A 72,089-nucleotide genomic window follows, 5' to 3' on the forward strand; every position below is an offset into this window, starting at 1 on the left:
TACTCAGAAAACTCGAAGAATATGAAAATGAGAAAAACCTTTTTGTAATTCAAGTTTTCCTTCAAGCCTGATTGGACTTACGACTGCTGGGCCACTAAAAACAATATCTCTTCAACTGGTCACTGTTCATCAGTAGGCGGGTGCCCCAAAAATTGAAATATTCACCCGAAACCATTATCTAATTAGATTGACACTGATCAAAATACACACGGTAAGCGACACGTGAGTCTCGAGGATTAGTGGTCCGGGTATATACACTCATCACCCCTTTAGGAACGTAAAATTGAAAAACCACGTGCTGGACTCTGAAGCAAAAATACGTCTGGATTTTCTGGATTGAACGAAAGGAAGTGGCCTAATCAGAGACGACTCTGGCTGAATGAATTGTTTGCTGTATATAAAGTTGCAAAAACAATTAGAAAATCAAAAAAGTGTCATGCAAAGTTCTCTAAATTGGAAACAGACGAAAATTAAACAACGTCTTATAATGCAAAAACAAAACTTAGAAACATGATAGAGAATTGAAATATAAAACATAAACCCATTTTTTTCAGGCTAAGTCTAAACATATATACCGTAATTGATTCTGATATTCTTGTGGCTCGAATTGATTATGTAAAGTAATACTTTACGTGTCCACTACAGTAGTTCTTGCGATTGAAAATACCTTAACAGAATATTTTGCACTTTTGAAGCATTCATCGATGAAAAGCATCAAGTTTTGTATTCCGTTTTTAACCTTCTGGTTTAAAATTGCCTTATATGTACATAACTGTCGTCTACGAAAGGTTTACTTGGAGCATTTTTCATCCAGAAATATTTCATCAGTTCTCACAACGTATAATTACTAGGCCCTCTCGATAGTATATGTATTTTATACACTAAGCTTAATAACACGTGATTGACTAATTTTATACAAATACTGTTTAATTATGGAATAATTATAACGTGAAACGTAAGAAATCACACGGCGGAGGTGCTTTAGTGAATTAATAGTTAATTAAATGTAATTCTATTTAAATATACATTATTAACAATAAATTTAATCTGGATGTTTTCCAGCCAAATTTTCAATAACCGTTATTGTACCCTTCCATAAAAACGATGTTATCACGGACCTTAAGAATTTCCCAGGTATAATAAGGATAAGTTAGATATTGTGTTTTATTTCAAGACAATTTTAGTTCATTTAAAACTTTTTACTACACTTCTGTTGGATTGATGTAATGGGAAGCTTTTACCCCAATCACAAATTGTCTTTGTTTTACACGATTATGATAACAAATATGTATTGAAAATGTTACCCCTAATTACGTATTTTATATATACATGTGCAATATTGGTCATTTTTAAGGGTGGAGGTTAAAAATGTCCATATACTACCATGGTTTACATTGAGTTTGAGGTTTTAAAAATGATACAACTTTATGTAAATATCTAAAACAAAATTTGTTTGATGAACTGGGTTTCGTATGTATATGGGCGATACAGTCGTCATTCGTTATTAAACTACTGCGACCAGATTAAACAGAATTGTTTTAATTTGCTGCACATTTCAGTAAAAGGGACATTAAACAGACTTATTTTCGATAACGTTACTTCACAATTTTATTTAACAAAGTCCATATCGAAACATTAAAAGTGTGGTAACTTCACATCTGTTAGCATGTCACCATGATAGGAATTGGGATGTAGAGGAATAGTGATACGTGCTATAGATGTTGTCTAGGTGTAATGCACTGAATTTCATTTGTACCGTAGTGAAGTTATCCTGGGGGTCAACTTTACCTCGATAAGTATTTGCCTCTAGAGAGCGAGGGGTGTAGGCATTGCCGGGAGTATCGCATGTGCAGTGTGTGAAAACAGAGCTGAACGAGCGAGAAGGCCAGTCTGTGTGTTTTTGGGAATATCTGCACAAAGTTCATAAAGAGACCGTACAAGTGGAGTATAAGTAAACAGCAGCCACTTTAGTACTCATCTGCCAACTCTATTCAGATAAAAAAAAAAAAAAAAAACAGAAATACATTCCGACATTTACTGGTATAAGCCACCTGCCTTTTAAAGTAATGCAAATGTCGAATGTAAACACTTTGAAAGAATTAACGAAATCCGGAGAATTTATTACGGAAGCTTACAAACACAAAACTGTGACGTATTAACATTATTTAAACTGCTGTTGATAATGTCTTGTCATGTCTGTTTGTCCGTCCGTCCGTCCAGCTGTCTGTCTGTGCGGTGTTATTATTCTTTCCTTGTACATTCCAAATATGAGTGTGTACTAAGAATCCGTTCAAGTTTTGTTAACGAATGGTAACTGGGAGTAATGTATACGGACATATATAAAGCTAAAGATATAATAAATTATTAGCCATGTGTTTAAACTTTAAACACCAACTGAATGTCACAATGCCATTGATAGTGTCAACTTAGTGTAGTGTAATTGAAGGTCCCAGTATAAATGCTCTTTAATGTGTGTGATAGAGATCGTTATAATACATCTAATGACAATTTTGAAATCTGATTGGTCGAGACGTGTAATGTTCGACTCTGCACATTACACTTCAGGCAGGTGTAACCGTGTTGTAACACTGATTTTCTAAGATTTTTATATACCTTAGGTTATGTTAAGTTCAACTTATGATTATACTTATATTATCACACACCATACGGTACTACAACGATCGTTTAGGGGTGCCGCTGCTTTTCTTAGAAACAAAGCATTTTTATAAGTAAACATTGTACAGCTACAGTATAAAATTGATTGAGCAAAATTGGAAGTTATATAAACAACCATACCAGGAGCTAGAGCGACATAACTAAGGTACTTGTTCGTAAATATCATAAAGACCAATGGGAGGGCGGCTTATTTAAGGCAAGTGGGACCACCAGCGTTCGAGTCTCTGTCTTTTTGTCTTTTCTTTTTATCCCGCAGGTTAGACGTGGAGAGTTTACGAAATACTGTTAGTATAGGACCTAGCTGGACTTCATGCAGCGCGGACACTAACAGCGTTCTAATACCAGCTACCATCTGTCTATAGCGGACAAGGACCACTGAGGTAATTAACATACCCCCTCCCATCTCAGCACCCCTACAAACAGCTAGCTTAGCCACATGTATCATCATATTAGTCAAATATGGCAATTGATTGTATAGATATATATGTATGTGGCTTGAAACATTTACACGTATACATTTGCATGTAACTCCACAAACTTAATCTTAATTAAATTTGAAAGCATTTTCCCGTTAACAAGGGATCAAATATGTCCGAACATCATTTCTCGTACATGATTGTCTCGTGAAAACATCATTTTCTCGTGTGTTTTCATTGTTTATGGTCACAGGGACCTGATAATTTGTTACAACAGTATTTAAACCTAAGTTATTATCATCGCGGGTGGAACTTTTACCGAAAATTGATCGAGCCCCCTAAAACGTGTAGTTGTAACCCTGCGTTCACGGTGTGCGCTTAAATATTTCTGAAAGGAAAATATACAAGTCGAGAACGAGGGGTGTGTTCATTAAGGGAGAAGTTCCATTCTCGATACTCCAGGGGTTACCGTGGATAAGTTTATGCTAAGATTATAACGTTTCATTGAAGTTACAATCCAAAACCTATATAGCTGATATCACGACATGTATTCCGTCTTTTCGTATTGCAGAGTTGTCTGCTCCTGTAAACAGGTATTGATTGTTACGTCATTAGTTTGTGTGAGAAAATTACGTCGTTTTCTCAAAAATTTATGACGTTACTCTCACAATCAAATGACGTAACAAGCAATGCCTGCTCGCAGGAGCGGACAATTCTGCAATACGAAAAGACGGAATATAGATAACTCAAAACTTAATCATCATGACATGTATATTAGTCAATAGTCAAATTATGACGCATGCCGTCAGGTTATCAACACTGTCGAACATACTCAGAATCACGCTGCATAGGCCATGTTAATGGTTCAATACTAAATAACTCCCTAAAAGGAATTAAAGAAGTAAATGCAGATGCCCAACTTTAGAGTGTTGTGACGTTCATCATATATTATTTCAACAACGGACAGATCATTCGGAGAAACAATTCACAAATAATCGATTAATTCTCTGATATCGGCTAGAAACCAAAGATATGGAATAAATACGTAAACATATATGTACATTTGTAGCTATTTACTTAACATTATGATATACTGCTAATTTATCGTAGCTAGCCACTACAGATAGGAAATCTCGATTAAAATAGTTTATTTTCTCAGATCGTTTTATTCCATTTCGTTTTCAATCATTCCTCGCGTTCGTTCCATCTACTTTCAAGCAATTCCGTTCCTGTGAGCAAAATATATTTCGTTCCGTTCTATTCGCGTTCCTTTCCAAACAGTGAACAGGTGGAAGCCATGTTTACGTTATTAGCATGCATACGCTTATTCACGAGAGCAGAATCCAAAGAATGGCGACCATGTGTTCGAATGGGTCAGAGGTTATGTTTACACAATACTTCGTGTTCGACAGGGTCAGAGGTAATGTTAACACAATAACGTGTGTTCATCTTGATTGATAAAGGCCATTATCTTGGTTTGTTTTGCGTTTTTGACACATGTGTTAGGTAACGCAGGTGTCTAAGGGATCGCACATACTACGAAATTTGCTTAACGTGGAATTGCACAGTAGAACCTTACGCCACCTATGACTTTATATAGTCTTTCGGTCCTTATATGGTAGATGATATATCCGTATATGGATGTCATTCATTCCCATTTAACTTTTATGCAAATGTTTTTAGCAACGATCTCTAGCATTTTCATTCATACCGTAGTGACGCCATTTTGTGGTTTGCCAACTAATAGGCAGAGAAAGCATTCACTTCGATATGTTCTTAACTAGCCATATGTATGTGAAAAATACAACAATGCATGTATACAATTAAAATTAATAAAAAAAACATTCTGATTAATTTTCTAACGATGCTCTGCTTGCTGAAATTGTGCTTCACAAAACTCTTCCCCGAAGCGGATGGTTTCCTCTGATCTACTTACTGTAGTGTTCCTACCTAACTTCAGTACACAGTTCCCGTCACAATGTTTTTGTCACTAACGTTTTGCTTTATATCACAAAAATTACCACTGCAAATAAGCCTGAAATTATACCACTGACCACTTGAATATGACTATTCTTTCCGGCAGAATTAAGGAACTCTCACGAAAGTGTTCTGTCCATTTCAGTATAGTCACAAAATAAATTGACACGACCAATACATGAACACAAAAGAACTGTAAAGCAAAACCTTATCTCCTTTAATAGAACATTGGACTAACCTGATCAGCCGGGTTTGAATGAAGTCGGTCTATTTATAGGGTCGAAAAATATTTGTGAGTTAGCACAAAGCTTTATCTCCCTCAGATGTAATACAAGACTAAACCAGTCAGTCAGATTTTAGATGATTTTGTGCCGCTTTTGTTACACAAGTAAAAATTAAAAGAAATACTGGCAGAGACGTATATATTGTAATATATACGTCTTTGGTAATACACATAATATTTGATAATAATCATGAATTCTTTACAGATAATGAACGGCAAAAGATGGAGTGCGATATTTTCTCTATCAAACATGTACATCACAAGATATTTTATCAGTACTAATGAAACGTGATACAGTGTGTTCAAAACAGGGATTGAAAGACATGTTTGTTACAAACCTGTTACACATTTATTCAATTTAATAACGCAGTGTTTCTATTTACTGTTTGATGTTGTGAAAATATATCTTTGCTATATTATAGGAGTTTTTTGTACTAGAGTAGAACCTACTTATTATTATTATGTAATAGCATTATGCAGTACATAGGTTACATAATTAGATGAGTTTAATATGTGGAGAAGGCTACCCCCAAGTAATCAACGTCATATTTATGCAAGCAATCTAGAAGGTAGGGCATACCGGCCATAATACCTTCAATGTTCCAACACATGAAGTTAAAGTTGTTCGGCATCTTCATGTTGGTTCTGGAAAACAGTTCTGGGTAACCAGTCTCGAACGTGGACACCTTTTGGCTAAAACTTGGGATCTTCGATACATTTTGTAATGGCTTCATCGTCCACTACATTCAGTTGAGCCGATGCAGTGCGTTTCCACGACCGAGCGAAATATCATAAATAAGTGTAAGTGATGGAGTTCTCATAGAGGTAATCGCACAAAGCATTCTCGGATGACACTTTTTTGTCAATTCCGTGATTGTAATACCGTCTGACTCTACTTTTCTTTCTAGGAATGAACCCAACAAACCGTGAGCCATAGGAAATTACTGGTGATAAGTTACGTTTCTCAGCTTTTTTCAAATCATCAGAGTCGCACACGGAAGAAGGAATATGGACCGGGATCGCGACTATGGGCCCAATCGAATGCCTATTAACTGAGTCATTTTCTGTTTGAACGAAGTGGTCAAAGGTAGGCTGAACGGAGGTTTGATCCTTTGTAACATCGCGTGCAAGTTCTGGAGTTTTTTATTGAGTATCTTTGGGTAGTCTAATAGGTGATGATGTCGGCGAATGACGTGGTGAAGATGGTGGTGTAGCAGTTTTGGAGGATCCGCATTGTCCTTTCTTCACAGTAGTCGAGGGCTGGTCGGAGTGTTCTTTATTTCCCTGCTTTACTTGTCGCTTGACGTCATGCATTTTCTTCTGTAACGTAACCAATGAATGCTTGTTTTGTTTAACAGATCGGGATGTCGACTCAAGGCAGTCGTTAATTGTAGTAACGTCGTTGACACAGTGTTTCGTTGTTTAGAGCACATATTTTAATTGTTTTTAAATCCTTCAATACCACTTGAGTGATCATCATTGAATTTCTGAGCAATTCCTTCACAATCAGATATTTTTATCCAGGTTTCCTCAACTCATAGTTTGGCATTCCTAACGAGTTTTAAAGCTTCAGGTACAGTTTTTTCCAACTTCCTGTTATTTTCATTGTGGTCATTTAGTTCTTCAGATTGTACATCCACTTTAACTGTAAATTCACTGTTTTCTTTCTCTAGTTTGTTCAGTTTACATTGCATAGTCTTTAATTCATCCGTATATTTCTTTGCTCTTTCTCTTGCACTGTCTTTGTCTTTTTGTAGAGTTTTCAGTTGTTTAGTCAGATGTTCGAGATCGCAAGCATGGGATGTATTGCTAGCTTTCAGGTTATGTACCTCTGATTGCAGAGATACAGCAGCTTCCCTAAGAATCTTTATACCATTCTCTTCATCGGAAGAAGGTATTTTTGTAGGCAGTTCTCGCTGTTTTTTCCGTGCGGCTACGACTTCACTTAACTCTTTAGTGTATTCTCCGACAGCAGCGCGAAGGAGTACAAAGCAATCTCTGGCGAGCTTTGATTGTATTGGTTGATCACCAGGTCTATGGGCCCTGCGCCTCTTACGCAATACACCTTCTTTGATAGGGAAATCTTCCTTCTCGGATGCTAGCTTAAACAGTTCATGGCGTGATTGTTCGAGGTCAGGTTCACTGCCGTGGGTTATAGTTCGAATCTGTTCCAATAATAACGACTTGGGTTTGTCTATAATAGATTTAAGTTCACCGAGATATCCAGGTATATCATTAGATGGGTTGCTAGGAGGTTCATAAAATGAGGCTTGGGAAATGTCATGATCATTTGGCGTATATATGAATGACTCCTCATTGTCATTTTGACCATTTTGCCATGTACTAAAAGGCCGGACGGGTGTAAGTTCAGTGTAAACACGGCTTTCAGAGCCCTCTCTATATGTCAATAGAGCACTATCCATACCGTCGATCTAACAGTCACAGCAGGGGGTCCACACTTAGTCGCCTCTTTTGGTTTGCAGGAATAATGCATGTGCCTCTTTTGGTTTGCAGGAATTATGGAAGTAGTTATCAAATATGTGAGTGCAGGAGGAATAAGTCGATGAAATGGCTAAGATACTGTATAAATCTGCAAAATTAATCTGACAACGGCTGTTGGTCACACACACTGACATGAAGCAGCAGGCAGTCGAGATAGCAGACCAACTCTGCAGTAATGCATCATTAGGTCAAATGTACCCTGGAAGAAAACGAGCAGATGGCAACCGCCTATCGTTCGTTCATACCTCGAGGGTAGCGGGTTTGTAGATTGGTGATCCAAAACCATCAAATTTCAAAAGCATGCAGTCAAAATAGGATAATCACGACATGAAGTTCATATTTGAAAGTATTTGCATATTCCATGTTGATAAAATGTTCACCATACCTCATTCAATGTCATTACGACAGGAGGAACACGATTAATGTCGTCGATAATCACAGACCTTCAAACACGGTGTTTACCTGTGTCCGCTATCTTTTTATTTTTTTGATGTCGCTTATGATAATTCTTTTCCCATGTACCGATTTTATCCTACACTGTATAACTAAGCTAAACAAATCGTTTATTATGACATGGTCAAAGGTTGGACCCCGCTTACTACAATATTTTTTTTTCTGTCGTGAATGGATTTTATAATGTAAAAACTCAGTTAAGTTGTCCGTGATTGACACCAGGAAGGCGATAAGAAAACGAGGATGCCTTCCATTAATATTAACGGTTGCCTTGACACGTCAAGTGAGAAAATCATGCCGATTCAATGAAAATATTACGCCAGAAGGAAGACGCGTGTTTTTAATAATTTAAGCAAAGGTTTCTCTATTCTCTATTGCATTACAAGTTGATTTCCCCGTGTCTACGTTGAAAAGTGTCAAAATCGGGACATGCCGTCCTAACACCATGGTGCCGGAAATCGATCCAAAGTAAACGTTATTGTCGTAAACAACTGACGACAACTGCTTTATTTACAATACACACCATTTTCGTTGAAAAATATATTTGATTGTTGTTAAAAAAAGAAATGATTTGTGTTTTTAGTTGTTATTGTTTCTATGCAATTTGGTTTAACCGCACGACTTGCGAGGCATGTGATTGTCACGTGATCGTAATTTACATAGCGGGGCAAAATATTGTGACGCTTATGGGCGCAAATGTAACGCAACTTCTTGGAGCAAAATAGGTAAATCATGACTATTTATATCACCTCTTTCATCTTATTGACTGTTACATTACGATATCGTTAGCTAGGATGAAGTATAACGATAGTTCTTATAGTTCTTGCTCGAAGTTATATGAAAGTGACAGTAGAATTTACATACTGATCAAAACGACGACAAAATGAAATCTTCTCGAATTTTTTCAATAAGCTGATATTAATGACAATTAACGAATGATTTCAATTATTACTTCATCAATTTGTATTAATATCTTATCAGGTTTCCACATTAATCTATGTCTGATGATTATAGGGCATCTCACGACCGAAACAGCTTTATATATTATTTTGTAATATATCGTTTATTATATTATTTTTCTCCGCTAAATGTAATATTATAATAAGCGGGTTCCACTGTGGTGTTATTATTTATTTCTGACGGAATTTCGGACACCTGTGGTGCAATGCAGGACATTGCACTTGCCAAATACATTTCAAATGTTGCATGTGGTCTGGTAATAATATGTTTTTAACAGAGGAAATATTTTGGGCAAAAGTTTATTGAATTGTCGGGGTCTTGAAACCCCTGAGCACTCATCCCTTCGATGGCCGATTGGCACTCATATTACAGTATTATGCCGACTGCATCATCGCGTATCTTGACGTGTGAACTGAATGCTTTTGTAAAGATTGCGTGGCAAGGTACGTACTCTGAATCAGTGAATAACAAGTTAATTTGTTCCGACATAGACAGTTTGCAATACAAATGAATCTCCAGAATGATATTATGTATCATTCCCAAGCTTGTATAAAGCCAATGTATAGTCCACGTCTGTGACGCACTATCACCTTGTGTCTAAGTCAATATATTATGTTTGGGGTTCATTGCGAGCGTAGCAAGCTTACCTGATTTTAATATTTTCATTTCCTGTGTATGATTCTGTAACTGTTTGTGTATTACACTGCCCGCGCAATATCTGTCCCTCTTCTCTAACATGTTTATAAAATCTGTGTTGAACTGTTGACACTTCCCCAGCATCAATTAAATTGGTCAGTGAACCATGATAGAGACGTTTGTACCTGTAAGGTCAGTGGTACGTAGTAGTAACAGGGTACAAGTGTTAAATTTCAAGTTTTTAATCCGAGAATCTTTTTCTTGCATGATGGATAAACAAGTAGGTTTTTTCCTGGTGAAAATGGAAATACATGTACATGTAAATAAATACACAAAAAAATAGTAATATATTCATGATTCATTCCACTCTGGCAATTTAATTTAAAAAAATTCAAGTTGGGAAAGTACATGGTGGCTAGCCAAGACAGGTATCTAACTTAATTTTGTGCAACACTATAATGTTCAGATTATATGCGTAGCACAATAAACTGGAATGGTAACACCTGTCCGAAAAAATCTGGATCCACCCCTGGACAGGTCTAAAGAAAAGAAAAGAAAAACCGCTGAACGTGGAAAAAGCATGGCTTATAAAAATGACTGTTAAATATTATATAAAATAATAAACTTTGTAACAATGAAAACAACAAAACATTAAATGGTGTTAGGCAGCACAGGAAGATATGGAAGATGTAAATAAATCCAAAGAGGCTGTAATAATCAAAAACAACTAGATTAAAACTGAAGATATTATTACCTGAAATAAAGATTTAACAAGTGATCTTTAAATGGACTGCATGATTGCCAGACATCGTATACATGCTGTGCAGTTGTGGCCCTATATTGATTCAAAAGTGTCCATCAAAGCCATTTTATCACATACATTTTGTTTAGACACACTGGGAATACATGATATCTCATCAAAAACTCAAATATTTCCTTGGTGGAGACCTCCCCTCTAGTTGAGGCCATATCTCCCTCACATATCCTCCCCACCTAGTCACTTTCTTCATTGTTTGGTGCATTTTGCAACAGCTCATGGGGCCCCCTTTATAGGTATCGAGCCCCGTATTGGTATGTCCTGGAATCAGAACAGGTTACAAACAATATTGAAATCAAAATATGTTAAAGTTGAAAATTGCCACCTATTTGAAGAAATATATCTGAATGAGAACAGTTATGATGGATAGGGCACTTTCCGATAAAAAATTCTGTGAGATGTATTTGCTGAAGAGAGCCCCCACCCCGGTCCCCGGATGGGGGATATAGAAATTGATTAAAGTTTCAAACTGTTACCATTAACATAATCATACGAAGAGGTGTATACTGACAAATGACCCATGGCAAAATCCTAGCTCACCCTCTAACAATAGGCACTAAGGAAATATTGCAACAGTCATATAATTATTCATTCGGAAGTCAACTCTTTATTTATGGCAGAAGCAGAGCCCAAAGCCTCTTGAAGCAGTACTTGTTGTTGTTCCTCGGAGGGAAAACACATTTCAGACTAACACAGACATAAGATAAGAGTAAATATTCGTTCACAATATTTTCAGGAAATTTAAACGGTCTTTTTCCTGCATTTCAACTGACTGTCTTGTGTTCGTTTTTCTAAAATGTTATATATATAACTATGGAAATATTGCAACATCAAGAAAGCATGTGTGTGGAGTGTACTTTCAGTACTTTGATTTAAACTTTCAATTGGTTTTTATTTTGTTGACAATGTTGCGGTATCAAATTACTATGGAAAGTGCCACGAAAATAAGTGACAGACCGACAAATCTCTATATATTTATGCATATATATATTAATATTTAAATAAATGAAATCGAATAAAAAATTCATCTGCATGGAAATAATACAGACAAACTAAACATATTGCTTTTTTTTTCATTAAGAAAAAAATGTCAATATTTACACATATGAATTACTCAGAGGCAATGTGTTCGACCGGAACAAATCGTGGGTAGGGATTACAATCATATAAAGCACTTGCTTATTTGCTGATCTCGTTGTGCGAGTCATGAAAAAAAAAATATATCTAAAACTTAACTGCCTTAGTAGCTTCACCAATGTTTTGTTTGAACTTTCTTTAACTTTCTTAACAATAACAAATTTCCAGATTTATACATTTTGTAATGAAGCACTAAATAAACAAGACGACTTAGTATGTTTTATATTAGTTCAGAAGACCAGTTTCCAATCCGTTGACCGCATGTCCACAGAATACGACAGGTTCAAATAGATTTGTGATACTGTTGACCGACAAAAAGCAATAAGCCCCCGACAATTCAATATTGGAATTCTGACTTCACAGAACGCCACTGTAGTTCTCAGCATTGCTCTACCTGATGCTCTATAAAAAAGTCATGTTTGCAGTGTTCGACCCTTACATCAGCCTCCCCTGACAGTCCAATTTACAAATCATAGTTTGTCTTATTATCTAGAGCCTCGCTAAGTTGTCAGATTTTAGGGATTGACACATCAGTCAATAAACTAATGGGATGCTTCAAGTTACATGGAAAACATCAACGATTTTAGCACGGTTATCAACTACTAGTAAAATGTATAACCTGTATACTGATGTATATACCGTAATAAAAAGACTTAACCAGTGAGTGACTTATTATGTTTGCCATGGTCATATATATAATTACGCATATATTTTACCATATTTTCCTGTTGTCCCTTTAAACAGACCATTTGTTCCGATTTTATTGTGCTTTGAGACTGTTTTATATTATGTTTACTTCATTTACCCAGCAACATGTTCGCCATGGTTATATACATATATATTTTACCATTATTTCCTGTTGTTCCTTTAAATACATATTTACATATCGTATTTTCTATATTTACATTGAAAAATCTTCTCCATGTTTATATATATATATTGGATTACAAATATGTATTTCACCCTCTACCAATAGGCACCAAGGAAATATTGCAACAGTCATATAATTATTCATTCGGAGGTCAACTCTTTATTTATGGCAGAAGCAGAGCCCAAAGCTTCTTCCATAATATTATATATCTATTTATGTACCTGTATATTGGTATATGTATATATTCCACTCGAAGTTACAGAAACCACACATGTACCTGTATACCTGGATGTCACCTTTATAATGGATTACGATCATGACAACGTCTACTTCTACAGTCTCAACTCCTGGCGTGGGTCTTATATGGTGCAGTTTATTGCTGCTTTGGTCAGTTGTGGAGGCGCAGGTTGCTACATCTGGGTATGAACTGGCCATTGTTTGTCACAAGGAAGGGCACCTTATCGAGGCTCTGGACCTCTACGTAACAAATACCCTGCTCAACCACTCACATGTTGACGAAACTGTAGAAAGGTATGGTAGTATCAAACAACACAGTAGGACTAAACGTTACTGTAATATTGTTTTTTTCGTCTGATTGAGAGTGTTTTTATTCCAACTTGAAATCTAATCAATTTATAACTTAAGATATAATATAATGGTGTGATGACATTATGACGGAAACAGTTCAGTCATCGAAAACCTATCGACACTGCTATCAGGACAAAAATCCACATGTGACCTTTACTCAATTAACAAAATGAAATATTTGTTGATGCCCTGCAACTGATCATTTCAAAATCTCCTATCAGTATCAATATGAAAAAATATTCTTTCAATCCTAGATAAAAATAACTAAATAAATAAAGGAAATTATGCATTTTTTTATATATTTTTTTAGATTTCTTAAAAAAGTTAAGAAGGAGAGATCAGGGATTGATGACGTCACTGAATGGATTGGTCACCCTATTAATGCCTACTTCTTAGTCGAGAGAACAGCAAACGGTTGGAGGGAGGTCAAGCAGTGTATCGATTGCAGTACATGTACATGTGTTCCTTCCGAGGCTTCTCTGGGTAAGACATTTGCAATCAGTCAATGTAATGGTGAGTTGTGCAGTAGTTGGCGTATATTCAGTCAAATTTACATGGTTATCTGTTAATCTAACAGAAATGGATATACCAGAACTGTTTTGAAACAACTTCAATCGACAAGTTTGTAGATATGTCAGTCATTTACATGGACGTACTGTACACGCAGATACAGTATAAACAAAGCAGCCTAATAATTTCCAGTTCCCTGCTACTGTATATGTAATTACCGGGTAACAGGTACATGTTTTGAATCACTAGTAGACTGTGGAGGAGGTGAGGATTTTCAACACAAAGCGTGACAGACCCAATTAACACAGGTACTGTCCAGTTGTGTTCTGATAAATGTCAAATCAGCGACGAACTGCAAACGGCTCTATATGCACGTGTAATAATAATGTACCTTACAGTTTTATAATTTGATTTTTTTCAAACGTCTTCATGTAAATCTTTCCTTTGTTCATATTTTGCATCAGTTTTATCGATTGTTATTTCAAATACTGGTTTTGTTGACACTAAGCTCTTGTTGTTATTTATAAATGAATCCACTTTTTCTATAATGTTCACGATCGATAGATTTATTTAGAAAAAAAGCATTCGCAATTGTTATGATTCGAGTTGACCTCACTATTATTTTCCTTTGATATATTGAAGCGATGTTAATACTTCGACCAATATTGATGACTTATTGCAAACGTTTGATTCCATTTAAGATTTTCTGTCGTCATGGAAAAATATCATAGACGACGATGGCATTTGGACAAGAATTGATGACGTCAGTATTGCTGCAAATGGTCTAGGACGACTTCATCACACTTATGACTTGGATATCAAAACTCTAATGTCCGGAACCATTTCAAACAAAGGTACATCACCACTGACCACTTCAGATGTCCTCAATATAGCAAATTATCTGGAAGAAGAGTTTCAAGTTACATGGTATGAAGCCTTACTGGAGGTTGTTGACGTCACCGAGCTGGAGTCAGTTTTTTATAATTTGGCTATTGCCCACCACACGGTAAGGTTACCATACACGTTCGGATGATGTGCATGTACTGTATAGCGGTTATATTTCGCGGGGTTTTTAATTTCGCTATATTCGCGCTATGATTGATATCCGAGAATTCTAAACACCAGCGAAATTATCGAAAATGTTAACCACTTTTAAGGCCCTTATCACAACATGTCGAAAATACTTTTAACCAAACGCTGTTATGCATAATTTAATGAACTCAAATAAGATTATCGCCGGACAACTGGCAGTCAATGTAAAAACAACACTTACGTTTAAGTTGCCACAACATATTTATGTGTACACAGTAGGTGATTAATTGATTACAGTTTACTCCTACAAAGGTACATACACATTTGATTTTCTTTCGAGTGAAGTCACTGGCGGATGAGGACGCACGGAATCAGCGTTTTCAAACGGTTTAACTAAATTTCGAGGTTTAACCCTTAAATGATGACACTCAGAATATTTTGCACGACACATGGGATTTGGGTGGCGCATCGAATTTAATTCCCGCGAATATGTACTGAATACGAAACCGCAAAATATGACCCCGCGAATTTAAAGCGCTATACAGTATGCAATTTGTAATTATATAATTTTAGATATTGTCTGACATGTTATAAATATAACATGCTTTCATGTCATTTCTTAGAATAGCACTTCACACAAAACACCAAGGAATTGTATTGTTCATAGCAAAAGTTATTAAATTATGTTGTTTTAGTAAATATTTAAAGTAAATGAAAAAAAGAAACTTTTTGAACTTCTCTTCAATGCATATCAAAATTGAGATATTATTGCTAGATCTTTACTTCTATGAGCCGTTATTTGTTTTTACTTTTTGACATTTCCCCCCATTACTTCTATGGGCCATAATATATATATATACAACGTATATTTATATATTACTTTTAGACATTTCTTTCCATTATGTTTATGAATCATGATATTTTTTTACTCTATGGATACAGGGAGGATTCTCATGGAAAGCACTGGATATTCTGACAGATTTACAGAAGACAAGTCAGTACTGACGAGTGATGCTAAACCTGTTCTTGGAGTTACATACATTCTAATCCTCTACGAAAACAAGCAAACCTGAGAATATAGTTCATAAGGAAATGTTATCTATTAGCCAAATGTTTTAAATCTGCTATGTTTTCTGTATTTCTATATATGTTTAAGAAAACGTCAGACATGGGTTATCATTCTTTGGCATTTGATTTTTCTTATCACTGAAAAGTCCAAATAGAACGAACCGGTCATATAGTACAGAAACAAATGCTGTTTTGGTTATCTATAAAACTTTATTTTGATTTTACAAAATTTATGAAGCAAGTTATATAATTCATTTTCATCACTCATTAGCACGCAGGAGGGTTTGATGAGGGAGGAAACCGGAGTAACCCGACAAAAAACCAAGTGGTCGGGTAGGCGACCCCATCCTCGATACTGCAGGGGTTACGCTCACTGTCGCTCTCTGCACACCTGGAATATCGAAAGATTTAGTGTGTACCATCGGGAAGACTAGTGTGTTTCATTGATGTACATCAAAAGAATCCGTCGGTCGCTTAACGGTAACATTGACTGTCCTTCCTTTGCGATTGGATCTTCAAAGGACAGGTATCAGTCTAGCAATTGGTCAGGTATGTTGCACCTGAGACCAATCAAGTAGATTGCCACGTACCTTCAACTTTGATATGACATATTTCAGGGCTACAGCGAACGAAAGTGAGCTTAACCCCTGGAATAACGAGGATGGGTGATCCCATACCTTTCAACCCCGATCGGGGAATCGAGCCGAGGCAGTATCGACAAACCAAATTATTGCTTTTAGATTATATCTAAAAGATGTAAACTGAGAGGAACGTGATCTATAAATTAACCACAGGGGCATAATCCAATCTAAGCTATCAACCTTGATGAAACTCTATGTGTTTATATACATGTACCACCAAAACCGTCAATTGGTTGCATATAATCTATATGACAGGTAAAAGGCCTATGGAAGATATGATTAAGACAATCAGACAAAAGGCCGAGACATCTGGAGAGGATGAACCCATAGTGACATGGTTTTCCAACATAAAGGATGCTTACCAGAAGCTGTGTCGGCAAAGTTTCGAGGTACTGAGTTGGGGTTATATAATATTCTGTTAGACCTCTTGTTGAAATGTTATATCCAACATGTCATTGAACACAGCTGAAAATACAGATTGATCTGTTAGACATAATCCATTTGCTAAACTAAACAAGAAATGTATGGCTACTCCGAGTCGAATCCAAAACTAACTAAACTATAACGCTTTGCTTTCAGACAAATCAAGTTGCACCCAACCTTCATTGTTACAACAAGGTGACACGAATCCCCTACTACACAGGTAAAGAGGAGGTACTGAGCTACGTACCACGGATATCTAGGTTCCACGACGTCATATCAGACGAAGAGATTTTACAACTACAGGATACCTGCAAACAGAACGTAAGTAACCACAGTTACTTTCGTGGCATGTTTAATGTTATGGGAATTTCTTTTGACTTAATCTAAATGTCATTTTATTCGTTTACTGTAATATGTATTTGTAGATGAAGGTAGCAACTGTTATTGGAGCGGATGGAAAAAAAACCCAAAATCTTCACTATAGAACTGGTGCAAGGTAAGTAGCACACAGACTAAGGTCGTATGTTTTTTTAATTCAATTCCCCGACCAACAAGTTTAGTGACTTCTTATTTTTGCCAGATATTTATAGAAATTCACGTTGAAATTGTCGGACATATGCATGTGTGGATGTGAGTAAAACGGTTCCTGTTCCGATCTAACGCCAATCATAGGTTTTCGAAAAGGTGACGCCAACGTTCCACAATATGTCTGAATTTGCTTCAGCTTAGTTTGTAAGTGTATTATGACATTGCCAACTCCTTCAAATACATCATTAGCAATTATGGACTGTTTGAGGACTTATTTAATGGTGTCCGCTTCAATTAAAGTTTGTTTTGCTATGGTTTTGTTTCACAAATATATGTATACGAAACATTTAAATCTGCTCATACGGTCACCTTCATTACGTTTCCCATCGTGTGGTACACTGGCTTATGTTGTTGTTGTTTCAGTTAGAAGTTAACCTGTATAAGTCATTACCTACATTAAGAGACAACCTTTTGAACTCCTCTAGGGGGTTCTATTAATGTAGGTTTGACTGTATATTATTGAAACTATTTTGTTGTAGAAACTTGCCATCATATATATTTAAAATGATTTTTTTACAAACCTTATGCTGTATAATATTATACTGATATTTTACAGGCATACAACTTTATGATATTATAACAAATATGATCTTTATGTTTTGTTTTAAACATTGATACTACATGTGTCTGTATATGTAATCAGATCGATCAGTTTGCTTTCCAGGTACGTGATGCATTTCCGTTACAAATCTGATTATATATGGTTGTAAAAGTTTTCCTATACAAGCCTTGTAATGCTTAGTATTGTGACAATTTGAATGAGAAACTTGATGCTTTCTATGATTTTTATGTTTATTTTCAAATTTGGTTACTTTTTATGGTTCTCCCCTTCTTTTTTTTTTATCTAAACATGATAATTTTTATGGTTCTGATTAGTAATATTTTTGTTTGCGACTTTCATCTCTTTTTAGAAAGGAAACAATTTATAATATTCACGCCTTGCTCATGATTTAAAGTATTAACCAATACTCTTATGATTTTTAAAATCAATATTTTAAATAGATTTTACGCACTTCGCATTCTTTTTAAACAGTATATGAGACCAATTTCGAGTTTAACATTTTTTACCCATGGCAACATAGATGTGTCCTTGAAGGGGTGAAAAGCTGTTTGGTGCAGTTATAATTATATTTTGACATTTTGTATCTGTTTCTCCTTTACAAAAAGAAAAAAGAAAAAAACAAAGTGTCAACAAAACCATAATTCGAACTCAGACTTGATAAAACAAAAAGAAAAGGACAAAAGACCATGTGGTCCGGAAGGGTAAGCGTATTCTGCTTAATGGACGAACCCACCAATGGAAATATAGTACAGATCCAAGTAGTAATAACACGTCCTCAAATCGAGATCTCGAATAGCGACAACAAAATCACAATAGGCACTGCTTATCACAATCAAAAACATTGACCTTCAAATTACACAAACATAAAACGCATTTCCCTATGCGACCAGATAACTTGTCCAAAATCTTCATCAACGTGCATCTTTGGAAACCCTGTTTGTTATTTTTGTTCGTCATCAGCCGACATCTATCACGGGAGTCATGATATTCGGACCAAGCTCATGGATATCGTATAATAAGCCTGATGGTAATGTTGTAAGCAATATCGATAAAAGCGATTGACGTGTTACGGTCTGTTATGTATTTCATTTCAAACCCGTGATTGTTTATTCATGATCTATTCCGTCACTAAATTTCCTGTCATTTTAATACAGCATATTGTCGATATGTCTGATTGTGAAATTGAAGAACTTGGCTAAGCCTCATAAAAAGTCATCAATAAATTTAGATTCATACGAAAACAAATACAAATCGGTCAGAAGATGGGCATAATTTGTTTTCATAGGAATTCCTACAGTCTGCTGGAAAGTCTTGTGACCGACCGCAATATATTGTAAACAAGGAACTCCAATATTCTAACAATTTCGCCCACAGTATTTTTGATTTTGATCTTTGTTGTGCTTTTCACAAATTATGCTTATGATCTTACAGGGTCATTACATCAATATGGATGGTATTTGTCTTTTCTAAAACACAGTCCTAGATAGAATAGTGTGGTCAGAGAGGGTTGGAATGTTTATATAAAAATGTATCTCCATGGTTCACTACAGAATGATGTCCATTCGTTCAATACCGCAAAACATGTCGTCATAGGTAATGCTGTTTCCAGTTCTGATATGTTGTTTACATAACCTGAATCCGTACTTGATTCGGATGTTTTGTTTGAAACAATTCATTTCTGTGATGCACTTTTTACAAACTTGATACTTATAATACGGTACCTGCTTGTCACCATTGTTGTAAGACATACTGTTGTATATTGATATGAGAGATTTGTTTTATAACATAATTGTTATGCATAGTTGTGATACATGTAAAATCCTCATGCATTATATGTTTGGAGAGTATTTTCGTTTTGTTTGATTTACCTTTTCAAACTTAGTACTGCACATTGCTGTGTTGTTTGTTTGGCAAAACTGATGTTGAAAGTGTTTTTGTGAAATCTTTTTCAGTACCTGGGTGGAACCTAGGAAGAATATTTCTCTAAAACTAGAAAAACGAGTTGAACTTTTAACAGGACTCGATACATTCTATAGAAAGGAGGTTAACACGTCCCAATACTTCAATGTAAGAAATGATTTCTTTTTCTATTTATTGTATTATGCATGTATTATTTAACCACGTCTGAATAACAAGTAATCGAGAGAAAAATACACGCATGTCGTATTACCATCCCCCGCATTCACCGAAACGAGGGTTTTCATTTGGGTTTGTCCGTCTGTCCGTCTGTTTGTCACGCTGCGAGTCCGTGCAATAACTGCAACAATTATTAACAGATTTTCTTCAAACTTGGTACCAGGGTTAAATGCCTTAAGTGCTCAAACAACTTAGATGACCACTTTCAGCGGACTATATTTGGCGGAGTTATGGCCCATTGAATAACAAAAAACGTCATTATCTCCCGTTTCTGTTTATTAACTCTCGCAAATATTATCTGATTGTCTTCTAACTTAGTAACAGGGTTCAACGTATTTTAGGGCTCGGCCAAGTCTGACAACCACTTTAATCGGACTCCATTTGTCGGAGTAATGGCCCCTTGATTAACGAAAAACTTCATTATCTGCAGTTTCGCTTAATAACTCTAGCAAATATTAGCCAAATTCCTTCAAACTTGATGAAATTGTTTCTCTTCCTCTGTCTTTACACCCATCTCGGGCACTCTTTGGATTTGGTGTGATATTTGCAGTAGATATTGTGCAGATATTTCAACCAAATTCCGTATGCACATCCAACTCATGCTAAGTTTGCCAACCGATGTGATTAGTGCATATTTACTGATAATTAATGAGGTAAGTAAATTCTGATTATTAAACGATTGATTTACACCGTAATACCTACATGTTCAATAAAAAGTCTAATTTCTGTATAAGGCTTTTTTCCCCTTCGAGTTGCAAGCTATACATTATGTCTCAACAGCACGATACTCACATGTTTAAACCTAAACCTGATAATGCTTACCTACAATATGTCCTGCTAGCGGGGGAAATACATTCCACGAATTTGCTTGTATTAACTTTGACATATGATGTTAATAGCAAGTATTAAACCTGATATTAAGTAAAGATTTGTAGACTTATAAATTCAAATAAAAACATAATTGATATAATCGTTAAAAAGAAATAGTAAGTGTTTGTGAATCGATAGGATCTGAATTATAAACAAACAACCGAACGAACAAGTGTGGAAGAAATACTAATATCTTCAAGAATGGGACTATTCTGTGAAAATAATACGAAAAGGTACCGTAGAATACTAATTTGTTCACAAGGCAAACTCTGTCAAAGATAAGACTGTATGTATTCTGTCTTATGATTAGAACGATATAGTGTGCAACTACTAGTTAACCCGTATATTGCCGACAAATATGTTTATGTAAACTGGCAAACATTTTTGTTACTGATTTTGACTGCCGACACAAAACGTCACATTATGTAAAATTGGTACGTCAAATTTGTTTTAATTACAGTCAACTAATAACTATGATTTTCAACGTTTTTAGTCAAAGGAAGACTATATATTGTAGAATAAAGACTCCTTAAAAAGGGGGTCTGAATACAGTATTCCTCTCGAGGGTATCTGGAATTTGGGTTAAAACCCGTGACTGGGCCTTTAGTTCTGTTTTTAAGCCTCTAGAGCATCACAGGTTTTGAAATTCCAACCCCTGAACCAATAATGCAATAACCACAGTTGTTTTCTTAGATTGCGATCAAAACGACCGTTACTCGCCAAATGTGTAGGGTTCTTATTCCTTCATACATATATTCTGTCACAGAAACTATGAATCTTGAGAGATATTGATCTAGCATACAAAGCATGATCGTACTTTTTGATTCTGTTTTCCTACAGATATTTCTGAACAGTTTATATACGTATTCTTTTGAGCCGTAATTCATTGTAACCCTGATGAAAAAATGGTGCTTCAATTTTCGTATTCCAAGTGATTATCTTGCGGCAAATGTCGGACAAGTTTGCTGATCGACTTTCGTTCCCCGATGTTGATTGTAACCATATCAGCAATGATATCCTGACACCATCTAACGAGACCATTTGTTATGTCCAGATCAATGGTTTCAATATTGTAATGTCAACCAGTATTACAACACTTTTAAATGTTCCAAATAATAAAGAAATATCAGCTGATGTTCCGGATGGATGAACATTTCTTATAATGCTTTCGTTTTTAACTGTGTTTCAACATGTTCATGAGCATTTTAGATATAGATTATCTGAAACACAGCGGAAAGGAAAAGTATACTAGAAAAGATTTTTTATGAGTACTACTTATGAGTTTACTCTGGTATTTTCATTGAAGTTCCTTATATTTTCTTTTATTTGTTAATCAATTAATGTTTTTTATCTTAATATTTCTTTTGATTCTGTTGTTTTCTTCTTTGTAAATGATCACGATATATTTCTGATTTTGCTCTTCTGTTGACGCTAACTTATATAAAAATGTCTCTATTTTACTAAATATGAACTGTGAGAAATGGGATATGTATCATTTATATTTGCACATGCTTAACATTACATGATATATAATATTAACCGACGTTTACATGTACTCAGATGGTGAACTACGGACTTGGGGGACATTATATCCCACACCTGGATGCAGTAAATGTGAGTATGTTTAAATGTTAACATTTCCGTGACAACACATAACATTTTGATTTTAGTCTAAACATCATTGATCGTGCATATTCCCTAAAAAACGTGTTCGTCGCTCCTGATATGTTTGTTCGATTTAATTCAAACAATAAAAGTACGGAACACTATCAATATTTGCAAAATTGATTGTAATGTTAATCATATATTCTGTTTCGATCACATAGAAGACATCGTGGTATTCTGCAATATGCCATTATTGAAGGCGTGGTTGTAGTCTGTATTTTGTCATGACCAACATAATCTATTTTATTTGAGTTAGAGTTACCCCCTTGAGAATTATGAATTAAATGATATGCAGGCATGTGATCCTGTATATTTTTCATATGTGTCATTAATTAATTGAACATTTCCTTATTACTTACAAGATATCATTTTGTTTTTGCATTGTGGCAGTTCAAATTTAATCACAACATGGAAGCATGTTATTATGGTATCCCTAAATAATGCTGTGTAGCTAGGGGAAAACCGTACAGCTTGTTCAGATTTTTAGTGGTTTATCCCGATTATACTGTAGCAATTGGACTTTTCCTGCCGACATGAAAAGGAACCATTAACACGGATATGTTGTACCGACAATACTCTATCAAACATTGTACCCGGCATACGTTATAAAGCTGAATTGTTGAATTCAATTACCATCCACGAATTAATGCTTTTGACAGTTTACATTCTAATAAGAGTTGTTTCAGTCCAGTCATCTATTATGCTCAGCCTGATACATGTAATAACTGTATATCTTTATGACATGTCATTATGGATTATATTCACATGGATAATAGTTTGTGAACCTCTTTAATTGGACATAGATTGTGATAAAGCGGTATATGAGAACCTCAAATTATTATATATTTTTTTATTACTTAACAGTCCCGAACATACAAAAAGGAAGGCTGGAACAATACTTTTGGAGACAGAATAGCTACCTGGATGTTTTATGTAAGTAATACCTAAACGGAATGGCAGGTTGATATAAAATAAAACACCACAGTTGAATTTATTTTTATCTGTTAAGCAATGTTAATATAGCAATGCACTGGTTAGTTAAAACAGGTATCCAATACCTGATCATATTATGACCCTAGCACTTTGCTAATTCGCAATAAAAATGAATATTTATCTTACCATTGACACAGTATTCATTGTAATGTTATGATTAAGTAACAATGTTCATAACTCGTTTTCCAAAGTTTAAAATTCTGCTAACCTTGGTAAGATTTTGTCTTACTTACGAATACGGGTAGATGTAATGTACGTCATGACAAAAGAGAAAAGTAGGTCGTGTTCAGTGTTACTGGATCTATGCAGGATTATTATTACAAAACCAAAAATAAGAGTACAGAAAAAAAAAGTTTTTAGACGTTACAAATTTGAGTTCGAATTTGACCTTCAGTATTGGCGCAATGGTACCATGTATTTGTTGTTTCTTTTTTATTGTGTTTGATTACGGATTTTGAATGTGTATTGACGATGTTGTTGTTATTTTCTCTTTTTCATTTTGATTTTCTAGTCAGCGCTTAACGATTGCTTATCTAACTATTAACTTTTTCATTAGCTTAACACAGTAGAAGCAGGGGGTGCAACTGTTTTCCCCATTCTCAATCTCAAGATATTCCCCATCAAAGTACGTATACTATTCTAAGTTAACTAAACAATTATTCATTTTGTTATCTGCATTTCACGTTTTGAAAGTTTCGATATAATGTCATTATTATATGCATATTTTATTAGCTGATATAGATACTGCAAACATATACGAAGAAGGAACACGAAATAATGGGTTCTTCTTTTATGAAATATCTTATGACTTGGAAAATAAGACACCTGTACTACTACTTTTATAAGAAACCCCAGTACCAACACAAACACAGTCAATAGTTAAAGTATAAAACTAAATTTTAGTTTATACTGGAAACAAGAAAATGGAGGTAGTCCGCAATAGTCCGTCTTTGCGTATTGCAGAGTTATCTTCTCTTGAGAACAGGTATTGATTGTTACGTCATTTGTTTGTGAGAGTAACGTCATCAATTTTTGAGAAAACGACGTAATTTTCTCACACAAACCAATGACGTAACAATCAATACCTGTTCTCAAGAGAAGATAACTCTGCAATACGCAAAGACGGAATATCGTTTTTCTAATTATTTTAGGGGTCGGCCGTGTTCTGGTACAATCTCTTGCCAAGCGGTGTCATTGATGAACGGACAATGCATGCGTCTTGCCCGGTGCTACTTGGGACGAAATGGAGTATGCTTTTATCTCTTTAATGTCTAATTTACTATTGAAATAATAGCTAATTCAACCTGAATATATATATATATATAGTTCAGGTTGAATTAAAAAAAGTTAACAAAAAGGTACGTTAAATGATGTATTAAAAGTATTGTCAGACAGTATGTGATTAACTACAAAATGTCATTCAGAGTTAAGTATTAATATCACTTTAATTTATATTAACACTACTTAATAAAACAAAATGAGAAAGTATGTTATACCGTTGTATAATTCGTATAACAGTAACATAACGGATGAATTGTACATGCTGCAGGTTGCAACAAAAGGCATTAAAAGAAAAGTAGCGGTAAAATCAACGTTTATAAGCCATACATACAAATAGTTTAATAATTGAGTTATATTTATGAATGCATAAATATATATGATTATGCTAATTTGAATCTTATACGTGTGTTATTTGCGATACATATTTTAGTTCATTTACCTTATTTTATCATTTTTAAGAGATTGATTTTGTTATATTTCTAAAAGGGATATTTTATAGTCGTGTATATTTCAGCCATTTACTTAACTGAACATTTCATTTTTTCAGTTAATGCTAAATTTAACTTCTTTCCAGTTACTACAAAGTGGATTCTTGAATATGGCCAGGAATTTCGGAGACCGTGTAAAACTAACATCATGGACGAAGATTTCTGATTTATGTGATGAAATGAAACATTGTTATAATTTTGATTTATAGACAGAGGTAGAACTATGTTAACATCTAACAATACATTTCGTTCACATTTGTTGTAATTAATTATATATCCTATAAATAAATCTTATCTAAACACATTCATTTTATGCATTGGCATCTATAAAAAGTATCTGCTTCACGCTGTGCATGTATCAATTGAGAAGTTTTAAGAAAATTCAAGTATTTTTCATCATTATAATTTCGTTTGTATCATGTGTGTTTTTTCTGCTTACGACAACAATACTGATTATGAAAATAAACGTTAAAAAAATATTATCTTACTTCTGCTTGTTACCCTGTTCTCGTGTTTGTTTTCCTTGGGTAGACTTCATACACTGTTTTCTTTTCCGTTACAAACATAGTAGCAAGAAAATGGTGAACTGTTTTGAAATTGTCACAATACTTGAACGAGAGCCCAAGAAGAAGCGCCAGACCATGGATACAATGCGAGACTGTGACACTCCTGGTATCAGTAATAGGACTAAAAGAAAAATCTGTAAGGAATAGTCTGCCGGAAAGCCTACAGCGTGTGCGTTGTAATATCACCCTTCATTGGTTAATATCCATGTATTATTGTCTAATAATACATGTTCGTGCAATACATCACCCGCAAACCCCAACCCCTCCCTGTCCCCTATTGAAGATATAAACAAGCGGGCCGTTGCACTGGTTTTCCTTTTGAAAATAGGGTACACGCATTTATATTTGCAAATGAAAACAGATAAAACAGTTTCGAATTCAACCTATAGATCTATTAAAACCTGCCAATCTCAGTATGGGATGTTTCGCAGAATCTACAATTCAGTTAATCTAAAGCAGTGCTTGTTAAGTTGACAAGTGTTTTTTTTTATTTGTTGACAAATCAAGTGATGGTCATAAATTGTTGTTTGTGATTGGTTGAAATCATTATCTTTTATAAACTATGAATTAATTGTATAGAATCTTTTGTCTGACAAATTTAAAAATCAAATGCCAAATGAAAATAAAGGTTGAGGAGTTGTATCCTACGATGTATCCTGTTCTTATCATTTCTCATATATTTACAAAATAAATCAACAAATAATGAGGCACATGCAATTGTTTAAGATTAACAGGAAAAAATGGACAACTGCCGATCATCAGTAAAATTGGGCAACTAGTTGTCAAATATAAGCCAATGGATCACGAGGCAAACGTTTGCATTCGCTAAGGAACAGCCTAATTTGAACAATTTTAGATTAAATTGCATAAAATGGGCTTATACAGGTCCTGATGTAGACAAGAAGAAAACACTTTTTCCTAAGTAACAGTTAACGTGTTAGAAGATATACATGACACATTTGTGATTTTTTTTGTTATAGATATAATCTAAGATTCGGATTAGTCATGAAACAATATTTACACACTCCGAAGCACGCTTTGTCACCCTCGATCATTATTTAATCCGCGATTATAAAAGCAGGTTGTTTATGATTTAATAGTTATTCCGTGTATACTCTCTGATTGATCGTTACACAGTTTGCAAATTATATGGGTTATTATTTAGGTTTTGGAGATGACTTTGTTTATATTAAGAATAACATTCCATTGCACTGTGGTTGATGGTATAAACAGGAACCTCGTCTCAATTTTGTTTTAGATGTAACTATGCCCAGTTGTGGCAAGACATTTCCGTTGAGCAGATAGCGCAGTCCGTTCGAGTGATAGTATAACAATCTGGTTTAGCCCCAGCGTTTTCTTTTAACACTCAGAACACTGTTGATGATGATCTTGTTTGATTTCATTACGTGTTTGTTTCATAAAAAGTCCCGCAAAGTACATGTGCTGTTTTATGTTAATGAATGATTCATCAAAGCCGAAGGCCTTAATGGTTACATAGCAACGGATATACAAGAACAATGATAACTGTATCAACCCTGCGTTTAGTTACGCATTCAAACAATTGGGTTTTCTGTTTTTCATATTCCTAAATTGCACTACAGTTAAAATAACGATATTTTATAAGATAAACAAAACATTTTCTATGTTTTTGAACCGTTTTAACCACTGTAAACAAAGAATAATTTGCCAAAGTGCTTACTCACGAAGACTTAGCAACAGTATGGAGATACTGAAAAATCATTTAACCTGAAATTCGGATCATTATATAAATAAATAAATTGGCTTCTCAACATTGCATTTCACAATATAGTTACTTTGATCTTAAACATAAATCATGTCTAAAAGACTGAGGTACATCATAGCAATTATCGTAATGGAAACGTCGATATACATTATCATACCAGTAAATAAAATAATGACCTTACAGATAATGAGCGATTAGAACATTTACCTTTATTCTTCATCAACTTGCAACTCTGGCAACCTGAATTGAACATATGCTATTTGCAATATTACGACTTGATTTCCAGTTACTAGTTTCGCTTCTTGTGTCGACCTGAAACCTTTTAAACTCCAATATAAACCAGTAAGTGATCAATATACATTCCAAGAATTGGAGTAACAACATGATTGCTGCCACTTGTAGAGATGCTGTGTCTTTAGCTTATGTTATCATAATATCCCGTTTCTTTTGGTGTTATTGTCTTCCCGGATAAAAAATGTCGTTTTGTAACGCAAATGTATTCATGTTGTGTTGTGATAGAATATTTCAAATGTAAAATACTGTATTATAACCCACAGAAAAATCAAATGTAAAATACTGTATTATAACCCACAGAAAAATCAAATGTAAAATACTGTATTATAACCCACAGAAAAATCAAATGTAAAATACTGTATTATAACCCACAGAAAAATCAGGAGAAATAAAACATGTTTAGCTCGTCTGTCAGCGCTGACACACATGTATACACATTAACGATTTCTCGTTGCTTTTCATTCAACCAGGAAAGTTTATACTTATTCCGCATCGCTCTAACATTGGAATATTTTAACATGTAACCACAAACTCAAATCTTGCCCGGAGTGACACAAGTAAGATGTATAACATACACGTCGCCATTTTGGAAACAAATAACCGCTAAAAACTAGACATGAGACTTATATGGTGTAACTTGTTGCTGCCTCTTTGGGCAATTGTTCGGGCGGAAGTGTCAACATCCGGGTACAAATTGGCTATTGTCTGTCAAAAGGAGAGACAATTACTTGAGATACTTGACCGCTACGTCACAACCACCCTGAGCAACCACTCCCATGTGGACGAATCCGTACAAAGGTATGACAGTATTTCTACATAAATGTAATTGATTTTATCATAACTACCACCATATGTTGTTATTTAAGCGAAATGTTCCAAAGATGGTTGGCGGCGTCGGGGTTGGGGTCGGGGTTTGGTGGGGTTGTGGGGATATCCCGGAGAATTTTGTGACACAAAATTATCTAAGGTTACAAATGAAAGAATACAAATACTATCACGCCTCTGTCTGGAATCGCGTTATCTCATTGATTCACGGATGTCACATGTTGTTGTATTGAATCCTATCAAGAATATATATATATATGTATAATATGTATAGTATGGGTTATATTGGTGAAAGTTGCGTCGCAAGACTAAATCATCTGTTACGTATGGCATCATAATAAGGAAGTCGAACTTTCTTACTTGTTCTGTATCTTTGACCCCCTATTTGAATATAAACATATTTACAAGCGTTTGCTAAAACTATCCTGTTCATCAGTGTAATATATATGTTAGAGGATGTTATATTGAAACTGTGTAACTGACAAAGAACTTCAAACCTGATTAACAGAATGTTAAGCGAGTAAGCAATGAGTCATACATCATATCAAAAGTTTTGAATATTGGATATTACTCAATTATTCTTACTAACCTCTATCATCCCTCTGCGTATCACACAACTTATCCCGTAATGCATTCCCAGTAATGGAGGTAAATGTAGGTGCTGTAAGATGTAAGTACGTGTAAAACACTCGTGCGTTGAACCAGTGCTCAAGTGAAGTATTATGGTAAATGTCATTATCAACGGGTTTCATAAATTCATGGGATGGAATGCTAATGGTACAATTTAGATTGGCAAGCAAGGTATTAACTTATTTGATAAGTTCCATGTCGGAGACAGATGGTTATATATGTCCAACTATGTTATATATTTTCGCGAACCAGCTTATTGGTATATTATCACCTAAGACTGTAATTTACAGAATAATTTATTTGTACGTATGTCACTGACTTAGTCATATATTTTGCCACTGATATGTCTGTACGTATGTCACTGACTTAGTCATATATTTTGCCACTGATAAGTTTGTACGTATGTTACTGACTTAGTCATATATTTTGCCACTGATAAGTCTGTACGTATGTCACTGACTTAGTCATATATCTTACCACTGATAAGTTTGTACATATGTCACTGTAATAAAAAAAACCACTCCCATTGAACACTTTATTTGTGTTGCACACTCTGTTATATCAGTGTCACCCTGGATATTTGTGTGTCATTAATGTAACCATTGATGACTTGTGTTACGCTCTCTGGTACCACTCGTTAGTTTATCCCTCACAGTAATGTAATTTCATTTAAAGATATTCGTTTGTTTGTATGATACACGTTACGCGTCCCCAGCGATCAGAAAGTTGAAGATGATGTAATTAACGACCCCATTGATTTGTGTGTTTGTATTACACTCTTTTATCAACAAAAGTTTATTCGCTTGTTTGTACTGTATTGAAAATGTAATTCTTTGTGAAAATATTCATGTAGCAAAACCAAAAAGTGTTTATGTGTGACGTTTATCGATTACTGGTACAGTCATCAGACAAATGACCATTTAGGCGTATGTACACAAAGGTGAAACGTAAGCGTAGCTGAATCGAGTCATTTCGGTACACATATACCAAATATTTGTACATACGCTTACGGCGTAGCCGAATCGACATCGATTTGTGGACACCTCGTACATATTTTACACCTTTGTGTGCATACTCTTCACTGGTAATTCCTCTGATGAAGGTGACGGAGTACATGCCCACCTAGTCATCGAAACGTCACATATAAACACTTATCGGTTGTGCTACATGAATCCTTTTACAAGCTATGCTTACCAACCTGAAGCATATGTTAAGAAAGAAAAAGGTAATTCGTTCACCACTGATACATTGTTCATACAATGTATGTACCGCTCTTTGTAAAAGACAATGTATTCCATTACATTATTAATCTGTGTCATATATGTATTGTACTTATACATAGAATTATGTTTTGATGTTCAGCTTCCTTAAAAATATTAAGGAAGAGAGATCCAACATCAACGACGCCAGTGAATGGATTGGTCATCCAATCAATGCGTACCATTTGGTCAAACGGACAGCAAACGACTGGTTGACTGCTCAGCAGAATATCAACTGTGGTGCATGTGTATCTACGGCAGCAGAAGGTACATGTAGGTCTTTCTACCAAGGAGCTTGTGCAATACCCAATGATCACATCAATATGCCACCAATCGCCTTCATTAGTAACAACTGACATCATTTAATTATGTTTGATACATATACTTTAACTACAAATCTGTCAGTTGTTTCTTGTTTAAAGCCCAAACAAGAGGTGAGGTAAGCTTTATTAATTCATTACATAACGTGTTTAGCAGTGGACACATCTATGTGATATTCATAAATAGTCTTATGTAATGACACTGATGGTAACGTCATTAATGATAAAAACACACATGACGTCACTACGTTTCGAACATTTTTTGGCTGATGATTTCATACTTTTTTGGCGTTTAAAACGAGTCTTTGTTGTATGTCTGCATCATTAACGGAAAGTATGCATGCAATGCAATGCTATAATGTCAAGGTATCCTTTACCTCTAGGTGTGTCTAGCTTATATCTCGTCTGTTCTGTAACATGGGAATCGCTGAAGATATCTAGATGAAACCTGGACGATACCTCATTACCAAAATGCGGTGAGCAGTGCGGTGTTGTTTAGTTACAGCGACATTCGTCACTAAACAGTGATCAAATAAATAAAAGATGTCTAGTGCGCTGTATTGAGATAAACATGACCTCCACCTTAGTAAAAAAATGATGCCAATACGGTAAATTATGGTACACATTTATATTGCGTCATCATTCATTTCCCATTGTTTCATTTGTTATTTGTGATTATAGCTATATATGTTTTCCCTTCGTGATATAAATTTCAAGCTCATAATGTTATATCCGTAAATGTGATATCAGCCCGGTGTTTCGAATTTTATGTCTGGGAAAGTTAGACTAAGACTGGCTTTAACGACTTGTAAACTATTATCCTAACCTTTAACATTTGTTTTTTTAAGAAAAAACAACATCTTTTTTTACTTCATGAATGTTAAAATTAAGGCTTTGATTTTTTAGAGACTTGTTTAAGATAAATTTTGTGTTACAAACATAAGGTATCTGAACAAAGGTAAACAAAACCTTATGTAACAGCATTTATCTAAGTTTATGCGTTCTTTTAAGAGTTCCATTCGGCCTGGACACGGATAATAGATAGACATGGTGTCTGGACGAGCAACGATGACGTCACCATAGCTGTCAAGGGTTTAGGAAGACTGTATACAACGTACGAGATGGACTTCAAAACCCTAATGTCCGGAACAATTTTAAATACAAGTGCATCTCCATTGACAACAGCAGATGGCATCAGCATAGCAAAATATCTCGAGGGAGAACATAAGATTGCATGGACAGAAGCATTACTGGAGCTTGATGACGTCACCGAGAAAGAGTCTTTATTGTATGACTTAGCCGTGACTTACCACGTGGTAACACAACCTTCACATTTTAATAAAGGGAGGGGTTACAACCTTACACAATCTTGGGTATCTTTGATGTTGCCTACCTCATAATAAGGGAACTGATATAGTTGAGATAGTAAGGAGCTGATATACTGGCAGACATTGTAAGGTAAACTTTGATAGCTCAAACATATACCATATGGAAGCTGGTTATACTTCATATTTAACAGTTTCAATTTGTTTTAATTGTGATAACATTTAGGGTAATTGTAGTAATCTGTGAGCCTTTGCTTTATTGTTTACTTTTACTGCTCAGATTAGGATATTTGGGAAAGATTTTCAGTGTTCCAAAATTGGTTTCATTAAAAATATCAAAAGGAATTTGACAATGAGCTAAAACATCAGTTAAAACATTGGGGAACATACGACTTTAGATGTAGTTAACATTTTGTTAAAGGAAGCAGAAACAGAGGGGTCCTTCATAAGTTATGCTGATACCAAGAGGGCTTTAAATTATGGCTAACGCAAAACTTTTAACTTAATTATGATGATGATAATGGCTATTTGGAACTGAAAACCATACATTTCAGTGTCTTTAGGACATTGTTGATTTCTTATCAAGTCATGGAAGATTGGATTGGGATGATAAGAGAATAAAAACAAAAAAGGTTGGCAATTTAAAGGATATGGTTACACTCTCTGTGAATTAATATTTACAAACAGTGTAATAAATCATTACCAGGTCTTGCCACAATTAGTCGTACAGTTAATGATGCCAACAAAAAGCTGTGATTCCATTCGACACTTTGCATAATTTTCAAAGTCCCTTTTAAATGATAGATAACGACAGATTTTGGAAATATATACATTAAAAGAATTTTCACTTTCTGAAAAACAGGTGGGCAGGTCACGGAAAGCATTGGCTATCTTAAAGGATTTACACCAGACAGGTAAGTAGTAATACATATTCTATCGTTTCTTTGTATAATACAGGATGTATAATTGTTTCCAGTGAAGCACTATACTCTGTTACACGAGTAAAGTAGAATATCGTTATTTTTGCGAGTACGAATTTATTATGTATTCTGCCATACTTGTAATATAAATATATGGCATTCAATGTGAAAAGCGTTATTTTTAAAATATCGCTATTTTTTTAAACTGATAACGACGAAAATACTGATGTATCGAAAGTTTGTTCGAGATAAGAAACGACATATTTGACGCCAAGTTCTAATGAGGTCACGCTTTACGACAAAGATGTGCACTTTTTTGAATTGGTAATTCAACGTAATTGTACCGTTTGCTGTTTTCTGATGGGTTTTCGTAATAAAATGATGGAACAAAAGTGTACCCCCCCCAACCCCCCCNTCTCTATTTGAAACTAAAAATCTACGGTTATAACTGCAGTGAATAATACATATTGTTCTGATTGGCCATTATTTTAAGTGATATTTTCACATGTGAAAAAAACACATTTATTTACAGTGCATCCCTCAATAGACTTTTCCAATCATTTGCTGTTGTACCTCTTATCCAAGGCTCGATCGTTAAATGTAATACCTTTAATTTCAAAGGTACCAGACGTGTTGCGAGCATGCTTAATATCGTCAGGCAGAAGGCCGAGAAATCTGAAGATAAAGAGCCGCACGAAAAGCCAACAAGTACAGTTGCCGAGATGGACCATACCTACCGGAAACTGTGTCGGGAAAACATACAGGTACCCTGCACATTAATATTGGTCCGAGTTGACGGGGAAGACGGTTCCTTTCCTACATTCTAGGCAATGGAGCGAATATTTACTGTAACGTTACAGAACGTGAAACTAATGACTTGGCACGGGTTATAAACTACTCCTGCATTACTGTTACGTTTCTAGGTCGTGGACTTGTTATGTATTGTCATTGTTGTTAACTTGGTAGTCAATGAGTAAATGCTTGTTCTAGCTTATAGCATGAAAAATATTGAACATGCATGGTTGTGAACTCGCTTTGTATCTAATATATATTGTATGATACGTTATGTCATTGGAGGAAACTATAATTCACTTTGTAATTGAAAATATCATGTTTTCATGTTCATTCACTGATTTCAGAGGTATATCCTATGCATTGTAACTTACTCGCCATATCATGAATAAATCTTAAAAAATATTTTCATTCACTCACCATATTACTAGTTAATACTATAATGCATCAAAGTATATACTATAATGCCGTGTTATCTCACCAAGACATCTTTATTCTACTAGTTCTGTCCTATTCTTTAATATATACTACATTGTACAATGCGTTGTATATACATTAATGTTTAGTCGCTTTCACCTGTAGTATAGTGAATGGTTGGTATTTCACGATGGCATAGCAGAGACTTTACAATACATTGGCATTATACTGAATTATGAATAAATACATGTACTTCGTTCCATAGCTACATTGCTGTGCCGTATGGATCAAATTATATAGATATCTGCAATGTTTTGTTATCCTAAGCGAGGTTGGTCATCCGATATTTCAATGAGAACATGGATATGTCTGTATCGCTGTTTCTCCATCGTCTTTTGCATGGTTCCTCCGAATAAAAGAGCCGTTAAAGCACAATGGACATTACCGACAGCCAATAAAGGTGTGAAAAAATGTAACGCAAACAAGCAAGCCAATGCCATACCAACATGAAACCTTCCTAAACCGAACGGAAGGGAAGACATTCAGTATTAGAGTCACAGTCAGAACTAGGCAAGATGTCAATTGAATTATTATCAAGTGAAGCGGTACCATAATGAATACAGGACAATATCTATATCACGGTTACTATAGTTAAATGCTGGTATGTTAATCGTGAAGGTTTTGCGTTAATCAATTGCTATCTCGCTATATCAGGCTATTTGTATTGCATCAATTCCATAACTAGTTGTTTAGGTTCGTATAGTGTCTATCGTATAGACTTTGCATTCATTTTCTAAATACATCATTTGTAATATATATTTAGATACATGAAAGTGACAAACTTTTCCTCCCGATTTGTTCTTTCGGTTTTTTTGAGTATATAAGGTAAAACATGAACCTTAATAATTCGTTACAAAGTCGGTAACTCAACAAGTCACAACATATAATGGTTCGTCTTTACTAATATGCTAACTAATGTAGTAACATTATCAAAAGAAGGAAGGAATTTTCCTGTTTCCCTACCAAAGAAACAGTGTTTTATTTTCAGTCTAAAAACAACCTCCATTGTTACAACAAAGTGACACGAATCCCCTACTACACAGGTAAAGAGGAGGTACTGAGCTACGTACCACGAATATCCAGGTTCCATGACGTCATATCTGACATGGAAATAATGCAAGTCAAGTATGCATGCAAGGCGCATGTAAGTATTGTAAACGAAATTGGTGAATACTAAACCCTTATGCCCTTTTACTATTTGTATATAATGAAGTCTTTATCTAAATCTAACAAACTAAATGACATTTAGATAATGGATTTAAAAAATAAAATTTGATGTGATCACATTAACGTAAAATATAATTAAAACCAATTACTTTAAATTTTAGTGAAATTTAATCATATTGACCGAGTTATAAGTGATAAAAATGATTCCATGTCTAGTGTCGAATCTTGTTATTTCTATGTCTGCAGTTATCGCCAGCCAACGTCATTGGTCGATTTGGCAAAGTCATGCCTAATTATAAAACTAGAACCGGTGAAACGTAAGTATGTTGACTGGCAGATACGTAGCAGAAAACTACGTAATACATCATTGGAATCATATTAAAAGAGGCTGCTCAAGAATCGAGCAATAACACATACTAAGGATAAAAGCGGTCTGTTTAATTGTATAACCGTAACAAATATGAAATGGTTATTTCTTTATCTGTAAATATCCTTCTCAATACTTTTGAATAATTACTGGTCTATTGTATAAGTATTGCGTTGTTCGACTAAGCCTTTTTCATATGCTGAAGGCGCAACTAGATAGAAAGTCAACGCTGTTGTTCGGGTGGCCATATGATGCTATTAACATACTTGCTTTACAGACAAACGTATATTTGTTAAAATTAAAATATTGTAAGGATTTGGTTGACTTACAGTGTAACTGTTTTAACTCTTTGACACAGTGCATGGATAGAACCGTCAGAGAAAATTGCCAAAAAACTAGAAAATAGAGTTGAACTGTTAACGGGACTAGATACATTCTATCGTGAAGAAATGCAAACTACGGAACATTTCGAGGTAAGACCAATATACATTTATACATGTGATTTAACTACTACGGAAGTCGGTATAACAGAAATATTGAGTATTTCGTATCAGTTATTTCATTCTCTCATGCATGACATTTTAAATCGTTTTTAGATAACAATCAGCACAATATCCACATTTGAATACCAGATGCACTACCTAAGTATTGCAAAGTAAAATGCAATTGCAACTCTGTAAGATTTAACGACTTTTTTTCCATCAGAAAGAGACAGGTTTTTAGATGAAAAGGCTATAACTTCCAGATTTGATACAACCTAATTTAGGATTTGCTTTGTGATGAGGAACGAATTGATAAAGGATTAACTTATACTGTGTAACAATGACCTAAAAAACCACCGATTGATGTATGTGTCGGCATCATAAAATCAAACAATGTTTCACTAAAAATAGTGCTGGTCAGGTGAAACTGTATTCACAGCATAAACACGTGTTTATATGACTTTTGCTGTTATGTTTTGATAAATTTCGGCAGAAGATATGTAAGCAATATACGTATTGAACGTATCAATGACTGGTCGATACCGTCTTTTCCCTTTGTCAGGATATGCCTCAATCAGTCAGAGCTTGACAAAGGGACCAGTCGGTCTTGAAATGTTGCGATACGATTAAAACGTATATTGCTTGTATAAACAGAAACGCTTTGGTAATAACAGATATGCAGTTTAGATTTTAGGTATTTCCTCCTTTTAAATCATAAGATATTAAAATGTGTCGGCTGTTCAGGAGGTAGTGGGTGAAATAAATAAAAAATTGTACAGGTGCTTGTGTTCCGCCGTAAATCATGGTCAGTATTTTATATCCTATCGTGTAGTTAATTATTGAACACGTGAAATATATCTTTTCATAAGTATATATGACTTCTGCTGTCACGTATTGCGAAACTTCAGAAACATAATTTTCAGGTCTCGCATGTCAAAATTAGTTATGTAATCATCAAATGAGCTACCTTTTGTAGGTTCGATAGGGTCAGTTGTCTGTGCGACATACGACAGCCGCCGTGGTATCAATAGTCAGATCTAGGAAAGTTTATATGTAGATTACCGATGACAAACATGTAGGTAAATGTTATAATAACTGTAAGTTTGTTAAATATATAGTTATTGAAGGTGATCATGACACAACACCGTTTATTCCCCTAGTTGGTTAACTACGGGCTCGGCGGACACTACCTAAATCACTATGATTCACTAGATGTAAGTATGCTTTATTACCCAAAAATGACTTGTACTGTGTGCTTCCATTAGTTATTAGGGTAACCTGACACACTGTCCTCTGTGGCATCTCCCAAATTACTGAATACCTGGTAAAAGTCATGTATATTTATGCTTTGTACCATAATACGTAAATCATAAAAAATGAATGTGAATTATTCTTACTCAATTGTTAACATTCTTAAGATCACACTCTTCGGAACTGAATTAGATTTTTGTATGTTTTATTATTGCCCTATGAAGCTAATTGTTTGCATATGTTTGATACTTATTAATATGATTTATTATTTTGTTTATTTTTCAGTTAAATAAAATCAAGACTATTAACCGGGATTACGCTTTGGGAGACAGATTTGCGACATGGATGTTTTACGTAAGTAGTAATAACACGAAAATACATGGCAGGATTTTCTTAATATTCCATTCCCTTGTTTTTTAGCCTTGATTAGTTTATGTGAAATAAGTGTATAGGTAACATTATATTATGTCATACTGCTACATTATAAACATGTCTCATTCTTAGTTGTTGTTATGATTCTTTTGCATTAAATCTTGTATTTACAAAGGCCGTTACATGTATACCATTGGTTCGTTAACTGCGTGTTATCCGATCAGTTGAAAAAAAACTTTTTATTTTTGTCTCCAAATAACCCGGAGTTATGTAGTATTCCCGCACCATGTTGAGTCTTCATGTAGTAACCCCGTACTATAATGAGGCTGTATGTAGTACCCCATACTATAATGAGGCTGTATGTAGTAACCCCGTACTAGGTTGAGACTGTATGTAGTAGCCCCGTACTATGTTGACACTTTATGTAGTAACCCTGTACTATGTTGAGGCTGTATGTAGTAACCCCGTACTATGTTGAGGCTGTATGTAGTAACCCCGTACTATGTTTAGGCTGTATGTAGTAATCCCGTACTATGTTGAGGCTTTATGTAGTAACCCCGTACTATGTTGAGGCTGTATGCAGTAACCCCGTACTATGTTGAGAATGTATGTAGTAACCCCGTACTATGTTGAGGCTGTATGTAGTAACCCCGTACTATGTTGAGACTGTATGTAGTAACCCCGTACTATGTTGATGCTGTATGTAGTAACCCCGTACTATGTTAAGACTGTATGTTATTTCCCTGTACTATGTTGAGACTGTATGTTAATTCCCTGTACTATGTTGAGACTGTATGTAGTAACCCCGTACTATGTTGAGACTGTATGTAGTAACCCCGTACTATGTTGATTCTTTATGTAGTAACCCCGTACTATGTTGAGAGTGTATGTTATTTCCCTGTACTATGTTGAGAGTGTATGTTATTTCCCTGTACTATGTTGAGACTGTATGTTATTTCCCTGTACTATGTTGAGACTGTATGTAGTAACCCCGTACTATGTTGAGACTGTATGTAGTAACCCCGTACTATGTTGACATTTCATGTAGTAGCCCCGTATTATGTTGAGACTGTATGTAGTAGCCCCGTACTATGTTGATACTTTAAGAAGTATCCCTACTTTTTTGAATAACGCCAAGACATGAGGTTTTTTTCCATTCAGAAGGGAAAACAGCTTTTCTGATAGATCAATTAAACAACATAGTGGGAGGCTATGACATTGTTCTGGCTAGCCTTCATCATACGGTTACTGATCTCATCAGGGCCAACTGCCTTTCTTTTATCTAGAATAGATAAAAGATCAAAAACTTCATAAGCAACATAGTGGGAGGCTATGACATTGCTATAATATTATTAACTTCATTTCTTATGCTTGTTATACATATAACAACATAAGTGAGAGAGTTTTGACATTTTCTATGAAAATTAGGTAAAGTGACATGGAATTCATCAGTACATGACATTGAAGCGAAATAATTAATTAGAACTTGGACGTTTTCTTGGTCACTGTATGCCACTGTTGAACAGTCATTAACCGAATAATCCAAAGAGGAATATATCTGGCAGGAGAAGAGAAAAAACTGTTTAAAATTTTCTAAAATTCGCGTGGATTTTTATTTTTAGATTTGGTGATTAGGGCTTTCTTTTTCATATTATTAACTTCATTTCTTATGCTCTTATATTTTGACCAATCATCCGGGCGCTTTGAACTTAATGCTTTGTACTTCATTATGTCACGTATACGTCAGTGTTTCCGTAAGACAGTAACAAACCAAGGTTTATCTGAAGGGCGAAAACATATTTTAGAATTTGGGATACATGTACTAGCTAGTACTAATTATTTTGCTGTAAGGTTTTCTACTGCACAGTCAGTAGAAGGTGCATTACAAATCAGGTCTTGCCAGTTTACTGCCATTATCAAATCATTATTTTTTTAAACTGTCTGCTCTATTGCAGTTCCAAATAAGTCTTTCATAAGATGTCTTGCAACAATGAGAAAAAGATAAATTCATAACAGTAGCTTTGTGATCGCTAATTGTATCTACATAAGCAATTCCGCTATTCACACACTTTATGTTGGTAGTAATAAATATAGGATCAAGAAGTGTAGCTGTATCGGCAGTTACACGAGTTGCCTCTGTAATAGTGTTATAAAGCTTTAGTTAGATGTTAAGACCTCTAATTTGCTATTACAACGTTTCAAATCGACATTAAAATCACCAAGAATACCTACATCAGAACAATACTCGCATACAGTTTCAATCGACCATTCAAAATTTTCATAAAATGTATTACTAGAGTTTGGAGGTCTGTAAAATAATCCTATCATAATTCGTCTGTTGTGACACATCACTTCCGCCCAAATACATTCGATAGAAGCTTGTTCAAACTCACGTTTGCGTATGGCTTGGCTCTGATAATATCATAGACGTAAATAATAACCCCTTCCCCATGCGCATTTCTATCTTTACGTATCAATAAAGAGTAACCGGGAATAGTTAGAGGCTCATTTTCAACAGAGTCATCTAGGTGTGTCTCTGTGAAGCACAGGATATCAAAGTCACTTATAATAGAAACGAAAATGTATTCCTTATGCTTCTAACGTTTGATTGCAATGTACTTAAATGGAAATAACTTACATTGTAAGGGCCGGGGTTTCTTTCAATATCTCCACTAAGAAGAAAAATGATAAGTAGAAACGGAAAGTCGGTACTGTAGAATCCCGATGCAAGTAGCGCATAATTCACACAAGTAAAGGAGGCATTGAAACATGTCACAATATTGTCTTTCAAGACAGATATGGCAAATTGAACAATTAAAGGAAATTTCAGTGTGATTTTGGAGGAAGTGATGAACGAGTGGTTACTACCATGGAACTTCCGATGGATACCCTATATGCTTCCAGAGAATTACCCATTTTCGCGTAAACAATACAAAAAGCACATTAAGTGATGGACATCGATCAGAATACAATCGACACCGTGAAAAGTAGGGATAGAGGGTAAGGTCATGAAAGTAAGATAAAAAGGCAGCAGATATAGAGGAGTCAATGACGAAATCGTGTTAGAAGAGATAGAAGTCGGAGGTAAGAACAAAAAGTGTAGCTTGTATACATACATATGTAAGGGAACGAAGTCTAAATACATCTCCGACAAAAACAAAGGGTCAAACAGCGGTCCTTGAAAATTATTAAAGTTAAGAAAGAGAACAGATATTTCAAGGAGTATGAAGTTGAATGAGAGATACAAATACATATATATGTACACATTGGTGAACTTAATAGAAGTATGAAATGATTTCATATACAATTACGAGGTTCAATAATACAATATTCAGACCATGATTTATATTTGACAAACAACATATTTAAAACATTTAACATGCACAGTTACACTTGTCACAGCACATTATCATTCGCACTAACGCAATATTTCTTGTGCACTCCCATACACACCATAATGCAAACAAGTCGGGTCGGGTGTACCCATGTCGCTTGGCTGTATAATTGTATAATACTTTGTAGATGTTCGTATCAGACTATTCCATATATCGTTTACTAAAGACTATAGTCGATGATTGAGTGTTACATTCAATAATTTTACTTATATCTAATGCCCGTACCGAAAACACCATTACTAAATTTAAGAAAGTATAGACAGAAAGATATGCCGATAAATGTAGCTAGAATATAGAAACATACTTAAAAAATCAAGTGTATATGTTTAACCACGAACCGTATATATTGTTAAGCAATTCCTCAATTTACACCAATCACGATTGTTATCGCACAACGTTAGTCCATCGAGCGCACAAATGTGCGCAAGCAATGCTCATCAAATTTGTATCGTTCGTACATCGTGCACATCCCGCACATCGTGTAATGTTGTGCACACCCCGCACATCGTGTAATGTTGTGCGATCCCACAACTGTATGTTGAGACGTCCGATATATGTTTTTTTGTTTTTTGTTTTTGTTTAGATGAGTGAGGTAGATTTAATATATTTTGTTTAGATGAGTGATGTAGATTTAATATATTTTGTTTAGATGAGTGATGTAGATTTAATATATTTTGTTTAGATGAGTGATGTAGATTTAATATATTTTGTTTAGATGAGTGATGTAGAAGCAGGAGGCGCCACGGTGTTCCCAAAGCTCAATCTAAGAATACTTCCAGTGAAAGTGAGTACTAATAAGGAATAATTATATAATATAAACTGTCAAAAATATAAATCGTTTTACAAAGGAGAATAGGCTGAGGAATGTGATTTATGATTAATTATGATTATGTTTATGAATTCATATTGAAGTTCAAGTTAGAAACCATGATAAGGTGTACAAACTATTTTAATCAAAGAAAGTACTTATTACAGTACTGAGATAATGAAAGCCTACGTTGAACAGTGAAAACGAATCACTCCATATGGCATTGAGAGAATAAATTTGTATTTAAATCACCACCGTGTTTTAAACCTGTGGTATTGTTTTATAAACCAACCGGTAAAATAGATGTTGCGAATAAGATAAAAAAAAACACCAATGAAATCGTTTGAAAATATTGATAAATATGTAATTGTTGCCATATCCTACTTTCTGTTGAATCCCCTTTCATATTAGCGAGACGGTGAATTTGTCATTAGTTTCGCATCAATCAAATTGAAACCGAAGAAACTCAAATATTGTCGAGACGATGTACAATGTACACTGTATTGGAAATGCGTAAGAGACCAGGACATCAATGAGCGCGAACTAACAACTATGTTATGGATAAACTTCTTTGTTATCAATTAATTAAGTACAAGATACATGTACAAGAAAAATAATCTTTTACAGATTTTATAGCTTAAAAACTTGTTAAGCTTAGGTTGTCCTTTATTGAACTTTAATGATGTTTAGTTTTTTGTCGAATTTTTACTGGTGCAAAAAATGCCGAATGATATAGTTTTTATCACAAAATGATTTCAATAATTTTCATTCTTTTTTATTGCTTCAAAATATTAAATGATTTGAGATAGGGTATAAAACATCATACTTGAATATTTGTACAATAATGTACCCAATAAAGCGTTGTTTTACAGGTATTGCAAGCATTTTGCAGAGTTGTCATGAACGTGCTTTCATAAGAAATGTATGGTAACATTCTTTTACGTGATGAATCTGTTGCTATTTTAGGGATCCGCTGTTTTCTGGTACAACTTACTGCCAAGCGGTGTCCGTGACGAACGGTCCATGCATGGATCGTGTCCAGTATTACTAGGGTCAAAATGGAGTAAGTGTGAGAACATATCACATATATTTCACCAAACAGCGAATTTGCTTGTCTTTGTGTAAGATAAAAAAAAAATGTTGGCTTGTCAGTTAGACATGTAGCATCGATTTTGCGTGCTTCCTTTATTTGAGAATATATATAATAACGATATAAAAAGAAAACCATGTACGATTCCTAATTTTACTCATTATAGTATTTCGTTTGTATGATTTGAGGATATGTAAATGTGTGTAAACAGTGGATAGATATTGTTTTCCTCAGACTTATTCAAACCATTACTCCTAAATACTCACTTACAGACGTATAACGTGAGGTTGAGGCTAAAGTAGGACATGAATTAAAGACTTCTACGAGTTGCAATCCTGCGCAACGAGTATAATCAATAAACAGTACGTATATATCGGATTATGCTAGTCTAAGGGTTAAATGTATGAATTACGTATAGTAATTGCACTGTGCTGCTTATATTTGTATTTAAATAACCTTTGTTTCAGTAACTACAAAGTGGATACTTGAAATTGGTCAAGAATTCCGGCAACCATGCAAAAGAAATCCTTTGGATGAACATTTCTAAATTTTTATCGCATCGAGCAATCATCATGAATAACTTTCTTTGGATGTACATTTTCTGTGAATACATCTGCGACATCGAATCAGCTGCTTCGTCAGAGGTTTATTTCTCTTGTTTCAGGTGTAAAAGTATGAGTCCGTCATACTAACTCAATAAACAAAGTACGCGTCAATGTGCGTCATGTAATGTGTAAATCAAATGCACTGGCATATTGTTTTGTTTATTTGGCTTTATTTTTGGTAGGTTCAAAAAATAATTGATCGTCTGAGTTTGGGAAAAATATAAAGCGTCGTCCTCGAATAGGAAGTATGTGTTAACATGGGTTATAAAAGCTTCGTCTCTTTCACAAAGATTATTCAACATTAAACTTTTTGATTGATATCACAATATTTTGGAATGTTGATGAGTGAAGAGTTGTTAAATTAAAAATTAATAAAAACTCATAATGATTGGCAACACAGACAATATATGACCCGAAATTTCATAAAAAAATATTAGCAATACAAAAAATTAGTTGACAACAAAACAAAAGGAAAAGCACCATGATAGCCCACAAAAAAAGACGTAAGGAAAAACCAGGGAAAGACATCAATGATGATGGCTAACCAACGGCAGTACGATTTTAATTTACATCTTTTGTTTCCATAGAAGACGTAGATATCGAATTTAGATGTCGGAATCCAAAACGCAGTATCACAGCTGGTTCATATTCTCTTTTATAAATGTATGACGTCATATGTAATTGTTTAACTGACGCGTATTTAATTGTAAAAATACTAACCGAACTCCTGTTTTGTTTAAACCACTCGTAAACAATACAAAATGATTATCCGGATATCAGTAATATGTCTCATGATCCGAGCAATTCAAAGTTGGGTAATAGTGTGTAGCGATTCAAAGTTGGGAAATAGTTTGTAGCAATACAAAGTTGGGTAATAGTGTGTAGCAATACAAAGTTGGGTAATAGTGTGTAGCAATACGAAGTTGGGTAATAGTTTGTAGCAATACAAAGTTGGGTAATAGTGTGTAGCGATTCAAAGTTGGGTAATATTGTGTAGCAATACAAAGTTGGGTAATATTGTGTAGCAATACAAAGTTGGGTTTTAGTGTGTAGCAATACAAAGTTGGGTAATAGTGTGTAGCAATACAAAGTTGGGTAATAGTGTGTAGCAATATAAAGTTGGGTAATAGTGTGTAGCAATACAAAGCTGGGTAATATTGTGTAGCAATACAAGGTTGGGTAATAGTGTATAGCAATACAAAGTTGGGTAATAGTGGGTAATAATACAAAGCTGGGGAATAGTTTGTAGCAACAATCAAATTGCCATCGCAGCGAGCAGAGTTCTCGAAGCGAAGCGATAAAGAAAATCCGTTACAGTAACGATATGCTATATCGATTATATTAATATGTGTCTTATGATTGACGAATGTTTCACTTTTTCATTAAACTTTATTGATATAATATTAGATAAAATTAAGTCAGTTAAATGTTAGGAATAACCAGAATAATTTTTGGGGTTAAACGGTTTATACCGTAAAAAGTACTTTACATAAACCTGCGAAGCAGTTTCAATACAAAAGTAAAGTTTTGTACGTTATATACCGTATAACCCCAAAGCTAATCAAGATTATCCCTTATAACTGAATGTAAAGGGATAGAAAACACTTTTTAGTTCATCATCGAGTAATTTCAACCAATCAGAAGTAGGAATTACAAATACCGCGCCAAACACTGCGGTATACGATGTCATCGCTTTTTGTGTGTTTTATTTGTAATATTATATTTGTATTTTAAGTTTTTTCTTTAAATTAGATAAAGGGATTATTTTCGAACTTACCCGAACATCGTATCATTTGGGTTGGAACTAAACCACACTCAAGACATAGATATAATGAATATCAAATACACATCATTTTATAATGAAGGTGAAGGTAAATGCTGAACTTTTCATGGTCTATTCAGACAAAACAATTAGCAAATGGATTCTGGTAACAGTTTTATAACAACACAGTAAGTTTGTTCTGGTAACTGTTTCATAATAGTTATTTTATAACCTTTTCATACCACTATATTGATAATTGTTTAACTGGCAACAATGTGCTATTGACGGCATTTGATCTCTCTTAAACGAGTGTGCGTCTAAGTGAGGAACTGTTGAGGTTAGTGATTTACCAGTACCCAATAATTGCTAAACCGCTGCTTCATTCAGAGTGCGACGCTGCTACTATAGTGTCCATGTGTTTTGTTGAGTGTTGCTGGTCAGATTAAAGGTTACAACACACGTTGGTATCACCTCAACAGTGTATATTAACCGTTTATCAACCTATCGATGCACCTTGATAGTTATTGCAGTATATTGCTGTCCTCTTGGTTCGTTCATATTTTCTTTTGTTGTCTATGTGTTGACGTATTGATTGGTATACTTTGATATTGTACTAACATATTTTCTTTTGTTGTCTATGTGTTGACGTATTGATTGGTATACTTTGATATTGTACTAACATATTTGAAGCATTTTTGAAAGATGTTTGCTACGTATCAGAAAGCTCTTGATAATTTCTATATGTGTAGTAGGGGTATATTTAAAGCTTAGGATATTTTATTATCACGTTAATTATTAGGTGGAAAATATCATTAATTGTGGCTTTTATCAACAGTGTCAAGCAGTTATCTGAACATGTCTTGTGAGCCTTGAATAATCTATAACACTGTTGCCAGCAGTTCTATTGGTTTTTTTTTCCTGTGTCTATGTTTAAAGGGAGAAAGGTCAATACATTTTATGTGTATGCTTCACTTCCCTAAAATGTGACGAGGTTAACGGACTCGGTGAAAGTGTACGTTTTATGCAACACGTAAGATATATGAACTATACTTTATCTTATGAACAATAACATCTAACCACCTGAGATATAGGTAACGTTCCTTTCTCTTCCGGTTTGAGTCGGGGGTATTGTGGGATTTCATGAAATTGTTCCGTGTTGATTGATGTCACCTCGGCTTTGTGTCGTGACGCCATGTAACATATTTTATTTATGACTTTAATCAATTCTCATTTTGACATCACAAATCTGATGGTTACTCGCCTAAGAAGAAATACATGTAAATAATTTAGCTGGTCTTCCTAGCAATGAAGTGGTGTCCCCATTTCTGAAGGGCACATTTACAAATATTTCAAGTTCTGCTAAAATTGGACTCAATAAAATTACCAAATGTTAACTGTGTCGTTTGCCTATGAAATTTACCAGATTAACGTTTCATGCGCGTATGAATACGCGCTAGTTTTATTAATACTTAAATCTATGAATTCATCAACAAAAATTGAATAGGAAATTTAAGATATTTTTTTTATGTGTGAGATTCTTCATAATTTGGAAGTATTGATATCATCGTGCTCCAGTATGTTGTATGATGGTCCTTCAATGACGGACTATATTGTTTTACATTACGTCAATAAGTAGACTTGTATAAGATCCAGAATCACGGACAAACTAACAGAATGGACCTACACTAGTTCAATATATTGAAAAAAACACATGTTGATTGAAATATAAGGATTGAAACTTGCTTTGGTCGATATCATTGGTGATGAATTGAGTTGGTCTTGAAACTATAATAAACTTCGAAGAGTTTATTAAATTTGTTTCAAGATCTACTCAATTTATCACCTCTTGAAATCGACAAAACCAAGATTCAATCCTTAAATAGACGGTACCAAATTACTTCCAAACATCGTACACATACATAAATAGCAGGAAGTGTCACTCCTCAAATTCGTATTTATCTCCCGAAGCACAACATCAATAACCTCTAACCACACTGATACTCCAGGCAGTGCGAATCCTGTACCAGTGGATTTTCGGATGTCTATTTGTGACAGTTTTTGCTATTGATTCGAATTTCAAGAGCTCACTTTGAATATCGGGATTTCCGTAATGGATGTTGATAGATGACGAACAAACTTTAAAAACAGAGTTTCTTTGAGAAAAGCTCGTCAACTGAATGAAAATATTCAATAATATAAATTTATGCGATTGAGGGTCGATTCTTTAAAAATTATGTGCATTTCACGACGATTTTCATTGTAACTATTCCTTTGTTTATACTCTGTCCTAGTTAATCAATTTTGAGATCGAATAACAGTTTTTATCCAAACTACAGTATTTTATGCTTTTTTTCCTTTCCGATGATGTGCATGGTACATGTTTTCGTTGTTTCTATTTGCGCTGAATACACTCGACCATGATAGCCGGTAGTAACGGGTAAAGCTATGCTTCGTTCTAGCATGTAAGCTGTCCGTGGGAATGGTAAGCTGTCCGTGGGAATGGTAAGCTGTCCGTGGGAATGTTAGTTTTGATCAACTTAATTTCTTACACGTTTATAATACAAAAACCTACACATCACGAAATGATACAAAAACCTACACATCACGAAATGTCTCGAAACAATGCACCGATTCTCATGTCCCAGTCACAAGTACTACAGGAAAACGAAAACATTGATTCGCTTCAGACAGCAAATTTAAATTAAGCCCTCTCCGCCATTTTACATTTTAAGACAGACGGTATATATTCAACGAACAACTCGGGTAATGTAATTCCGTTCCATAAGCGTGTATTGTACCTATCTTAAAATTTGATCATTGCAATGTAAAACCAGAAAGGTTTTTTTAATCATTTCTATCAGTAAGCTTATTATCAATTCTCTTGAACCCTTGAACACAAAGTGTTTAAGGAGGCTCCACCCTTTCGCAATGAGCCAGCAGAATTAAATGAAAGTTTCACATAATGGTTATGTCACTATGTAGAGATGATTTTATGAAAATCTAAGCATTTCGATAAACTGGGGATTTTTTTAAATACCGAAAAATTGAGTTTTTGTCAAATTCAACACTTTCACATTTTTTGAGCGTGAGGCATTGTTCATAACTATAACAAAAATAAAATATATGAAAAGAAACATTGCTTATCAACCCTACAAATATTGTATTTATCATAAAATATCTACAACATGTTACAAACAGCGTTTTTTATTGAAACTGTATGGAAGTTACTATATTCAAGCTTAACGCAAACAGGACACATTGTTTCAATCAAAAAGAGTGAAAAATTGAACCAAATACACACAAAGTCTTTATAATTAATTTATTTTACATTTTACAATAATTTTGATCCTGGTGATAGTTGTCTACCTGGAAAAAAATCGGAACTTTTTGCAGAGGGATAGAATTTATACAATGACACTTATTTTCTTTACTATACCTAAAAACGACGGAAATAAATTAAATTACTATATTTAATTGTCATTTTACTGTTCTTTTATGGGACATAATTACTCTCAATCATGACTTTGGACATCATTCCATAGCCCGCTTACGCATGGTATATTAACATGTCAGGTATAGTATGCCGTTATTACGTGCACGCACATGCCACATGCACTTGCATTTTATAGGGATCTTGATATTTAACAAACCACTATTTTCAAAGAGTTATTGTAATTGCATTTGTGAACCGATTTATCTGAACGAGCGTAACTCGCTTGACAACAAAAGTCGTAGCGACCAAGAGCTTGTGAACTACTGTTAGCACGTGATACGTACAGGTGAGGTTGGTAAACAAAACACATCAGTCTGCATCCATGCGCCTCATGTACGACCTTTTTGAAGTTGTCTGATCGTATGTCAGTGTTTTCCCGTGAGTTAGTAAATGTCTTTGTATCATAAGCTTTATTTCTGAAGTACGTGTGATTATACATTTCCAAGTTACGTCTCGATATCGGGTGTTGATATATCATCGTCACGCAAATGTACTATTGTTTACCCGGTGTTACTATAATTTACACTACGGTAATGGTTGCCCGATACGCAGTACGGAAATGACGACAGGAAAATACGATAAGAAAAACATGTATATTACGAAGGGTGGGAAGTCCTTAATCGTTAATCTGTCAATAAGAGAAATTGCATGATGGCTCACATTTAGACACGATGGTTAATATCTCTTAGCAAACATGTATAACCAAGCAGGTTTTCGTACGAGAAATTCTGCCAGCGGGCACACTTTTAAGATGTATCATTGTCAGGTGCTTAACGGAAAACGTCGATACAAATACAGACCTAAATATGGGATACACCTGGTGCGGCGTGCTGATGCTCCTAACAGCTGTAACGGCAGAAGTGGCAACATCCGGGTACAAACTGACCGTCGTTTGTCAAAAGGAAAGGCAACTAGTGGAAGCATTGGACCGCTACGTCACTATAACCTTGAGTAACCAATCACATGTTGACGAAACTGTACAAAGGTATGTGGTACTACTCTAACGCTTTCAGGAATATATAGGTTTCAATAACTACGTAAATTGGATCTGAGATATATATACCTATAACAAGAGTTACGCGTAATTATATGTCTCGCCGTTACCCGTTTTGTGTTTTCACAAACATTTTATGCTGATAGCATTTTCAAATAAATTCCGTCAGAGAGGAGAACATCAAAACCATGTGGTAAGCTGCGAATACAGGTTTAACACTGGATTTAATGAGTTAGACCGCATTTTTATCGAAAAAAACAAAGTGGTACCGGTACATATATTCCGCTTTTATCACATGCATACATGAAACCTGTGATAGATACATTCATAGGTGTAGCTAATATGCACTGGTAAATATGTGCAATGAAATGTTTCTGAAAGTAAATATGCTTAATTACTGTAAATACTTAAGGTGTGTATAAAAAATATGACAATTACTGAATAAATGATGTCCAATTCTAAACTTCACCCAAAATCCTAAGTTTTCTTCCCAAGCATTTCAAATCTTTGTTTCTGACCCGCAATACTAATGGAGCCAAGCATTTCAAATCTCTGTTTCTGACCCGGAATGAGTTCTACACCGCATTACCTACTAAGCTAAAAACAAAAATTTAACATGAGCTGGCCAAAAACACAAAAATCCCCCCAAAAATTGATATGGTCATTTGAGCAAGAAACCTGTATTATATGTTGAGGTACTGTGTATACTGAAGGTGTGTATACAATTGGAAGCAAATCTGAAAATCATTTAAGAAATTATGTCCAATTCTGAAAATCACCAAACAATTTATGTTTTCTGCCCAAAAAATTGTTGTGGTCATCTCAGCAAAAATTCCATATTACATGTTGAATTACTGTGTATACTTCAGGTGTGTATGAAATTTCAAGTAAATCTAAAAATTATTAAAGAAGTTATGTCCAATTCTCAAAATCACCCAAAATTCTATGTTTTCTGCAAAAAAAATGTTAGGGTCATTTGAGCAAAATAAACCCGTATTTAAGCATTGAACTATTTTTGTATGGTATTAATGATCTATTTGAATGACACAGCTTTGCAAGCAAACAAATCATAATGCGCGCAGTTCAATACTGGTAATTCATATTTAAAATTAAAAATGCCCGCCTTATCGACAGTCCACACAATTATGTTCAATAGTTTGAACAGCGTATTGTCGCGTGCTGATTGGCAAACAAAGTAGTACTTTGAAATTTTAACAAACACTTCAATTTTATTCCACAATTCAGTATCAATACAATTGCGTATGATATGTTTATAGGTTGATTTAAGTTTATCAATAGAACTCTGAGCTGAAAGTAAGATTTGAAATTGTTTCGATTTTTCCCCGGAACAAATTTCGCGCATGAACAAATACAGTGAACACGGTAAATCCGACCTTGCCCTCCACGAGGGAGTTATTTTTGGAAGTTAATTCGAACTTTTCTCTTTGCTCATTTTGTGAAGAATCCAGGCGTGAATTTATTTGTTGATTGTACTACCTGACAACAGTCGGTAGATTCTATAACAGCCTCGTTATTTGACATGTCGTCATAAACTGAGGAACCGTGGATGCGAGACGAGTGAAACTGATAGCGTTTGAAGTGAGTGATCTTGCGACGGAGCACAGGTTCGTTACAAATGTCTGAAATGTTTATGTGTGCTGTGACTCATATCAGTAGGTCTGTAACATATGTGTCAGTAGGTCTATAGAATATGTGTATTTCAGACATTTGTAACAAACCCCTGTTGATCAGTGCAGTGTAACAGACGTTATTTATGATAAATTGCATGAGCGTTAAAATTGTTTCCATTGCCGGCATTGGTGATTTCAACCGACGTGCATTTTGTACGATATTGCAGACCTTGGTCTTGTTTTCGTTGTAATAAAAGTGTTTTTCATTAAAAAAAATATTTTGCACATAAATTTACAATGACCTTGTCAATTCTCACAATGCCCAGCTATATTTCAGCAGCCGTGATGTTTATTTATATTGGATATTGTAGTTCCGGTCAGTGTTGTATTAATACGCTAAGAATTGTGTCTCGTGATACATGGTAATTAAAATTCCATCAACGACACAGCTTTCAAAGAGGCTATATAGTGACAATGCCATGCAAATGTCAATATTATATGTTGAAGTACTGTATATACTGAAGGTGTGTAAATAATTGCAAGCAAATCTGACAATTATCAAAGACGTTATGTCCAATTCTCAAAATCACCCAAAATTCTGTTTTCTGCCAAAAAAATTGTTGTGGAAATCTCAGCAAAAACACGTAGTATGCATTAGAGTACTGTGTATACTAAAGGTGTGTATGCAATTTGAAGTTAATCTTAAAATTATTAAAGAAGTAATGTCCAATTCTCAAAATCACCCAAAATTCTATGTTTTTGGCCCAAAATAGGTAAAAAAATAAGATAAAAAAATGAAACAAAATTACCCCACTTTGACTTCATATTATAAAAGGTAGACTCCTTCATGCAAAATTTCAACACCATAATATCCCATTATTAACTGATAAAGAAACCTATAACGTAAACATAACGTTGTGAGAATCGCAATGTTTGACGCCTTCGCCGTCGACGTCGACAGAAAAGCAATATAGGATACTTATAAAACTGATAGGTAGTCTTGTTGTAAATAAAAGGTTTCTAAGAGATGTCAAGGAGGAGAGATCTAGAATTGACGTCATCGCAGAATGGATTGGTCATCCCATAAATGCATTTCACCTGGTTGAGCGAACAGTTAACGGATGGAGGGAGGTCCAACAGAACATCAACTGTATTACCTGTGTATCTACCACAGCAACACAGGGTAGGTATTTCTACAAGAGGCAATCATCAGTCATTCGATAGACTACAACTATATGATAATTACGATATTCAATATTGAGGTTGTAATAAATTTAGGAAATTGAACGCAAAAGCCGTTTTAAAAAGGATTCATCAGCACCCTTTTTGGCAAGTAATAACGCATACATTACGGTGTGATATGGTATAACCTATAGCGAAGCAGGTCAAATATTAATTTACATTGTTGATAGTCTTTTATGTTATTAATGTTCAGGATACGGGGGTTGGGTGGGGGATTACATACATACTAAAATATATTAACAGCCCTCCCTTCTACAGCTTTGTAAACGTTGACTGCATTTAAATAGCGTTTACACAATGAAAAAATGGTCGGCGGATTGATACCTATTTCAAATATGGCACCGTTCTCGCTTCAGCGTTATAACTGTTCGATGACAGCCATTGTTTGGTTACTATAACATCTGGAAACATATTCGGGATCCATTATGTCTGATTTTTCAACAAAGGGATGCTGCCAAACTTTTAATTCCATTCAAAATTCTTTGACGGTAAAGTAAAAAAGGCGGCTTCTTTTTGCGACGTTTTACCGCGTCACTGCCACAGAAGTGTGTCAATGCGTGTATATAACGACCGTAATAAATGAATAAAAATGTTCGAAGTGCTGTTTATATTACTAGATTAACCATTTAAAAGCGACGAAGGAGAAGAAAATTAGTGTTGTTCACTGCGTATATTCTATATTTACCCATATATTGATGTAGATTCACTGGAACTATAGTATCCTAGCAACCACGGCTACCGTAGTTACCATCGTAGCGACCCGCTTCGACTTGTTTTTCCTTTGTATACCATTTGAATATTATTTATGATGTAAATATAAGTATTTTTATTTAACTTAATAAATAACCTTAAAAAGCCGTACACATACATTGCTATACATATAGTGTCTTGTTTTAATATGGCATTCCTATTTGAAAGGAACTACAGGCATGAGGAATGTTTTGTGATAGAGAACGTTCGAGTTGTCTTTGGGTATTTTTTCTCACACGCACACATTTGACGTCATTGTAAATATAAGGCAGTGCACTGCATCTGCATATCACAGCACAATCGACTGTTCATTGCTTTTGTGTATATAACTAAACACATACATAAAAAATAGATATGGTATTCCCGCTAAAAAGATATTGAACTTTAGGGTTTGCCCAGTCAGTACTGATTACTCTAATGTAAACAACGAACCATGCACCATGATGGCGAGCTATTTTTTTTAAATGTTACAGTATGTTTGTTTTATTTTTCATTTTACATCGCTAAATTTGCTTTCATGAATTGGAAATTGTCAGTATTTGCAATTGTTTCAGAATTCCACACGGCCTGGAAAGGTATTATAGAAGAAGATGGTATATGGTCCAGCAGTGATGACGTCATTACTGCTGCAAAGGGTCTGGGAAGGCTTTATGCAACGTATGACTTGGATATAAAAAAAATGATATCTGGAACGATATTAAACACAAGCACATCACCATTGACAACGCCAGATGTAATCAAGATAGCAAACTATTTGGAGATAAAGGATCAGATTAAATGGTATGAAGCATTCCTCGAGCTGCTAGGTGACGTCACCAAGAATGAGTCTATATTATACAAGCTGGCTATTGCTTATCACTTGGTAAGTTAAACGTGGTTACGGAATTTAGCGGAACTGTGAATAAATATCGATATTACAGAAATTGCATATATACATAAATGTATTCTGCAGTACATTCGTTTAGGGAGTGAACAGTAGGTTTGTGATTTTCCTACAAGTTTTAATGCAAACAATTATCAAACAATATTTGACATACTGAATATTAATGGGGTTTTTCTTCAAAAAGATATGACATTTTCAAAATTACCAAAAAGTCATCCTGATTTCGGCCTTATTCCTTTTTCAGTTTAATATCACATCATTTTTACCATCACGAAAGTCTAAAAACATAAAAATAACATGTGAAGTGTCACTTACCATGACCTCACAAGAGAAATAAGATGACGTCATAAATCCTTAGTAGTTGCAACACTGAAGGTTTTCTTTAAAAAAGTAAACTGTGTTAGTGTAATAGCAAATTGTGCAGTTTAACGTTTTGAGTATTAGATAAAATGGACCTCAATATTTTTCCAATAAGATCTGATTTTTATATAATTTGCTGAAATATGTTTCGCATATATCATATGCAATGCGAATCAGTTGAGAGCCTCTATACATATATAAGAAAATAGGCAAATGCATTGAAATGGATGAGATATTGATTACATCCCTCAGTGATAATAATGTGGCAGAAAGTAAAACACCTAAATGATTGTATGAGATCAATAGGGTTATTCATTTAAATGTAGTTTATTTTTTTTACAATCACGACCACTTTGTCCACACAGGGAGGTATGTCGAGTAAAGCGTTGGGTATTCTTACAGAATTACAGGCAACAAGTAAGTGATCTTATGAAGTGTTTTACACAAGTATTAGCATCCACCCTTTCTCTAAGCAGTATTGGGTGTAATGTTTGGTAGCCAAACGTGGTGTAAAGATACCAATACCATATTCTAAACGAGTTTCTCCTCCTTCTAAATCTATGCAGCTTAATATTCACTACGCAAGAAAAATATTTCAAGTTCCAGTTTTGCAGTTACCTTCTTATCTAATTTGTGTACGTCTAGATAAATTAAGAAAAGGCTTGATTAATACATATTGTATATCTTATAAGAAATAGAATAGAAATACCATAACTAAATAGTACAGCAACCAGATTAAAAGTGGCAAGCAGCACGAGACTCCATTATTACATTTAGGAAGCATTACGTCAAACCATTGAACTCTGTGTAACAAAGGTACCCGGTCGATGGATACAATGATTAAGAACATCAGGAAGAAGGCCGAAATGATTGAAGAGGATATACCGCAAAAGAAGATAGAAACAGTTGATGACATACACAACTCTTATCAGCAGCTTTGTCAGGGAAACATACAGGTACGTGAATACACAACTCCTACCGGCTGTTGTGTCAGAGAAACATACAGATACTGACATACACAACGCCTACCGGCTGTTGTGTCAGAGAAACATACAAGTACGTGTATACACAACTCCTACCGGCTGTTGTGTCAGAGAAACATACAGGTACGTGTATACACAGCTCCTACCGGCTGTTGTGTCAGAGAAACATACAGGTACTGACATACACAACGTCTAGCGGCAGTTGTGTCAGAGAAACATACAGGTACGTGTATACACAGCTCCTACCGGCAGTTGTGTCAGAGAAACATACAGGTCCGTATTTATTTTACTGGTGACTCCGTAGATGTGTGGTTTACAAACTGGGTGTTACATAAATAGTCGTCACTAATTGATGAATCACTTCGGCATCAATTAACGGGTCAATGAACCATGCTAATGTCGTTTGTACCTGTAAGGTCAGTCTTCCATAAGAGTCACAGTGCATATGTGCTTCAATTAAAGAACTTGAAGGTCGTTTGCAACAAACACAATTGTTTTTGAATGCTTTAAAATAAATCGCTTAAGATTATGAGAAGGTTAAATCAATAGATAAATGTAATGTACTGGGAGCATTTATCATTTAGCCAGAGTTGTGGACTTCTCGGTAGAAGATTGTAAGCTATTCAACAACTTGGCCGATACCCTCCCATAGCACCGATTTCGGTAACTAACAGTGCGAGATTTTGGGACACACGACAAGGATTCTGTCTCCTACCGCAGTGCTCGTGATGGCTGATACATGGTAACAAGCTCCTGTCAATACTGGGGAGCTTTTCCTTCAGCGGCTTATATGTGTATACCAAAGATTTGTACTGCGACCTGTATCCTACCGGTAACCAGTGTAAATAACATAGCGCTGGTGTGAGTTGCTCTCTCTTTCATGTACAGCTATGTAAGGTAAATATATATAAATAATTAGATACACAACGCCTACATGCAACTGTGTAGTGGAAATATATAGGTACTTACGTGTACAAACGGGTCCTTCTAGGTTTCATCGGGAAAGCTAGGGGCGAAAAGTTAATCTGAATTGTCTAAACTTCTGTCATGAATTGATAAACTTATAGGAGTGCTGGTTTATTTCAAATTAAATAATATGTACAAGTTAAGTGTGTATATTGTCCACCATGCCATTACCAAAAAGAGATAACCATGACCATCACTATTAAGCCAATACGTTGCTGTAAACAGTTTGCAACAATATATGGTTTCTATCATATCCAAATATATCATAGTATTTGCATTATCATTGTGATACTTGTACTTTATGGTAACAGTTAATTAGTTTATGTGATAACATGTCAGATTCTAGAAACATAGCTCTTCAAAGGCAACGCATGAAGCGCTTAAATTAGTACACTGACGTTTTTTTTAGCTCACCTGGTCCGAAGGACTATATATATATATATAGTGAGCTTATGCCGTGGCGCAGCGCCTGTCGTCCGTCGTCAACTTTTTCTTTAAAACCTATCTCCTCCTTAACGCCAAAGAGGATTTCAACCAAATTTAGTCTGAAGTATAACTAGGAGAGGGCAATCATTTCTTAAATAAATGAGGTTGGTTCGACCCCTGGGTCGAGGGGGGCGGGTCTCTGAAGGGGAACGTAGCTAATTTTTCTTTAAAACGCATCTCCACCTAAACGCCAGAGAAGATTTCAACCAAATTTGCTCTGAAACTTCATTGGGGGAGAGCAATCATTTCCTAAATAGATGAGGCTGGTTCGACACCTGGGGCTAGGAAGACCGGGCCCCAAACAGGAAAATTATCTAATATTTTGCTTTAAGACTCTAATACCCCATAATTGCCTGAGTGGATTGTACAAAATTTGGTCAAAAACGTTATTGAGGAAGAACAAACATTTCTTAATTGAATGAGGTTGATTTGACCCCTGCGGTCCTATGAAATGGTACAGCTAGATTATCATATTCTATGGTGTAGTTTTCATAAATTGTTAAAAATTGGTTTCTAGGTTTATAAAAGTAAAAGCTTATAGTTGAATGAAAATTAGGGTATTGTCTAATTACAACCTGTAATATGACATATTACTTATTTCAAAATCTGTTAACATGGCAACTCAATGGAGGCCCCTGATTAGTTGAAAGTCAGATAGTGTGGTCCCAGTTGGGTTAGAACATAGACCTTGTCTGGTTTTGAGGAAATTTCATATACAAATTTACTAATGCATTCAGTTGTACAGTGTAATGACTTAAATATAAAACCAGGTGAGCGATACAGGTCCAAAGGACCTCTTGTTATTTGACACAATATTAATATTATATGGGTCGGTTTTCAAATGAGTTACTTTTTCAACCTTGTAAATTATTCATGTAAATGATATAAGCAATGCACAAAATCCAATAAAGTGTTGTCTATTCAGACAACACAACCTTATGGTACAATTCAAAGTTATTTTTCACATGATCTTTATGCTATATTTTCTGATCTAAACACAAACATAACTATATTGTTAAACTCATTTTAAAAACAGGCGGTAAATGTTACACCCGTCCTCCATTGTTACAACAAGGTGACACGAATTCCCTTCTATACGGTTAAAGAAGAGGTACTGAGCGATGTTCCCAGGATTTCCAGGTTCCACGACGTCATTTCAGACGCAGATATTTCACAACTGCAGGATATTACCAAGCCAAACGTAGATATGTTGATGCTTCTTTCTTTTTGTCACTGTTATCTAATTATGATCTTAAGAGTGAGTTGCTTTGCGCATTTGTTTACATTTTACAATACATTGTCCACAATCCTTTTAATTCCTCTACAATTTATATTCTTTATTATTTTACAACAACTATGAAACAAGTTTTCACAACTTATATTAATCATTCTTGTTGGGCGGGATGTTAGAGCGCGGGGGGTCTTAATGTGGGAGTTGACCGGAGTAAAACCCACGTGGTCAGTCAGGTGACCCCATACGTTTCCACGTCAGATCGGGGAATTGAATCCCGGCCGCTTGGTGAAAGGCTAGTGCGCTATCCACTGCGCCATCCAACCACAAGCTACAAACTTCTTTTGTCGTTCGTTGTTTATGTAAGTCTTCCGATTCATAACAAACAGATATATGGAAGAATTTAAAGGATTCCGATAATCCCGTCTATTATAGTGTGCGATCATTATTTTCAAATTACGTTCGATAAATTGAAAATGTTTTCACCATACAAATCTCATACTCATGTGCATCAAAACCTGATAAAGAACTGTTTTATTACAAATTTATTAATGATTGTTCCATTTTGGTTTTAGCTTACTCGAGCCAAAGTCTTTACCGATGGCATCGCTACAGCTATTGACAACAGGATTGGTGAAACGTAAGAACATTTATTGACCGATCAAAATGAATGAAAAACACATCAACCGTAATCATCGATAATTACCCTGAAAAACATGGCGTTACTTACCATTACCGGATGTGAACATCGTGACTGTATGTGATTTCAAGTAGTTATGATGTTGTCGTTATGATGTTCTCGTTATGATGTTGCCTATGATGTTGTCTATGATGTTGTCTATGATGTTGTCTATGATGTTATCTTTATGATGTTGTCGTAATGATGTTGTCGTTATGATGTTGTCGTTATGATGTTGTCGTTATGATGTTGTCTATGATGTTGTCGTTATGATGTTTTCTATGATGTTGTCGTTATTATGTTGTCGTAATGATGTTGTCGTTATAATGTTGTCGTTGTGATGTTGTCGTTATGATGTTGTCGTTATGATGTTCTCGTTATGATGTTGCCTATGATGTTGTCTATGATGTTGTCTATGATGTTGTCTATGATGTTGTCGTAATGATGTTGCCGTTATGATGTTGTCGTTATGATGTTGTCGTTATGATGTTGTCTATGATGTTGTCGTTATGATGTTTTCTATGATGTTGTCGTTATGATGTTGTCGTTATGATGTTGTCGTTATAATGTTGTCGTTGTGATGTTGTCGTTATGATGTTGTCGTTGTGATATTGTCGTTATGATGTTGTCGTTATAATGTTGTCGTTATGATGTTGTCGTTATGATGTTGTCGTTTTGTCGTTATGATGTTGTCGTTATGATGTTGTTATGATGTTGTCTATGATGTTGTGTATGATGTTGTCTATGATGTTGTCGTTATTATGTTGTTTATGATGTTGTCGTTATGATGTTGTCGTTATGATGTTGCCTATGATGTTGTCGTTATGATGTTGTCGTGTATGATTTTGTCGTTATGATGTTGTCGTTGTGATGTTGTCATTATGATGTTGTCGTTGTGATGTTGTCGTTATGATGTTGTCGTTATGATGTTGTCGTTTTGTCATTATGATGTTGTCGTTATGATGTTGTCTATGATGTTGTCTATGATGTTGTCGTTATGATGTTGTCGTTGCCCGAACTGTTAGATTTACGTACAGTTTAGTTATACACCTTAACCAAGGAAGGATACCTAAATAAGCATGCACTTGTATTTATCTATAAAAACACATTTTCGTGTTTTCCTTTCTATTTTCTACATTTGGAAACAGTGCGTTTGTGTCAAACACAATGGAAATTTGCTTGAAAATGGAAAAGAGGATAGAACTTATAACAGGACTGGATACGATCTTTCGAAAGGAAGTGAAAACAACAGAAAAATTCCAGGTAAGACTTTGGAAATGTTTATAGAATCTTAGCATAACATCACTCATTCGGGTCATGTTTACGGAAGTGACGATGGAAACCATATTAGAAATTATACAATGTTAGTCTAAGTAAACGTTCCTGTACGTAATATTATAAATAACTTTGTAATAGTTTACCATTGTTTAATTTACCACTAGGACGGTGCTGTTTTTGGTAGACCTAATATCCGCGGGGCACTACACACATAACAGTCGACTACTGTATTTTTTGTTTGTTTATTCAACTTGAAGCCTCACGGCTCATAAGAATACACAACAACGTATAATTGATACATCAGTGATATAAAATACCAAATAATTATAACATCGTTAACGAAGCATAATCTTGTACATCGCATATATATATAGTACCTATAAATGGACAGCATAATGCTTAAAATTATTATAAAGTACAAGATAAATAAATTATCGGACGATGGACAGCTCTTGTATAATTACCTTACCTAAGTGTACTGTGACTATCGGAAAACAGATGAGTTGACAACATTTTCTTAGCATAATATCAACCGGGGCTCAATAAAGAATATGTTCATTACAAAAACAAAAAAACAGGCACACAATTTGTATACAGTGGTGTAGTCAGGGGATGGACAACACAATATGTGTAAACCTGGAGATAAACAAGTACTCGGTGCTATCGATCAGAGTGAGTGAAAACACAATAACCTTTGGTTGGAATCTAGACCATTCTTACCAACTTAATTGCAGATACTTTCCTAGATTACACAGCTCTTTTCGTTACCTACATATAGCAGCTGGACAAGCTTATATGAAGATGGGCGGCTCCAGTAATACTTTTTAATGAACTTCTTACGAATATCAACCGAATATACCATGAGAGATGGCGTACTGTTTTTTACATTCAGAATTATTTAAAAGAAAATCAACATGCACTTTTTCCACTTCGTCCGCAACATTGAAACCCCATGTTTGGCAACCGTAATTAAGAATGGAGGAAACATAGACATCAAAAACTTTAAGTTTAGATTCTACGTTGAGGGACAAATTGTTACAAATTCTTAACGCATTATACATACATTTACGACCTTGTTCAGCAATAGTAACTTGAGTTTTTGTAAACGTACCATTAAAGCTGAGCAGTACACCAAGGTAGTTAAATCTATCAACAATTTCTATTTCATTGCCATTAAAGTAAAACAAATCGCCGGCTCGTAATCTTCCGCCATTACGAAATACAACATTTTTTTCCCCCATATTGACTATCAATTGCCGCTTTATTGTTTTAAGGAGTCTAACATTTTCTGCAAGCCAGAGGAAAATTATGAGAAAAGGACAGTATCATCTGCATACATAAGAAGAAACAGAGAAATATCTCTTAAGAATAAAGCGTCGCAAGAAGTATTGATAAGTTCATTTTCAAAATCATTCACATACATGGAGTAAAGGAAGGGAGATAACCCCTCCCCTTGCATCAAGCTTCGTGAGCACGAAAAACATTCAGACAATTCACACTTATATCTAACACAGGATTTTAAACCTTCATATAAAGATTTCAAAATATTTAATAATTTTCCTCTGATTCCATTATGAAAAAGTTTCAAAAATAATGTATTTCTATCACACTATCGAAGGCCTTACGATAGTCAACAAAACAGCAGAAAAGCTTACGATTATGAGAAAGTACTTTCTTAATTATACCATGTAAAGCAAAAATAGCATCATTGGTTCCAAAACCAGGTTTAAATCCGAATTGGGCATCGGAGACGATGTTGTACTCCTTAGAGCAATCTAGCAGGCTTTTTTTGAACAAAGGGTTAATGATACCATTGAACCATACTGAAGGAAAATTAAAGACGCCCATAAAAATAACACTAAACAGTTTTGAGAGAATGGGAACAAATGTCTCCTTATGTTTGACAAAAGATTCATTAAGAGCGTTATCAATTCCAGCAGCTTTACCTAATTTAGCACGTTTTGAAACACTCATTATACTTCCTTATCTGTTATAGGAGATTCTAATTCGTCATAAACCTGTGAATTGTTGTAGTCTGAAACATTTGGAGTATATCTGTAGCATCATCGCCACTAATTACAGCTTTAAAATGTTCGAAAAAGTCTCCAAGATTCAAATGGTTTGTGGGACAGTTCGACTTTTTCTTAAAATATTGAAAAAAAAAGTTTAGGATTTTTTCTGCGTAACAAACTTAAACGGTCTCCTTCTGATCTAAAATATTTACGTTCTTACGCTTGGATTCGACAAGAGACAACCTGTTGACAGGGGTTCTATCGGAATAAAACCAGGGTTTATGGGCACGACATTTTAATTTACTGTCAGATGGTGGAGTAGAAAAAGATTGACAACATGGGCTAAATATTTCATTTATAACAGATGTAAAAAGATCAATACCGTGATCTACTGAGCCAACAGAGGACTGCATGTCATTAACAATATTGTGTAATAAATTAATGTTCTCATCTAAATTACTATTCATTTGAGCTTCTCCATCAGCGTTCCATTTATATGTATTTAAACAAGAGCATCACCACTTGCATGTACTTCAATTGGACTAAATGTTATATTAAATTGAAAATTAATTGGCGTATGGTCAGACCATTCATTAAAATCACGCACATTAAATTCAGTGATCGTACCAAAGAAATCTTTTTGTATGAGAACATAATCAATTACACCTATCCCCAAATGATTGCAGAAAGTAAATTTACCCGTGTTATCACCAGGCGATCTACCATTGCATACCCAAAGGCCGGTACTTTTACACAATTGTAACAGTTTACGACCAAAAGTGTTAACAATACCATCATCAGATAAACGATTAGACATACCAGTATCATTGTCGTATACAAAAATATTTAAGAGCATATTGACAGTTGACTTAGGCACGGTACATGTATCTGACTCTATGAAGTCAACTGAATTTCCAATTCTACTATTTAGATCACCTGCAACAATGACGGTACCTAACTGTGAGAAAAACCCCACATCATTTGCAATGACATCGAAAACATCGTATTCGTACAAAGTGTAGTATACATTGTTGACGTGTGGTATATAAGAAAAACAAATGTAAATATCAGCCGCAGCGAATTGCCTGATTTTAACCAACAGAAGTGCGTCAAGACAGAAACATCAATTTTCTTATTATTTAAGAAAACAAGGTCTCCGCTTTTTTACGAGGGTACGACAAGATGTCGCAATCATCATGGAGGAAACTACAGTTTAAGTTACTACCATGACTGACCCAGCATTCAGAAAGAAAAAAATATATCGGAACCGGAAATGACGTCAATAAAACCCAGGTCGACTTATTTATGTTCCAATCCACGATTAACATTCCATGAAGTGATTTTAATTCGATGTCTTTCCCCCTGACACCCCTACAGCTGGGTTGACTCCATCATATACTCACTTACAAAACCATTTAACTATCAACACAGCTGTGATATATTTCATACACATCGCTCAGTATTTTCATTTTACTTGATTGGATAGAAATTAAGTTTAGCTCTCACTTTGTTTAAACTGAGACATTTTGATTTTTTCTTTAATTAATACATGAACGTCTGCTCCTTGAAATGTTGAATTTCTTTTGCGCAATTTACAAGGGTATTTTTGATATTTCATTAAAATTGATGTTATCTCAAAAATATATTATCATACAAAATAATTCGACAATGAGACAGTGGGACTTATTTTATAGTTTAAATTGATGCCACATTTTACACTATTTCAATTTATATGCATTCATTTTTATATAAACAGGTCGTATAACGGAAGGATGCATGGATATTTCCAGGCTTGGCGATTTGGTGCTGTAGGTCGTGAGTTTGAGGCTCGGACAGTGCACGAGTAATAGTATTTTTGTGTCATATGGACAGTTAACAATCTAATAATTATTATCTACTCCTAGGTGGTGAACTACGGTATTGGAGGACATTATTCATTTCACTATGATGCACTAGATGTGAGTATATGTTTTGGCACACTACATAATTCATGCTAGGCGGAGACAAACGTTATAGCAGTAACGTAGCATTCATTATTCTGTTTGACTTTCTGGATTAGTTTGCTTGGCTTTATGTCCAATTCAAATAGTATTACATACAATCGTTAGCTAAAATGCCCTTGTGATTTAACACTAGGAATAAAGCTATGATAGCCGTTATTGTGATTTAACACTAGGAATACAGCTATGATAGCCGTTATTATGATTTAACACTAGGTATAAAGCTATGATAGCCGTTATTATGATTTAACACTAGGAATACAGCTATGATAGCCGTTATCGTGATTTAACACGAGGAATAAAGTTATGATAGCCGTTATCGTGATTTAACACGAGGAATAAAGCTATGATAGCCGTTATTGTGATTTAACACTAGGTATANTTATAATGTTGTCGTTGTGATGTTGTCGTTATGATGTTGTCGTTGTGATATTGTCGTTATGATGTTGTCGTTATAATGTTGTCGTTATGATGTTGTCGTTATGATGTTGTCGTTTTGTCGTTATGATGTTGTCGTTATGATGTTGTTATGATGTTGTCTATGATGTTGTGTATGATGTTGTCTATGATGTTGTCGTTATTATGTTGTTTATGATGTTGTCGTTATGATGTTGTCGTTATGATGTTGCCTATGATGTTGTCGTTATGATGTTGTCGTGTATGATTTTGTCGTTATGATGTTGTCGTTGTGATGTTGTCATTATGATGTTGTCGTTGTGATGTTGTCGTTATGATGTTGTCGTTATGATGTTGTCGTTTTGTCATTATGATGTTGTCGTTATGATGTTGTCTATGATGTTGTCTATGATGTTGTCGTTATGATGTTGTCGTTGCCCGAACTGTTAGATTTACGTACAGTTTAGTTATACACCTTAACCAAGGAAGGATACCTAAATAAGCATGCACTTGTATTTATCTATAAAAACACATTTTCGTGTTTTCCTTTCTATTTTCTACATTTGGAAACAGTGCGTTTGTGTCAAACACAATGGAAATTTGCTTGAAAATGGAAAAGAGGATAGAACTTATAACAGGACTGGATACGATCTTTCGAAAGGAAGTGAAAACAACAGAAAAATTCCAGGTAAGACTTTGGAAATGTTTATAGAATCTTAGCATAACATCACTCATTCGGGTCATGTTTACGGAAGTGACGATGGAAACCATATTAGAAATTATACAATGTTAGTCTAAGTAAACGTTCCTGTACGTAATATTATAAATAACTTTGTAATAGTTTACCATTGTTTAATTTACCACTAGGACGGTGCTGTTTTTGGTAGACCTAATATCCGCGGGGCACTACACACATAACAGTCGACTACTGTATTTTTTGTTTGTTTATTCAACTTGAAGCCTCACGGCTCATAAGAATACACAACAACGTATAATTGATACATCAGTGATATAAAATACCAAATAATTATAACATCGTTAACGAAGCATAATCTTGTACATCGCATATATATATAGTACCTATAAATGGACAGCATAATGCTTAAAATTATTATAAAGTACAAGATAAATAAATTATCGGACGATGGACAGCTCTTGTATAATTACCTTACCTAAGTGTACTGTGACTATCGGAAAACAGATGAGTTGACAACATTTTCTTAGCATAATATCAACCGGGGCTCAATAAAGAATATGTTCATTACAAAAACAAAAAAACAGGCACACAATTTGTATACAGTGGTGTAGTCAGGGGATGGACAACACAATATGTGTAAACCTGGAGATAAACAAGTACTCGGTGCTATCGATCAGAGTGAGTGAAAACACAATAACCTTTGGTTGGAATCTAGACCATTCTTACCAACTTAATTGCAGATACTTTCCTAGATTACACAGCTCTTTTCGTTACCTACATATAGCAGCTGGACAAGCTTATATGAAGATGGGCGGCTCCAGTAATACTTTTTAATGAACTTCTTACGAATATCAACCGAATATACCATGAGAGATGGCGTACTGTTTTTTACATTCAGAATTATTTAAAAGAAAATCAACATGCACTTTTTCCACTTCGTCCGCAACATTGAAACCCCATGTTTGGCAACCGTAATTAAGAATGGAGGAAACATAGACATCAAAAACTTTAAGTTTAGATTCTACGTTGAGGGACAAATTGTTACAAATTCTTAACGCATTATACATACATTTACGACCTTGTTCAGCAATAGTAACTTGAGTTTTTGTAAACGTACCATTAAAGCTGAGCAGTACACCAAGGTAGTTAAATCTATCAACAATTTCTATTTCATTGCCATTAAAGTAAAACAAATCGCCGGCTCGTAATCTTCCGCCATTACGAAATACAACATTTTTTTCCCCCATATTGACTATCAATTGCCGCTTTATTGTTTTAAGGAGTCTAACATTTTCTGCAAGCCAGAGGAAAATTATGAGAAAAGGACAGTATCATCTGCATACATAAGAAGAAACAGAGAAATATCTCTTAAGAATAAAGCGTCGCAAGAAGTATTGATAAGTTCATTTTCAAAATCATTCACATACATGGAGTAAAGGAAGGGAGATAACCCCTCCCCTTGCATCAAGCTTCGTGAGCACGAAAAACATTCAGACAATTCACACTTATATCTAACACAGGATTTTAAACCTTCATATAAAGATTTCAAAATATTTAATAATTTTCCTCTGATTCCATTATGAAAAAGTTTCAAAAATAATGTATTTCTATCACACTATCGAAGGCCTTACGATAGTCAACAAAACAGCAGAAAAGCTTACGATTATGAGAAAGTACTTTCTTAATTATACCATGTAAAGCAAAAATAGCATCATTGGTTCCAAAACCAGGTTTAAATCCGAATTGGGCATCGGAGACGATGTTGTACTCCTTAGAGCAATCTAGCAGGCTTTTTTTGAACAAAGGGTTAATGATACCATTGAACCATACTGAAGGAAAATTAAAGACGCCCATAAAAATAACACTAAACAGTTTTGAGAGAATGGGAACAAATGTCTCCTTATGTTTGACAAAAGATTCATTAAGAGCGTTATCAATTCCAGCAGCTTTACCTAATTTAGCACGTTTTGAAACACTCATTATACTTCCTTATCTGTTATAGGAGATTCTAATTCGTCATAAACCTGTGAATTGTTGTAGTCTGAAACATTTGGAGTATATCTGTAGCATCATCGCCACTAATTACAGCTTTAAAATGTTCGAAAAAGTCTCCAAGATTCAAATGGTTTGTGGGACAGTTCGACTTTTTCTTAAAATATTGAAAAAAAAAGTTTAGGATTTTTTCTGCGTAACAAACTTAAACGGTCTCCTTCTGATCTAAAATATTTACGTTCTTACGCTTGGATTCGACAAGAGACAACCTGTTGACAGGGGTTCTATCGGAATAAAACCAGGGTTTATGGGCACGACATTTTAATTTACTGTCAGATGGTGGAGTAGAAAAAGATTGACAACATGGGCTAAATATTTCATTTATAACAGATGTAAAAAGATCAATACCGTGATCTACTGAGCCAACAGAGGACTGCATGTCATTAACAATATTGTGTAATAAATTAATGTTCTCATCTAAATTACTATTCATTTGAGCTTCTCCATCAGCGTTCCATTTATATGTATTTAAACAAGAGCATCACCACTTGCATGTACTTCAATTGGACTAAATGTTATATTAAATTGAAAATTAATTGGCGTATGGTCAGACCATTCATTAAAATCACGCACATTAAATTCAGTGATCGTACCAAAGAAATCTTTTTGTATGAGAACATAATCAATTACACCTATCCCCAAATGATTGCAGAAAGTAAATTTACCCGTGTTATCACCAGGCGATCTACCATTGCATACCCAAAGGCCGGTACTTTTACACAATTGTAACAGTTTACGACCAAAAGTGTTAACAATACCATCATCAGATAAACGATTAGACATACCAGTATCATTGTCGTATACAAAAATATTTAAGAGCATATTGACAGTTGACTTAGGCACGGTACATGTATCTGACTCTATGAAGTCAACTGAATTTCCAATTCTACTATTTAGATCACCTGCAACAATGACGGTACCTAACTGTGAGAAAAACCCCACATCATTTGCAATGACATCGAAAACATCGTATTCGTACAAAGTGTAGTATACATTGTTGACGTGTGGTATATAAGAAAAACAAATGTAAATATCAGCCGCAGCGAATTGCCTGATTTTAACCAACAGAAGTGCGTCAAGACAGAAACATCAATTTTCTTATTATTTAAGAAAACAAGGTCTCCGCTTTTTTACGAGGGTACGACAAGATGTCGCAATCATCATGGAGGAAACTACAGTTTAAGTTACTACCATGACTGACCCAGCATTCAGAAAGAAAAAAATATATCGGAACCGGAAATGACGTCAATAAAACCCAGGTCGACTTATTTATGTTCCAATCCACGATTAACATTCCATGAAGTGATTTTAATTCGATGTCTTTCCCCCTGACACCCCTACAGCTGGGTTGACTCCATCATATACTCACTTACAAAACCATTTAACTATCAACACAGCTGTGATATATTTCATACACATCGCTCAGTATTTTCATTTTACTTGATTGGATAGAAATTAAGTTTAGCTCTCACTTTGTTTAAACTGAGACATTTTGATTTTTTCTTTAATTAATACATGAACGTCTGCTCCTTGAAATGTTGAATTTCTTTTGCGCAATTTACAAGGGTATTTTTGATATTTCATTAAAATTGATGTTATCTCAAAAATATATTATCATACAAAATAATTCGACAATGAGACAGTGGGACTTATTTTATAGTTTAAATTGATGCCACATTTTACACTATTTCAATTTATATGCATTCATTTTTATATAAACAGGTCGTATAACGGAAGGATGCATGGATATTTCCAGGCTTGGCGATTTGGTGCTGTAGGTCGTGAGTTTGAGGCTCGGACAGTGCACGAGTAATAGTATTTTTGTGTCATATGGACAGTTAACAATCTAATAATTATTATCTACTCCTAGGTGGTGAACTACGGTATTGGAGGACATTATTCATTTCACTATGATGCACTAGATGTGAGTATATGTTTTGGCACACTACATAATTCATGCTAGGCGGAGACAAACGTTATAGCAGTAACGTAGCATTCATTATTCTGTTTGACTTTCTGGATTAGTTTGCTTGGCTTTATGTCCAATTCAAATAGTATTACATACAATCGTTAGCTAAAATGCCCTTGTGATTTAACACTAGGAATAAAGCTATGATAGCCGTTATTGTGATTTAAGTCTAGGTATAAAGCTATGATAGCCGTTATCGTGATTTAACAGTAGGTATAAAGCTATGATAGCTGTTATTATGATTTAACACGGGGAATAAAGCTATGATAGCCGTTATTGCGATTTAACACTAGGTATAAAGCTAGGATAGCCATATTTGTGATTTAGCACTAGGTATAAAGCTATGATAGCCGTTATTGTGATTAAACACTAGGTATAAAGCTAGGATAGCCATATTTGTGATTTAGCACTAGGTATAAAGCTATGATAGCCGTTATCGTTATTTAACACTAGGTATAAAGCTATGATAGGCGTTATTGTGATTTAACACTAGGTATAAAGCTAGGATAGCCATATTTGTGATTTAGCACTAGGTATAAAGCTATGATAGCCGTTATCGTGATTTAACAGTAGGTATAAAGCTATGATAGCTGTTATTATGATTTAACACGGGGAATAAAGCTATGATAGCCGTTATTGCGATTTAACACTAGGTATAAAGCTAGGATAGCCATATTTGTGATTTAGCACTAGGTATAAAGCTATGATAGCCGTTATTATGATTTAACACTAGGAATACAGCTATGATAGCCGTTATTATGATTTAACACTAGGTATAAAGCTATGATAGACGTTATTGTGATTTAACACTAGGTATAAAGCTAGGATAGCCATATTTGTGATTTAGCACTAGGTATAAAGCTATGATAGCCGATATCGTGATTTAACACTAGGTATAAAGCTATGATAGGCGTTATTGTGATTTAACACTAGGTATAAAGTTATGATAGCTGTTATTATGATTTAACACGAGGAATAAAGCTAGGATAGCCGTTATTGTGATTTAACACTAGATGCACTAGATGTGAGTATATGTTTTGGCACACTACATAATTCATGCTAGGCGGAGACAAACGTTATAGCAGTAACGTAGCATTCATTATTCTGGTTGACTTTCTGGATTAGGTTGCTTGGCTTTATGTCCAATTCAAATAGTATTACATACAATCGTTAGCTAAAGTGCCCTTGTGATTTAACACTAGGAATAACGCTATGATAGCCGTTATTGTGATTTAACACTAGGCATAAAGCTATGATAGCCGTTATTATGATTTAACACTGGGAATACAGCTATGATAGCCGTTATCGTGATTTAACAGTAGGTATAAAGCTATGATAGCTGTTATTATGATTTAACACGGGGAATAAAGCTATGATAGCCGTTATTGCGATTTAACACTAGGTATAAAGCTAGGATAGCCATATTTGTGATTTAGCACTAGGTATAAAGCTATGATAGCCGTTATTGTGCTTTAACACTAGGTATAAAGCTATGATAGACGTTATTGTGATTTAACACTAGGTATAAAGCTATGATAGGCGTTATTGTGATTTAACACTAGGTATAAAGCTATGATAGGCGTTATCGTGATTTAACACTAGGTATAAAGCTATGATAGCCGTTATTGTGATTTAACACTAGGTATAAAGCTAGGATAGCCATATTTGTGATTTAGCACTAGGTATAAAGCTATGATAGCCGTTATCGTGATTTAACACTAGGGATAAAGCTATGATAGCCGTTATCGTTATTTAACACTAGGTATATAGCTAGGATAGCCGTTATTGTGATTTAACACTTGGTATAAAGCTATGATATGCTTTATTGTGATTTAACACTTGGTATAAAGCTATGATAGCTGTTATTATGATTTATCACGAGGAATAAAGCTAGGGTAGCCGTTATTGTGATTAAACACTAGGTATAAAGCTAGGATAGCCGTTATTGTGATTTAACACTAGG

At 34.8% G+C, this 72,089-nt stretch overlaps 6 protein-coding genes across 6 annotated transcripts in view; all 6 read left to right on the forward strand.

Moving 5' to 3' along the window:
* The first annotated feature begins 13,044 nt into the window (after positions 1–13,044).
* Positions 13,045–15,863, forward strand: LOC110443374 (prolyl 4-hydroxylase subunit alpha-1-like). Its single transcript, XM_021487553.1, has 4 exons — positions 13,045–13,259; positions 13,627–13,799; positions 14,528–14,832; positions 15,801–15,863. The coding sequence occupies exons 1-4, from the start codon at positions 13,045–13,047 to the stop codon at positions 15,861–15,863; spliced, it is 756 nt and encodes a 251-aa protein (XP_021343228.1).
* Positions 15,864–17,245: 1,382 nt separating this feature from the next.
* On the forward strand, positions 17,246–26,033 carry LOC110443380 (prolyl 4-hydroxylase subunit alpha-1-like). Its single transcript, XM_021487559.1, has 8 exons — positions 17,246–17,311; positions 17,416–17,486; positions 20,093–20,207; positions 22,707–22,760; positions 23,676–23,744; positions 24,361–24,429; positions 24,956–25,052; positions 25,660–26,033. Exons 2-8 carry the CDS (start codon positions 17,416–17,418, stop codon positions 25,737–25,739), a joined length of 555 nt encoding a protein of 184 aa, XP_021343234.1. The 5' UTR covers positions 17,246–17,311; the 3' UTR covers positions 25,740–26,033.
* Positions 26,034–28,727: 2,694 nt separating this feature from the next.
* Positions 28,728–31,247, forward strand: LOC110443375 (prolyl 4-hydroxylase subunit alpha-2-like). The gene is made up of 2 exons (XM_021487554.1): positions 28,728–28,975; positions 30,995–31,247. Exons 1-2 carry the CDS (start codon positions 28,794–28,796, stop codon positions 31,245–31,247), a joined length of 435 nt encoding a protein of 144 aa, XP_021343229.1. The 5' UTR covers positions 28,728–28,793.
* A 993-nt stretch (positions 31,248–32,240) lies between these two features.
* LOC110443372 (prolyl 4-hydroxylase subunit alpha-1-like) lies at positions 32,241–44,462 on the forward strand. The gene is made up of 11 exons (XM_021487551.1): positions 32,241–32,527; positions 33,399–33,450; positions 34,078–34,220; positions 35,714–35,869; positions 36,139–36,209; positions 36,618–36,732; positions 37,902–37,955; positions 38,278–38,346; positions 42,475–42,543; positions 43,534–43,630; positions 44,125–44,462. Exons 1-11 carry the CDS (start codon positions 32,333–32,335, stop codon positions 44,202–44,204), a joined length of 1,101 nt encoding a protein of 366 aa, XP_021343226.1. The 5' UTR covers positions 32,241–32,332; the 3' UTR covers positions 44,205–44,462.
* Positions 44,463–50,323: 5,861 nt separating this feature from the next.
* LOC110443377 (prolyl 4-hydroxylase subunit alpha-1-like) lies at positions 50,324–65,009 on the forward strand. Its single transcript, XM_021487555.1, has 9 exons — positions 50,324–50,502; positions 53,159–53,325; positions 54,689–54,996; positions 55,743–55,794; positions 56,194–56,333; positions 58,849–59,013; positions 59,619–59,683; positions 60,871–60,985; positions 64,917–65,009. Exons 1-9 carry the CDS (start codon positions 50,324–50,326, stop codon positions 65,007–65,009), a joined length of 1,284 nt encoding a protein of 427 aa, XP_021343230.1.
* Positions 65,010–66,015: 1,006 nt separating this feature from the next.
* The window catches only part of LOC110443379 (prolyl 4-hydroxylase subunit alpha-1-like), an 11,796-nt gene continuing 5,722 nt past the window's right edge, over positions 66,016–72,089 (forward strand). Inside the window, exons 1-2 of the mRNA XM_021487557.1 lie at positions 66,016–66,096; positions 70,028–70,081. Of these exons, the coding sequence (XP_021343232.1) occupies positions 66,019–66,096; positions 70,028–70,081 (132 nt within the window). The 5' untranslated portion in view covers positions 66,016–66,018. The remainder of the gene's footprint in view (positions 66,097–70,027; positions 70,082–72,089) is intronic.

The sequence above is a fragment of the Mizuhopecten yessoensis genome, unplaced genomic scaffold (genome assembly GCF_002113885.1).
Source record: "Mizuhopecten yessoensis strain PY_sf001 unplaced genomic scaffold, ASM211388v2 scaffold716343, whole genome shotgun sequence".
NCBI classification, from domain to species: Eukaryota; Metazoa; Mollusca; class Bivalvia; order Pectinida; family Pectinidae; genus Mizuhopecten; species Mizuhopecten yessoensis.

Excerpts from the sequence above, each read along its gene's own strand:
- LOC110443372 (XM_021487551.1), top strand. The coding sequence starts at position 32,333 with ATGGACTTCAAAACCCTAATGTCCGGAACAATTTTAAATACAAGTGCA. Across the intron at positions 37,956-38,277 it reads ATCACTATGATTCACTAGAT|TTAAATAAAATCAAGACTAT; the intron begins GTAAGTATGCTT and ends TTTATTTTTCAG. Across the intron at positions 43,631-44,124 it reads ATTACTAGGGTCAAAATGGA|TAACTACAAAGTGGATACTT; the intron begins GTAAGTGTGAGA and ends CCTTTGTTTCAG.
- LOC110443374 (XM_021487553.1), top strand. The coding sequence starts at position 13,045 with ATGACAACGTCTACTTCTACAGTCTCAACTCCTGGCGTGGGTCTTATA. Across the intron at positions 13,260-13,626 it reads GTTGACGAAACTGTAGAAAG|ATTTCTTAAAAAAGTTAAGA; the intron begins GTATGGTAGTAT and ends ATATTTTTTTAG. Across the intron at positions 13,800-14,527 it reads TCCTTCCGAGGCTTCTCTGG|ATTTTCTGTCGTCATGGAAA; the intron begins GTAAGACATTTG and ends ATTCCATTTAAG.
- LOC110443375 (XM_021487554.1), top strand. The coding sequence starts at position 28,794 with ATGAGACTTATATGGTGTAACTTGTTGCTGCCTCTTTGGGCAATTGTT. Across the intron at positions 28,976-30,994 it reads GTGGACGAATCCGTACAAAG|CTTCCTTAAAAATATTAAGG; the intron begins GTATGACAGTAT and ends TTTGATGTTCAG.
- LOC110443377 (XM_021487555.1), top strand. The coding sequence starts at position 50,324 with ATGGGATACACCTGGTGCGGCGTGCTGATGCTCCTAACAGCTGTAACG. Across the intron at positions 55,795-56,193 it reads TACAGAATTACAGGCAACAA|GTACCCGGTCGATGGATACA; the intron begins GTAAGTGATCTT and ends TGTGTAACAAAG. Across the intron at positions 59,684-60,870 it reads GACAACAGGATTGGTGAAAC|TGCGTTTGTGTCAAACACAA; the intron begins GTAAGAACATTT and ends ATTTGGAAACAG.
- LOC110443380 (XM_021487559.1), top strand. The coding sequence starts at position 17,416 with ATGAAGGTAGCAACTGTTATTGGAGCGGATGGAAAAAAAACCCAAAAT. Across the intron at positions 22,761-23,675 it reads CACACCTGGATGCAGTAAAT|TCCCGAACATACAAAAAGGA; the intron begins GTGAGTATGTTT and ends ATTACTTAACAG. Across the intron at positions 23,745-24,360 it reads TAGCTACCTGGATGTTTTAT|CTTAACACAGTAGAAGCAGG; the intron begins GTAAGTAATACC and ends CTTTTTCATTAG.